General features: G+C 34.4%; 1 protein-coding gene and 1 pseudogene across 1 annotated transcript; one reads left to right on the plus strand and one right to left on the minus strand.

Annotated features, from left to right (window-relative positions):
• The window catches only part of LOC149178197 (2-oxoisovalerate dehydrogenase subunit alpha 2, mitochondrial-like), a 12,138-nt pseudogene extending 11,611 nt beyond the window's left edge, over positions 1-527 (plus strand).
• Positions 528-37,705: 37,178 nt separating this feature from the next.
• On the minus strand, positions 37,706-49,284 carry LOC149178198 (uncharacterized). Its single transcript, XM_089422018.1, has 3 exons — positions 49,144-49,284; positions 48,838-49,057; positions 37,706-38,295 (listed from the first exon to the last, which is right to left on the minus strand). Exons 2-3 carry the CDS (start codon positions 49,025-49,027, stop codon positions 37,706-37,708), a joined length of 780 nt encoding a protein of 259 aa, XP_089278144.1. The 5' UTR covers positions 49,028-49,057; positions 49,144-49,284.
• Positions 49,285-72,089: the final 22,805 nt, after the last annotated feature.

Consider the following 72,089-nt stretch of genomic DNA (forward strand, 5'->3'; position numbering starts at 1 on the left):
ATCGAGAAACAAGAGTCCTTACTTGGTGCAGTTTCACGATGCAAGAATTTGCAAACCAATGCTTTGGGAATTGTGTTGATTATGGAAAAGGGCGCCAGATGCCTATCCATTATGGATTCAATGCATTGAATTACTTCACTATATCATCCCCTATAGCGTAAAGGTATCATGCACTTGAATGGTTATTATCTTTATGAATTTTCCTATCAGGTATATTGTTTTTTGGGTTTATTTTGTTAAAAATGTTTTGGAATGTTTTCAAGTTCTTACTTCATTCCATGTATCATGTGCATATTCCAAGACAGAACTTCCTCATTCAATAGGTGTATCATATTCCCTAAAATTGGACAAGAGGAAAGCTTATGCAGTAACCTTTTTGGTGATGGTGGCATGAGTGAGGTCAGTATTAGCTCACAACCATCACATTTTTTACTGGCACGGTTCCTAATATCAATTCTAAAGGTCTGTTGCTTCTAACTGATGTAATTTTCCATTTTTTTCTGAAGGATATGATGATGCTACCTTAAACTTTGCATTAGTTATGAATGGGAATTGGAAAACCTTCCCCTCTGCTCTCCAGGTTAAGAGGTGGAAGGGTTTCCTCTCCACCAAGAGTTGGAATTGGAAGGGATCCTTCTCTATCAAGTGTTGGAGGAAAGAGTTCTCCTCTAGCATCATCAAGAATTGGAGTTGGAAGGACTCCTTATCCATCAAGGATTTTTGGAAGGCTGAATGACAGGAAAGAAGAGCAGGATAATGGGTGGGAAAGGTGATGGAGATTACCTCAGGAAACTTGTCACTACTAATACAAGTGTAGCATATGGTTCAAGGAATGGCTATGATTGGAGGCATCAACCAATACATGGTACTCTAATTGATGCCTATGGAAATTACAGGGGCTAGAGATATTCACATGGACTACTTTCACATGTACAACTACCTCAGGAAATTGATATAATAAGTGGTAGAATGGTGACCAAAAATTGGTGAAATTCAGAGGAAGAATAATACTTGAGAGGATATGAGCCCAATATTGGAGAATCATGGTAGAGGAAGTGATAGCCCAAAGAAATATGATTATTTTCCTGGTGACCTAAATAAGTGGTCAGACATAGAGAGAGAGAAATGAATGGGTCTAGAACCTACTCTTCCTAACAATGATTGGTAGATGCATGACCCTCATCTCATATGGATAGACCTATGATGAGTGAGTAGAGATGACCTCCTAGAAGGATAGGCTTACTTTCTCCGTATTGTCTTTTTTGATCTAATTAGTTTGATGAAAAAATATTCCCTGTTTCGTTTTTTCCTTCTTGGTTTTTTAGCGATTTCCTTAGCATGTGAAGTTAAAGGATGTCTAACATAATTATATTTTTCTTAATGTAGGAGTCTGAAGAGCACCAGCCATCTTCTCTTGTGCAATCAGGTATTATGTCTCAAAATATTAGAGGTGCTTCTACTGGGACATCATCTTTTCCGCCAAGTAGTCAACTTGCATTAGGGCATTGACCTGTAATGGGTCGGCCTCCTCACCTAAAACATCAAAATGATAGCCAAACTGCACAATCAAGGATGAGAACACTTCAAATTTATGTTCTTGGACACAACAATTCAAGTTATGGCTTGTCATATTCATTCAATTTAATTCATTATGCTCGTCACCCTGTGACTTAAGTGAATGACTCTAGGTCATTAGGTACAAAAATGCCATTAGGAATGGTACCAAAATATCATGTCTATGTGGTTTCTTCCCTTGGCTCTGATCCCCCGAGCTTTTGAATTCCTATCACCTATGACACCATCATCGAGAAACATTCCTTTATCACAAAGGAAACAATCACAAAGACTCACTTTTGTGTCTCCTATCACATAATCTATACAACCTTGTATGCACACTCTACTATCTCCACCTCCATCTGCACCACCCCTTCAATATCAACAATTTTAATGACTAAACCATCAACATTAGACTAATTATATGAAGCCTAGAGCCTAGACAAACACAAGTTCAACTTCTTTCTCTCGATTACCAAGGTCATTCTTCAGAGTCCTTTCAACAGTCTCCACTCCAATCACAACCTATTCAATAAATTCCTCAACAACTTCCACAGTTACAACAGTTAGAATCTGTGGGAGCTTCATTTTCAGATTTTGAAGAGAATGAATAGGTAAGCAATTTTAAAGGACATCTAATTTTTCTTTTCATTTTTTTTTTCTATTTACTATTTTTGATGTTTATTATAACATGTATTTAGAGTATATAAACAATGACATGCAATGTTGTTATAAAGATATTCGGGGGATCGTGATCACATTAATTCTACCCTTGAAGGTATAATTATGTGCTTGAACTCTTGGTCTCCTTAGTCTCCTCTGTCCAAAATGCTTTGGGTTGTTGTTCTATGTCTTCCTATGCATTATCTTGGATCAACAAGGCTTGGTTTTGGTTTTGTGCTCTAAGATGATATTTTACCTATTCTATCGCTATACATTTTAGTCACTTGTTGCATTTTCAAATAGTGTATTAAATTTTCTTTTATCATTTCTTATTTTTTTGTCTGGGATCATGATGTCTTGACACTAACATGTATTCTATGATATTTTTATTGTAATTTTTTGACAATGCCTAGCAAGAATCACAACTAGCAGGATGTTCATACAACACTTCATAATTTCAAGAAGGGCATCCATACCAAGTCCATACAAAAAATCCTCTGTGTTGTTATGATTTATCCATTCTACAAGACATCATCTTATATTGAAAACCTTTAATGTAAGCTCATACAGTAGGGCCTTCATGCTACGGGATTCCATCAAGCACTACACAATAAGATGTCCATATGGAAAAATATTTTCTCACTACAGCATGTCATCAATGACATCATCTAAGATCATAGCACATACAACAAAGTATCAATATTGAAAGGCCTTTGTACTATTGACATTTCTACTCTCCCAATGTTGATGGCATTTCTACCATGCATTTCATTCCCTTTTTTCCAATGCCATTTTTTATCATCAAGGCAATCCATTTCAAGTTGGTAGCATCATCCTTTGCCACGTAGGTCATCTTTATTGCTATTTAATTACTTTTCTACACATGGGATATCCATTATGTCCATGAACCTACGAATCCGTGGAGAAGTGGTATAATAAGCATGGATTTGTATTTAAGTTTTGAACCTAGCATAAAATAAAAAATTAAAAAATCATGTGCTAATGTATTCCCAAGTTGTTTTTCTTCATGATTCTTCCATGACAACATTAATACTATAGCCTATGCAAGCTATTCCTTGAGAAACTATTTTCTGTAACTTCAGTATTTTCTAACAAAATTTATTGTGCCACTGAAAAAGATACTCAGTGCAGTTTCACCTCCATGTGATTAGGTAGTGAGTTAAGCCTCAACTCAAAAATGTAACTTGTAAGAAATTATTCATTAATAAGAAAGCCTCTTGTCCACATCTTCTACTGGCAGTTGACCTGCCATTCATTTGGAAATTCTAGAGAAGATGGGGAGGTTCTCCCCAAAGCTATTTTTCGAGAAAAAATGAGTCATATCTACGAATAAGCATAAATATGGTATTGTTGTACTTGACATTACACAAGATACCATTATACTTGACATTACATATGATGTCTAACAACATATAATGTTATTGGTAAGAGTCATCATTAACATGGAGGATTTCGCGACTCTTGAGTGGTTTGAGAAAGATCCACATGCAACTATTCAACGTAAAGATTGCATCAATGGCTTCATTGGATGTATACAAAAGGATGGCTCAAATTCATTTATTAATTGGGTGCAAGCCAATGGAATTCATGTGGTTGGTTTTAGGACCTTAATATCTTAGTACTCACTCACATCAAAATCTGGATTACAGTTCATTGTTACATGACAGGCTGATTTTTTTATCATATGTTTTCTTTTGTTCTTGATTGTTTGCAAAAACTAGTTAACAGTATCAGTCTTGTGATTGAATACTCTTTTTTTGTTATTTTTTGTGGAAATGGTAATATATGGGAGGTTGGACAAGACAAATTAAGCATAGGTTAATGATTTAATTTAATTTCCACAACAATAATGCTTGGAATAATTTAATAACTTGGAATGATGCTGAAATGGTAATAGATGATGTTCCCTATGACATTTTATCATCTAATTGAAAATGTGTGGTTTTGAAAGAAAAAAATTATGGTGGTATATGAATTCTGACATATTCTTAATTTCTTCTCTTATTTATAATTTCATAAATATTTTCAGTTATTCATCATATAAATAACATCTATTTTCTTATTTCATGTAATAACATTTAAGACTGCAGGTTTTGGTAGTGTGCATATGCACTTACATTTGTGTTCTAGACTTTGTTGTGACTATTTTGTCAACAAGAAACCATGGTCTCACTCCCTATTTGGAAGAAGTTGTGGTGTACTCTAAAGGATGTGCGACTTATGATCTTCTTGTTAATGTTGCTAAAAACATACATGAGGTGTTTCCTCATCCACAGGTAAAGCTACCTACTTTTCAAAGATCGTTGTCATCTCTTATCTGCATATCAAGTCAGTCAGAAGAAAGGGAAATAATGCCTAGAGAAAAGACCATGCACAAATTAAGACAATGAGGGTTCTGTTAAATCTTTGAAATGAAAAAGAGGGGAACCCAGTAGAGGAATTTGATTGTGCTACACTAGCGTAGATCCATCTTAACAGTCTCATGTCTTTAAGCTCCATTCTTCTTGAATCTTACATGGAATTACATGGAATTTTTTATGTGTGGATTTGATGATGAATACTCTAGCCATTTTTTAAATTGTCCATTAACTATCAAAGCCTGGAGAACAATTCTTGAGGATCCAGAAATGCATGAGGTAAGGGAAACCATGAACTGGAGTACTCTCTTATGGGCTTGGCATTACGGTTGACTAGTTTTACTCAAAGGAAAACCTAACAAGCTAGAAATAAACTGATTTTTGATGACATGGAACCAACTCATAGAATCATAGCCCAAGAAATTGCCCTTCTTAGAGTGTTGTTAAAATCTAATTTTAAAAGTAATAGATAGGTATGTATGCTCTAAAGACTTAAAATTCATGATTGGCTCCAAGGCCCCAGGGCTTGGGGTATTCCATGTCCCTCCAGAGAAAGTTGCTAAAATCTAATTTTAATGGGGAAAGACAAGTCTGTGGAATCTGAAGCTTGCAAATGTGAGATTGGCTCCAAAAAACCCAATTTTTAGTGGGGAAAGACATGTCTATGGAATCTGAAGCCTGCAAATGTGAGATTGGATCCAAACAACCCAATTTTTAGTGGGGAAAGACATGTCTATGGAATTTGAAGCAAGCAAATGGGAGATTGGCTCCAAAGCCCCACAACTTTGTATCTCTCGTGTCCCTCCTAGAGGCCATTTTATCCATACCCTTCGGGGAGTTATTTTTGATGGAATGTGCAAGGGGAACATAGGACCTACAGGTGGTAGGTGCACCAATTGCAACCTATCTAGAAATTCCATCCATAATTTATCTTGAGGATGATAAAGGACAACAAACAAAATTGTCGAACCTACTGCTATCTTCTAGGGGCTTATCTTTTTCTAAAAGATTAACAAAAAGCAAATTAATTATGTGTGGGATTCTCTACCAATTGTCTCCACCATTTAAAGTGTCTCAGTAAGAGAAATCTGTGTGTGGACAATGAGGATTATGCTTCTTTTATAATCCTTTGAGGATTTAACATGATGCAAGTTGCAAAAAATAAAAATGGAAGGCTTATTTATCAGTGAATGAAGGAATTATATCTAGGTAAAGGATTTATAAGGATTGAATGGTGGTAGAGGTAGAAATTTATCCTTCCACTTCCATGAATTCATTGGGCAATCTTAGTAGATGGAAGAGATAGAGTGGGTGTTTACACCCCTTACTAAGAACATTAGAGGGAGAACACAACCCTATGAGGATAAAAAGGAAATTTTCCCATGATTACATCATGCCATGACCATGATAAGACATGGGAAAACTAAAGAAGAGACATCCATAACCAATTCTAGTCTCCCTATTGTTCCATCCGTTAAGGTGCGTTAGATGACTTGCCCAAGTCGTGATCAACATTTCCCTCAAATCCATTTAGCAGTACCTAAGTCTTCCCAGATGGAGGTCTAACACCATTTTGATGGCAGAAGGTTTCTTAGAGAACTTGTCCCCATGGATTTAGATTGTGAGGGTAACTATCCATTAAAGAGTGCACACTAAAGGGTTGATTGAAAAATTTATATATAAATCACCACCTTATCCCTCCTCAAGCATTATTCTTGTTGAATATTCCTTTGCTCGGGGCTTGTATATATTATTCTATTGGAGGAACCAATGGCTGTGAACAATTAACTAACATGCTTAGTTAGATAATTTGAAAAGGGAAGATAGAGGCCATTTTGTATATAATATTCAGTATATTGTTTAATTACATGGGAAAAATATTGCAGACTACATCCAACACGCAAAATCCTTTCAATTGTGTTATAGTTATCAACTAACAACAACCATCAGGTAGTGGCCTTTAGACAGATAAACTAAAAAATATGTATGGGACAGAGGATCATGTGTGGTGGTTGGACTTGCATTTCCCTCCTATTCCTTCCCCACGTGTTATTCTCATTGAAGATTACTCTCTAAGGTCATATTTATTATTCAATTGTAAGAACCTATCCCTGAAATAAGTAACCTACTTGCCCATCCAAATCCACTGATAAAAACAACATAGTGGCAATTCAACATAGACTCTTTATAGTGAAAGGTGAACATTTTTTCCTCAAGGGAAAAGTAGAGTAGACTACAACCATCACCCAAGTTGCTTCCAATGGTATTAAGGTTTTCACATTAGGTGGAAGTCTCTTGCTAGATAAACTTGGGGCCAGGTGGGTTGGGGGATGATGTGTAGTAGTAGTTGGAACAATGTCTATGTGAAGTCATTCACCATATCCTATGCTTTGAACATTGCATAGATAGGAGGATAAGTGAATAATAATATCGTGTCTTCTGAATTTCAGACACATTTTTTGCAAGGGATGAGTCTATTGTAATTGAAACCCCTAAGAGCATCAACTTTGATTAAGAATATTCTCATGGAAGTAGCACTGTGAGACCACACTAGGAGATGAATAAGGTAATGGACCTGGAAGACCACATGAAGATATGAACAAATAAGTAGACTTATGAATGTAAAGGCCTAATGGGAATGCTTGGATGCTTCTTGTTATCATATGTATTTTGCAGTGACGCATTTGGAGTTATTCAAGTACATAGGAATGTTGGTGGTCTAAATTTCTAAGTAAGATGGCATTCAGTCATCTATTTTTGCATTGTATATCACAATTTCCTGAAAACTAACAGAAGTTATTGTTTAAACTCTATGTGTGTGTGTGTGTGATCATAGGTTTAAATGAGATGTGATAGGAAGGATGGAGGAGAAAGAAGAAAAAACCCTTGCAACAAATAGCCTATGGAGAATTATAAAACTAGAAGGGCTTGAGTAGTAAGTAATGCATACCAAATACATTGTTTCTCTTTCCATAGAAGATTGGATAAAATTTCCAATAAAACCTACATAATGCTTCTATCATTTGGAGAGAACTAGTCTTGGCATTCCCCATTGCAGAGAATTGGTTATGTTGGAAAGTTGGAAATGGGAGAAGTATTTGATTTGAGTATAGAGTCTTGGGTGGGATGTAATGGCCAACAAAAATTGTCAGAATATTTGATTTAGTTTCTAAGGCAAGTTGCAACAAGATATTATAATCTTAGAAGATGTAGCTACTAACAGTTCTAGGTCACAATTAATTATGGCAGCAATGTGGGAATAATGAGGGATTTTTGGATTTAGATGGACATAAAGCTGAGCAATGGAATCTCTTCATTCAATAATTTTAGAGTAGTTTTATGAGGTTGAGTCTGAAAAAAGATACACTGATATGGTCCAAAATTCTTGCTAATGGAGACTACACAACCAACACTAGGTATTCAACAAGTTTTTTAGAATAGCAAGGAGAAGCCTGCTGGTGGTGGAAGGCATTGTTGAATCTGCATGGCACATTTTGATGGATTTCTCCTTCATTAAAGAAGTATGGGAAAACAATTGTTAGCTTATTTGGAAGTAAGTGGAAATGGGAAGAATCATCTCTGCTTACTTCAGTGTGTATGAATCATTAAGAATGTCAATCTCTTTGAAGGGAAGTCTTTCTCACCGCTAGAAATTTGTCATAAAATTAAATATGTTGATGATTTTAAGTCATCTCCAAAGCCCAAACCTATGAGAAAAATTAGGTCATTAGAGATAATTAGGTTTCTTTGATGGTTCTAGCTAATGGATATCTTTGGAGGTGCAGTGCTAGAGCTGCCTGGTTTCTTTCATGTTCATATAATATTTCTTTTAAACTGGGCCTTGGGAGAGGTTATAATAATTGGGAAAAGTTTGAAAGCTATGGTATCTTTGACTAGGATTGTAGTGGAAATGGGTATATTATTATCTCTAGGTAGTGTCCCTTAGATAATTTTCAACATGGCTGTTATGAGAGATCAAATATTTGTCTTCCTTTAATAAAGAGGCTATATAATTTTGGCCATAAGGGGAGAAATTATTGACTCGTAATTTTTGGAAGTTGATATTTTTCTTGAGAGCTCAATAGCTTCATAGGTTGGCAATTATACTATAAATTTCCTTATCATGTTTTTCTTTGTAAAGAGAGAGGCCTTTTGCATTAGGGTTGCCTTAGGGATGGATTGAAGATTTTAACTTCTGAGACTTCTAAAAGTTTCCTCAAAAAGCAATCATTATTATGTCTAGGATGAGTTCCATGTGATGAGACCTCATTATGAGGGCTAGGATCACCAATGCTTTCATGTTCAAAACTTGAATCTATTGGAGATGCCATGGCGGTGACCAAAAAAATCTTGGTTTGTCACTTGATCGTTGGTGTGGAAATCATATCGACATGTGGTACCACTAGTAGAAAATGGCTAATTAGTTATTAAAACAACGACTAAAATTTGCATATAAATGACTAATTTTCAGTCGGTGACCAGTAGTAACTAATTTACAGCATCTTATAACGTGACCAACTTTTAGTCGGTTTTAGCTTAGTCATTAATTGATTGTCTCAATTTTATCATCTAGTAGTATATTTAGTCATAAATTTGGTCATTCATTTAGTTATGTATTTAGTCATTAATTGCCACAATTAATGACCAAATATACAAAAAATATATTACTATCTGATCATCTGAGAAAACCAATTAATGACCAAAGAAATATGACCAAAATGTAGGTTGTATTATAAGATACTATAAATTAACTACTAATAGTCATATATATGCAAATTTTAGTCATCATTTGAAACCAATTAATGACCAAAGAAATATGACTAAATTTTTGTTGTGTTATAAGATATTGTAGATTAGCTACTAATAGTCGTATATATGAAAAATTTAGTTCTCTTTTGTAATGAAAAAATAATCATTTGCAGTAGTCAATTATATCTTTTTGATAGTTTCATATTCATTATATAAACGACTAATTTAGTAGTTTATATTCATTTCATTTATTTTCATTAATAATCATTATAAACGACTAATTTAGTTGTATATTCATTTTATTTGTGTTCATGATTAATCAATATAAACTACTAATTTAGTAGTTTTAGATTGATTTTATGTGTTCATTATTAATCAACATAGATTAATTTGTACGATTTTGCGACTAAAGTAAAAAAAACATCATACAACATCATACAATGTGAATTGGTTCATCTAATATGAAAATTCAAAATTACATATGTTAGTTAAAATACTAAACAATATCAAGTGCAACTATAAATAATTTCAACCACATAAATTATATTATATGAAATTTCAAATATTACAATATGAGTTTCCAACATAAGATTGGTTGGACTACAATTTACACATGAAGTGTTATTTCATCACTATAAAACATTATCATTGTGTTGTCAAGTCGTTGCAAGTGAATTCACCAACTATGAAGACTTGAACATCAGTCTCTATGTGTGTGTCTTATGTGGGATATTGGATTTAAGGGTACCACTATACCAGTTCCTTCTCTCTCTTTTTGCATTTATCACTCCAGTGTTAGTGTTCTCCTCTTTCTTCAAATCTTGTTGCTTACCATAAATATTGAGTTCCTTTTCTGGAAACAAAAGAGCCTAAAATGTAGAGTGTAAGACATGAAAGATGGTGAACACTAGAATATAAATGAAAGTAGACTATAAAGGATTTATATTACATATACCTCAACATCAACAATGTTAAAGCCATTCTTCCCCATAAAAGCAAGAAATCGAGCAAGCTTTCCTCAGTTGAGTGATAGTGGCCACTATGTGGTCAGATTACCTGTATAAATAAATTAAAGTCACCATAGAAAATAACACCTTAGTAACTTAGTATTTAACCTTCAGGGAAAGCTTAGGCATAATCATGCCAACTAAGTGACATGCTAAAAAGCTCAAGCTGTAAATAACTTGTTAAAATAAATAATCTAAGGTGTGATGTCTAGTCCTTGTCATTTTATTCACAACAACAATTTGTTGTCTAATGCATGAACTTGGTCAAGTAATAAACAACATGTTCTCAAATAACAACATGAAAGTAAACTTTTTTAATAATCATGAAAATATTTCAATACAAAATAGTTATAAGGATTTCAATCAATATCATGTAATATTAATTTCATCTTCAAGCTTTGGTTGTTGTTTAAACAAACATAATACCATGTACTTTAGATTTCATAGTTAAAATGTAAAGCAAAATCGAAATAAACATTCAAACTACATTCAAACAATAAAGAGCGGATATCATGGAATGGACATTGCAATTATAAAAAAATTGTTTACCTGTCCATCGATATCTTATCACACATTCCTAAAACATTTGCTTGCCCAAATAACCATGAGGTGAGAGAATCACAACATTAAAAACCATAGGAATACTTACTAGAAACATTTCCAAATTCGATGGTTGAAGTGCCTGAAGGATCTCCAACAACGAATGAATCATATCGAAGACATGATCTCTATATTGTCTCCCCATCATTTTTCCAATCACATTTCATTTAACCTACCCACACTAGAGTCAAGCAACAATCAAATGAAGGAATTGAAACTTGTTTTTATCTTTTACATGTATAAAATTTGAATATAGTTTGTTTTGGTAACATATTAATTTGTATTTAAAGCTTTCCTGTCATGAGAATGTATCAATCAAGTAGAACATCAGAAAAAATGACCTCAATGAGGTCCTCTAACAATTTCTACAATATCAATATTTGTCTTGTTGTGATATCTTGGATAGAAAAGAGAACATATCTGCAAACGAAAAAAGCCATATATTACTTATGTTCAAACTATGTATATGGTGTATTCTTAGGTAACATTTTAAGATGTCCTTCTACCTTTACCAAAGCTGATTGTAGCTTGGTTAAACTCTATATCCTTTCATTCAACATCAATTTCTGCAAGATAAATGTCACACATTATTCTTTCCCATTTCTCAACATGCTAGATATGATAAATTGAAAGTCACATAAAAGCAGGAGAAAACCATTTTCTAACCAAAACAAATAAACAAATAATGCCTCTAATAAAAATTTACACCTCAAAAATTACTCTGCCACATGCTCGGACTAAAGGTGATATTCTTTGAATCATCTTTATGTCATATTTAATGGGATATTCATATTTTTACCATGATTTCAATATGGTGTTAAAATAAATATATAAATCTAGGTTATTATCAGTGAAATTCATGTATAATTAAAAAAAATAATGTCATTATAAGGTATGGAGAAAGAAACATCTTCATAACTAGGATTATCTATTTTAGTTTGGTTTGAGTTGAGTTGGTGTTTGAATATATAGTTTTCTCTAAAGAAGTGAAATAGAAAGATGAGAATTGAAATAACCCTGTGAATTTTTAATTAATTCATATTATATATCTCTAAAACAGCCAGGTCATCCTTCTCTACTATTTGATAGATATTTATTGGCATAGAAAAACAATGAATTAACTAGAAAACACAATAGTGCAATATATTAACCAAGGAAAGAAAAATGACATGGCTTTGGTATTTGTGTGCTCGAAGGAAATCCAACAATGGTTGTGTTCTTTCTTTATCATGAAATAGTATTGAAGACAAATGTTGGTTCAGAAATTGAACTCCATTACCAATAGGAGATGGTCATGTTGGGTAAGGAAAGGACGAATTGTAGGGATCAAGGTCTAGCTCCAATACATAGTTATCCTTGTCACTACAAAATACAAAGTTGTCATCATTTTCTTATCCAGGTAAAAAGAAAAGTGAGTTTGTATTTATGCACTTGTGATAGCATATGAAAAAGAGAGCACTAGTGGAAATCAAATTGTGTTGTCCCATCATTCAACCTAATAGAAAACTTATATATTCAGTTGTTGACTATATTGGAAATCAAATGTAAAACCAACTCAACTTGATCTTTACATGACATAGTTGTAACGAACTAGTACAATAGAAGAATACTAACTCATATGCAAGAGATGATAAACAAAGAATAATGGAACATTATTTCCTGCCACATAATTGGCACGAATAAAATTTCCACAGAATTCATCCAAAAAATGAGAAGAACTTATGGAAAAAGAACATATCATTAGTATTTTATACCCTCTTTAACACATGTAGCCTAGAGAAGTAGAGGAGGCCAAATGTAGCAGGATTCCAATTGTGTGGGATATAAAAATAGAAATGTGGAAAAACATGGCTGCCAATTCACGAAATCTCATTGTAAATAATATAACATGTTGAGGATAGTAATGATGAAAATAGGTCATGTATTAAGGTCAAGTCCCTTATTAGTCATCAATTAGCAAGGAAACTCGTGAAAAAAAATATCATAATTAGTATAATGACTATGTGGATATTTTTGTGATTTTTTTTACATTTATATTATGGCGTCCTTGCAGGAGAGAGCGATGACAATTCTCCAGGTCTAGTTAGACTAGTTTCTCCTTTTATATGCTTATGTGAATGGATAGAGAGCTACCTTTATTCAGTTTGAAAATTCAAGTGTCCCTCCCTTTCATTCAATATGTGGAGATCCCCCACCAGACCTTGATATTTGTGAATCCAATATTATAGACATAACAAATGGATTTGGTCCAAATCAAGATGTTTCTATGGTGATTGGAGAGGGGGTAACAACTCAAGAATTGTTTAGTATTCCTCTTGTGGAGCTTGAAAGATAGCGTAGGAAAAGTGGTTTATCTATTTGTGGTGGTAGGGAGGTAATTTTTTTTTCTGATTTCTTAGCTTAGAAGAAGAAGAGAATCATAAGAACCAAGATCAAGATGAGGATTTTAGGTATGGGTATAACTTTGCAATGGGAGGGAACCATGCAAGAGAAATTGATCCTTATATACAATTGGGAGGGGGAAGGTGGAGCACGAGTGAAGAAGGAAAATACCTACTTTATGATGATAAGGACTATATATCATTATCATCATCTAGGAAAAAATTTCAGGAAGAATCATCTTTACGGTCACAGGTTGAGGAATGTGAATCAATGGATACCTCTTGCAGTGGAAATTTAGCAAAAAATGTTGGTGTGGTGATCGTAGTGTCACATGATGTGCCCCAAACATTCAAAATATTCTAGGCAATGTCAAGTAAAATTTCTTTTTCTACTCCTTAACTCATATTTTTCCCCACCCACGTTTTGATAGACCAATTATCAAGATCATAGAATGATCTTTTCTTTAATGAAGGATTCCAAGGGCTAACAATTTAAGGGTATGCTCAATTTTTTATTTTAAATGGATAGTCTTGTCTGACTTGCAAGGACTTGGGTGTCAAACTTGTTGCCAAGACAAAGTTATTCACATGTCAAAATTTTGAGTATGACTTGGGGTTGAGTTTGAATGAGAGGATTTTTCTTAATAATGTTTAGTCAAGAAAAAGAACCAAATTGAGATTACATTTGAATTATGATTCATCAAGCATAGTAACAGGGTTGGTGAGATTAATAGGGCCCATCCTTGTCATGATGTGTTACATTCGAATGGAATGAATGCATAAATTTCAAAAGGCTAAGATATGATATAAATCATGCGAAATTTTGACCAAATAAATAACCCAAACCTGACACTTCAGTTATGATATAAATCTTGGGAAATTTTAACCAAATACATAACCGAAACCTTAAACCTAGTAGTGTGAAATCCATTTCTTGAAGTGTGGCTACTGAAGACAAATTTCTTAAATACTTTTAAAAATTAACATACAAATAATTTATAAAAGCGTGGAATTTCATTGTCAATCAAATGTCAAACCAGATAACAATTAAAGCGATAACCCACAATAACAATCCAAAATTGACAAGGCATATTGGAAAAATGTTAAAAACTCATTGGGAACATCCTAATCCTATAGGCTTCTCATGTAAAGCAACCGAAAATGTCACTTTGCCTAGGAAACATGGAATGTTAATGATATAGATGACAAAAAGACAATAATTAAAACTGACTATTATAACCAACGCAAACAACGAATGATAAACAAAATGAAAATGGGGCAACATGCCACATACCCACTCCATGAGACTACCATCCGCTTCCATACTCAATGTTTCCCAAGACTAAGCATGTCATTCCACTAGTTTCCACATCATCATATCCACAGTAGAATTCATCCTCTTATCCACATACAACCTGCATTGGTCATATCCTTTTGTAAACAAAAGAATAAAATAAAATGAAGTGAGAAAGCCTTTTTACTGGTCAATAGTTTAAAGATTTTGAAGCGTGTATTTAAAAAGAAGATTATCATACCAATATCCTTGCTTTCTTTGAAACTCTATTCAAATACATCACTTCCTCCAAAAAATTTACATATCATGGATTGTCATAATTCAAGTCATCAATTAAACAAAGTTCTATCATCTCTAGAGTAGAGGTGCTCTGAAGAAAGCAACCTAATACACTGATTTCCCTTTCATGAAATTCAATTATGTCTACATAAACCTGTATATACGGAGATGAGAGAGTGAGGATCTAAGACGTCGAGGTATGGGATATTTTGAAAGTTCCTGCATTGGATTTCAAAACCAAAATAAGCCAATTCTACAATCATTTATGAGGTAAAAGACATAAATATTCATTATGAACATCATGGAAAAAAACCATGGAAGAATTTTATGGTCTTTTCTCGTCTTATAGCAGGTTAACTTTTTTAATTTAGGTAGTGTAGATTTTCATTAAGGAATAGATATGAAACAAAGTTGTTACTTGGTTTTGTTTCATATCTATTGGATATACTAAATCCGCAAACAGGACATAATAATGAACCAAAACATAATAGTCAACCTAAGATTCATGAATATATGTGTTGTATAATTTTTTTATGCTATACCTGACAACTAAGTAGAAAATAAAAACATTCTTAAACATTGAAACATGTTGTTCATTGCACATGTAAAAGAAAAGTAGAAATTCTATTTTTACCAAGATAAAGTTGTCACCCACGGAGATTAGGAAGCCTCTCGAACAACAAATTGAGAAGACACATATTTATTTAAGCAAAGGCACAACACATATGACTAGCTTCTTTAATTATTTAAAGCTCCCCATCATCTCAATCAATATGACCAGAAAGAAATTGTATGCATTATCGGGATACGAGTCTATTTCCAGTATGGTTGAATTACTTCCATGTTTCATATTGAGTCTCAAGATAGAACATGAAAGCTCTTGAAACAATATCGCATTCACTCTCAAATATTTTATCATGTATGCCCCTGCATACACATACAAGTCAACCTGCGTTTACATTGGTTTATATTTTATTCACATACAACGTGCATTTACACTGGTTTCATTGTAAAGCGTTGAAAGCAATAATAAAATCTAGACTTACATGGTTGTAGTTTGAAGCAATGCGATTGAAGAGGTTTTGTCCATATCTAGCAGTTGTTTGACACAAATTCAGTGATTCCTCTACTAAGTACCACAAACGCAGGGAGTGCACAGAAGGTTGAATACTATCGATCAAATATTCTTTATGGTTTGGCTAGTTGAGTGGGGTGTCCGATCAAATTGGATGAGCATACAACTAAGCTTCAAAAGGTGTCCTATGCAAGTGATTTTAAATGATATCCCTTGGAAGCTTCAACATATTACTCAATATCATCATACAAAGGACCAGCCAAAAACAAACCATCTAATCCTGTCAAAGTTTGAAGAACCATGTCACCCTTTTTTAAATGACCATTGCTACTGTCATTTTGAGAAATTACTTTAATGTCAACACCTGGGATTGCTGGCAACACTGACCCTGAATGTACTTTCTGGGGAACCCCATAAGAGAAGGAATAGCAGGTTGGCACCACTCAATTTTAACAGCACTTTTTCAACTTCTTGGATAAAACATGACATTTTAAGAACTATTTTTCTCACTAGCATTTCGTCTGTCTTTCAGAACAAAGACCATTTCATCTTCAAGATTGGCCTAGTGAGTGTATTGATATACAACAATATTTCTTGGTCCATTAGTACTTGAAACAAGTTTGAAATTATTAATCATATCTATAAATTCACCCTCATTTTGTCATATGTATACAATAATGATTGGGGACAACTCATTTTCTTTGGGATAAGAACTTGAATCAACATGTATTTCACCACTCGGTACATATTTTTCACCAGTCAAATATATAGGCTTATGGTTCAAAACATTGAATTCTAATGAAGACATTCCAAAGAAATGTGCACATGAGAAGCTTCTAAGAAGATTTTCTACCATCCTTTCTCAATCAACAAATTCATCGGTTCTTTGTTTGGCTGTATGATGTAAGAAGCCATAAGATGAGTAGATATAATACACAACCAATAGCCTTTTTGGATAAACACTATCTTTGAATGATTAGAAACACCAACATTGACATCAATAACCTTTCTCTCCCAACACCAATCATCATCCCAATCTAACAAATCGTGTGAAGGTCCATGTTTTAACTCAAGATGCAATGCACAAGGTAGGACTTTCTCAAATATGAAGTCACTCCTCTCATTTGTTAAAAATAAAGAGTTAAGCTTCTCTGAACCAATAGTTCAAAAGCCAAAGAAGTAAGTGATATAGAAATCGAGGAGTCACATATTTTCTTGCATATCACCGATCCACGGATATCAACAAGGGCCCTTATAAATTCAGTGCCAAACATTGGTCTAGTTACTATCACATCAATATGTGATGGTGAAAATTGAAGACCAGAATCACGTTCTATTTTTTGTGGTCAGTGGGGATATTCAATATTAACCTAGTTGAACCTCGAAGAAGAAGTCTTCCATATCATCAATCCTCTTTAGTTGAGGCTTAACATTGTCTGGACCATGTGTTAGGACAACTTGAAACTAGCCACAATAGCCATTTGTCACTAATTTTAGGGAACCACAAATATTATAATGTGTTGCTTCTATCTTTCAGATTGAATCGATGTTTGGCACAACCATGAAATTCTCCAAACTGCTAAACTCCAAGTGATCCTTCTCAACCTTGATTGTTAGCGTGTTGATTTTGCATAATCAAGTTTGTAATATCCCTCGACATCTGTTGTATCTCTTTCTCGTCCATCAAATAATATGTTAACACCTTCAAAACAGACTCCTTTAGAAGTCACCACAAGTCCTCCAACTAAGAAACCTGTGACTTGAAACGGCTGATATATATTAACATGACTGCGCTCAACAAGAACCTCTATATATGGAAGTGAAGCATCAAATATTGTAATCTCACCCTTGTAGAATGGCAACAACCTTCATTTTCCACGTGGAATAAAATTAAAAGAAAATTTCCATCTGCATAAGATATTGCATGAAAAAGCACTTGATTTGGTCAAGGAGCTTCTTTAAGGGCACTTCACCTCATGGACATCATCTGAATAAAGGTATACATGAACACATAAAATAGGGCTACCTTGAGAAACAACTAAGCCATCCATATCATAACTTGGGATAGAAAATATGTCATCTACTACCAAATTTCCAAACCCCAACTCCATCTCTGAAGAGCCTCTTTGGACAATTGTTAAGAGAACATGAGAATCACGTATTTGAAAGAGAATATTATATAAAATATACTCTATAAACCTCAATAATTGTACCTCATGCATAGCATCATCCTAGCTAGGATCGACATTAGGTATGACCTTGTATCTTCTTCCTCTGTTTAACAATTGGCTCACAGAGCCCGCTCTTTCCACTTCTTCACATTTGATTTCATGGAGGGTTATTGTGTCCTTCGGATACTCATCCTTAAGGAATATCCAAAATTATTATGCATATCAAATGAAGGCAAAGAGAGAAAAATATCATGGCCTTTCCTTTTTGAAAAAAATGTAGTGGGATTTGATATGACCTGATATTTGTATATTGCTCAAGGATTGATGAAGTTTATGTATTCATGATGGGAAGAAACCAGCCTATATTTACATGGAGTAATATTTGTAAATATGTAACTGCCTCCCTCCAACGTAAACACAACATTAATGAGATCATTGCTGGTGGAAATGAGTTCAACCTTCACATTGGCACCACCTCCATTTATATCTGGACAACTTTCTGCTCCAACATCCCCTATCACTCTCACAACAATAGTGAACCCAGTGAAGTGAAAATTGATGTCTTCATGGCCATTGCAACCATTGTGATCCACTGATACATATTAACCCATTTATGATATGTTCACCAAATCAAGGAATATGAATATTTCCGATGTAATTTTTCCACTTGATAATCTTAACATCAAATCCGAACTGTCTCGTTCATCTTCAAAGGGCTCTTGAAACAATTTTTCAGTATTGTATCGAATCTGCACAAATATATTAAAAAAATTATTAATGTATGCTTCTTGATTACCAATCAAAATGTTTAAAACAATACAACACCAACAAATTTGTATTTCATCTCCATTGCACATAGTTCACCTTCCTTCATAGAATGCATATGGCTCGTAGATTTTTTCCAGGTGCTTCAATTGTTGTAACATATATTTTGTAGATGATATTGGTAACCTCGCTATCTGCAATATGACTATCAATTTGTAATGATTCATTTTATGTATTTTTTTTTTATAATTATGGTGAATTGATAATTCTTTATATTAAATAACGAATCTACTCCTTGAATAGAGATTATATACAGATATTATATGCAAAGTAAAATTTACATGAGTAAATTTGTAACTTTTCAAATTCCACTTATACTCATCAAAATTTCGAGTAAGAAAGTATCGTTACAACTTACATTGTTTGGTGAACTAACCGTTGTGTTGATAGCCTGCCCATAATTCTCCATAGTATTAATCCAGGTCAATTTCTTCAATAATTTTACTGGGTTTCCTTTGGGATCAATGTAGGGATTAGATTTAAAATGTTTTGTCGATATCTTTAATTTGAATTCAACCAAAAAAATAACACGTTTAAGAGAGAAAGGATAATGGCTTTACGCCATGCTTTCATGCATGTTCAACCATGGCTGCTAAAGTTGCATGTCTATCAATATCTGCAACTTGAATAATTCAACAAAAAAAATAACACATTTAAGAGAAAAAGGATAATGGTTGTTTGAGTCAAAGTTTTGAAGACATATATGGAAGATCTTATCTCCCAAGAGAAATAAATAATTTAGATAAGCTCTTGAAAAATCAAATAAATATGATTTAAATAATTAAAATTGTGAAATCTAAGTTTGGAACCATCCACTGTCATATTCCAGATATAGATGAAAAAAGTAATCTAATAATAATAAAAGATTAATATAGAAACACTCCAAAAAAATCTAAAATTAATTACGAATCTGGATCGACCAAGAAGTAAGATAGTTGACCTTTGCCATAGTGCATAATATTGGATCAACCATTATGGAAGCTGAATATTTGATTTAGCTTAATAACAATGTGAGAGTAATTGAGCATCGAATCCCAAGTTTTCCTCAACTTTGTCAAAGACTGACTTTGGATGAGACCTCAGCATCCATTGATCCATCGATAGCCATTCAAACTGCCAAAGATGTAACCAACATCTTAAGCACCTGCCATGTTTCCATTACAAGGAACTTCAAATCTAAAAAACTACTAGTTTTTTTCCAGGTTCCGGCAGCTCACTGCATCTCTCTTTCTATAGTTCCCAAGTAGTTGTCACTAGTTCAATCCCGATAGAATATGAAATCACTCTGATAGTTGAGATGTCGATTTTCAGGGGCACCAAACACATGGATCCACTAAAAATCTAGCCGCAGGATCTGGATTAGTTTTATCCTCCAAGAGATTTGGATAGGTGTTACCCTGGTAGAAACAATGCTAAATGTAAAACAAGCCTTTACATTGCAATTATCAAGGCAAGATGATCTATAACCCCTACAGTTTAGGGAAAGTCAACAAAAACCCCAAATTTACGGTAGTTTAAATTATTAAATTATTAAGTTATTTGTAATTCAAAGTTTAAATAAAATAATTACAAATCTCTTTACTCTCTTTGAAAATAGAAAGAAACTTTTCATTCAAATAATATTATTTTCACCTTCAATTAATCGAAATTTATTTTATTTTAATTAATATACAATTTATTTGGTTATTTATATGTAGCGTTCAAAGTTATTTATAATTTCAGATTAAAAATAAAATAATTGTTGCGCCCATGAGTTAGATCTCGTGTAAAAACGTAAATATGTAAACTTAAATGTAAATGTAAACATGTAAACTTAAATGTAAATGTAAACGTTAATATTTAACATTTAACATTGTTAATTTAAAAATCAATCTAATTATTATTATTATGTATAAAGACAACATAAATTTAAAATATAAAGAGGTTTACTAATAGTAAAAAAAGAGCTATGGTAAGTAAATAAAAATATAAATGAACCAGAAGTATGGTAAATAAATAAGACTTCTTTTTTTTATATTTACTCCAAAAGTATGGTAAATAAAAAAAATTAAATAAACTAGAGATATGGTAAATAAATAAAACCTCTTTTTATCTTTACTCCACTAACCTCTTTATATTTATGAAAACTCAAAAAATAGGTTTTATTTAGGTGGATCCTCGAGAACATGTAATTATTAATACCATGGGCCAATTACCATATTTATAAAAGGAGTTGTCTATAATGCGACTTTTTGGAGATTCTGGTGACAGAATCCGGCATAAAAAATTGAGGTTAAATCTTGATTTGTATTATTTAAAATGGTTTTTTAACTGCATATTTGGATTCAACACCATGAAAAACCCTGGGACGCTTTGATTGTGCAGAAACTAGCTATCAAACTTGCGATTCCAATAAATTACTGCCGGATTTTGACTGGAAAAACCCACCCGAAAAGCTTCCAAAAGTCACATTATAGACAACTGCTTTATAAAAGAGGTATGATAAATAAATAAATATAAAAGAGGTATAAAGATGTATGGTAAATAAATAAAAACATATCAAATAACATTGGAAATCAACATCTAATTATATAGCAAGCATATGGGCCAAATACTTTTGTAAATAAAAGAAATATGATAAATAAATAAAAATATAAATAAACAAGAGTTATGGTAAATAAATAAAACTACTTTTTATATTTGCTCCATAAACTTGTTTACACTTACTAACACTCAATTTTTTTTTTTTTTATTTAGGTGAAGCCTATGGGAAAAATACCATGGGCCAAATTATTATTAATACCATGCAAAAAATACTATTAACCATAATATTAATATTAAAATATTATTATTATTATTATTATTAAATCTAATATTCATATTAATATATCATAATATTGATATTATTAAATATAATAACTTTGTTTTAATCCAATATTAATTTTTTATATTATAATAGATATTAATACATCATGATATATATTAAAGCTGTATATACGGGAGGTAAGAACAAAGACACAAAGTTATAGAGGTGGAGAGATGGGGGAGTGACAAGGGAGAGATGGAGATAAACTGAAGGAGAGGAGGAATAAAAAAAGAAAGAGTTAGAGAAGGGTAAAAGAGGGAGAGGGAGACACAATGATGGAGGGGGAAGAGAGAGGAGAGTGGGAGGGAGATAGTGAGAGGATTGGAGGGAAGAGAGAGAGAGAGAGAGACAGGGGAAGAGAGATAAACGTAGGAGAGAAAGGGCGAGAGAGGAAGGATGAGAGAGAGGAGGAGAGAGGGAGGGACAAAGATAAGGAATTGGAGGGGGAGAGAGGGAGGGAAGAAGATAGACATTGAGAGTGAGAAGTCGAGAGAGAGAGGGAGTGACAAGGGAGAGATCGTGAGAAAGAGTGTATGTTTAGGGGTGAGATAAAGAGACAAATAAGGAGTGATAGAGAACAGGGGGGAGAGAAGGAGACAAAAGGAGAGAGGGAGGGATATAGTAACATAGTTAGAGAGAGAGAGAATAGGGGAAGAGATAGGATTGGAGGGAAAAGAGAGAGAGAGAGAGGGTAGAGAGAGCTAGAGAGAGTGAGAGAGTGAGAGGGAGGACGAATGAGAGACAATACTAGAGAGAGAAGGAGAGTGATTGGGTAAGAGAGAGGATTAGAGAGAGAGAGAGAGAGAGAGAGAGAGAGAGAGATGAGGGAAGAGAGAGGGAGGTAGGAGAGAAAGGGAGAAAGAGCAAGTATGAGAGAGAAGATTTGAGAGTGAGGAGGAGAGCGGGATCGAGAGAGGAGGAGAGATGGAGGGAAGAAGAAATACACGGAGAGTGAGAAGTGTTGAGAGAGAGGGAGTAACAAGGGAGAGATGGAGAGAGAGTGTGTATGTTTGGGGTTGAGATAAAGACAAAGAAGGAGAGATGGAGAGAATGGGGGAGAGAAGGAGAGAGGGAGGGATATAGTAACAAAGTTGGAGGCTGAAGAGTAAGAGAGAGAGAGAGAAAGAGAGGAAGGAAGAGAGAGAGGATGTGAGAGAGTGGAGTGAGGGAGGAAAGAGAGATGGAGTTGGATGGGGAGAGAGAGAGAGGTAAGAAGAAATAAATATAGAGAGAAAGGTGGAGAGAGAGGGAGAGAGGAAAGAACTAGGGAAGCGAGATAGAAGCAGGGAAGAGGGAGAGAGGGGGAAGAGAGAGAGAGGAGGAGGGAGGGATAGGTATATAGATTGAAGAAATAGAGTGTATGTTTGGGTGGTGATATAGAGTGGCAAATGGAGATAGAGATATGGATGGAAAGTGAAGAGAGGAAAGAAGAGAGAGAGATGGAGAGAGGGAGGGAATGACAAAGAGATTGATAGATATGAAGTGAAATAGCATGTGTGCTTTGGGGGTTGAGATAGAGTGAAAAATAATGAGAGATGGAGGGAGATATCGAGATATATGGGAGGGGGGAGAGGGAAGAATATTTCTTACACTAGATACATCGATTTCAGTGTATACGGTGATTTCTAATCCAATTTGATTTCTTGCACTATATGCATTGATTTTAGTGTAGATGTTGATTTATAATGATATTTGATTGCTTTCACTAGATGTATTAATTTCAGTGTAGATGATTTCTAATCCTATTTGATTGCTTGCACTAAATGCATTGATTTCAATGTAGATGGTGATGTCTATTCCTATTTGATTGCTTGCACTAGATGCATTGATTTCAACGTAGATGTTGATTTCTAATCATGTTTGATTGCTTGCACTAGATGCATTGATTTCAGTGTAGATGGTGATTTCTAATATTATTTGATTACTTGCACTAAATGCATTGATTTCAATGTAGATGGTGATTTCTAGTCCTATTTTATTTCTTGCACTGGATGCATTGATTTCAGTGTAGATGTTGATTTATAATCCTATTTGCTTACTTGTCCTAGGTGCATTGGTTTCAGTGTAGATGTTGGTTTATAATCCAATTTTCTTACGTGCACTAGATGAACTTATTTGAGTGTAAGTGTTGATTTCTAATCTTATATGATTTCTTTCATTAGATACAGTGATTTTAGTGTAAATGTTGTTTTCTAATCTTATTTAATTGCTTGCATTAGATTCATTAATTTCAAAGTAAATGTTGATTTATGTTTTGATGTAATTGGATGTATGATGGTACATCAATTTTAAAGTGATTGGATTAACATTGTGCATTCATTTCAGTGTAAGCACAAAAAATTATTGACAATGTAAATTGATTATTGTGTTAGAGTAATTCAACTTATTAATATTGGAGAGAAGGAGAGACAAGGAATGATGTTTACTGCAATAGATTGAGCTAAATATTTAAATTGTTTATGTTTCAACTTGTCATTTTCCTATAATCGATATGAAAATATGACTATCAATATGAAAAGTTGACAAAAGTAACAAGGTGGGGAATAAGAATAATAGAAGAAAATAGTTTTAGATTAACCACAATGAAGACGATTTGTAATTACCTATATTCTTATCATTCATATTTTCTATAGCTAAACACTATTACGTTGTCCCTTTACATTAAAAATTTATATTTCATCACTTTTCATCATTAAAGTTATTATCATCACAACAAACTGAGGTAACTAAGCAAATTTAAAATTAAAATATAGAGATTAATCTAAGACATATTAGCATATTTAAAATTATTATATTAATATTAGATGAATTTACGTATTATTGATAAAATTAATCATATGTTCATTAGATTTTCTTTGGCCACACATGACTGAAACCAACCTAGATCCATCTTAACTCTGGATCTATCAAGCACCGAGAGGGATCAAATATCTTGAGGTACAAACCATTGCTCGAGTTTTTCACTCAAAAAATAGGTTTTCACATAAAGAGATGTGATCCCTCTCGTCATTTGATAGATCCGAAGTTAAGATGGAACTAGGTTGGCTTTATTTTAAAATTGAGGAAATTACAAATATTTTTGAAAGTAACCTTTCATTAAAATAATAATTCTTTACTTTTAATTAGATAAATTGATATAAAACTAGCTTGGATCTATCTTAATTTTAGATCTTAATTTTGGATTTACCAAGGGTAGAGGGGATCAAATCTCTTTTCACTTTAAAAATGGTTTGTATATGAAGAGATTTATGCCTCTGACACTTGGTAAATTAGGAGTAATATGATTTAATTATTAATTATAATTATAATTATTAATTTTGTATTTCACTTTACTTATTTTTATTTTAATAATTTACCCAAACTTTATTTTGCTTAACATTTTTCACATTAAATTTTATTTACGAAGTTTCCTCAAATTAGATGTTAAAATTAATTTTCAAATAAAATAAATTGCCTATATTTTTTAATATTAATAGTTATTTTTAATTTTACCCATGGTGTAGATTAGTTTATGATATAATGGGTTGTTAAGGAATTTCTTATGATGTTATTGGTTTAAACTTCGATTAGCTCAATGTGCCACGTGTGAGGCAATGTGGGTACACTTGGAGGTGATTGTGGTAGTGGATATAATCAATCCTTAAGTACAAACATGCTATAGGTCTCTATTCTCTCATATACAAAAAAATAACAATAACAATAATAAACTTTTTTTTTTTAATTTTATTGAATTAATTATTTATCAAAATTAGATTTGATTATAAGAAAATGATTTTATTCGATGTAGTTTAGGTGATGGAAATAAAGAAAACGAATTTTTTTGTGAGCATTTTCAAAATTGTATCTCCACTCAAACACTCATAGAAAAAAAGAGTATTGACCCCAGCCATCAAGCAAGCCACCCAATGTCCCCTTGGTGGCATTCTCTCACTCTTTATACTCCAATAAGTATATCCTTAACTAGGGGGGAATGCTTAAATATCGAGCTAAGCTAGGTCATTGAGTAAGGAAAGGAAGTTCCTTAATGAAAACTAGTGATTTGACACTACTCACTCTCAAAGTAAAAGGTTAGGGATAAGTGTGCGAATAGTCAAACAAACCATGAATTATTAACAAATTTTGAATGATCTTAATTACACAACTATGTTTATTCATGAAACCAAATTATACTTAAAAAATGAAGGATAAATCTTGCTCAATTAACCATATAGCATGAGATGCTAGTGAAGCAAATATAAAATGGCACAATAAAAATAGAAAATGAATCATAAATTGTTTATACAAGTAAGGCATTAGATCATGCATTCATTGTATTCATGAGAATTGGAGATTGAGAGTTCGTTATCATCATCAAGAGACCATTCCACAATTAAGAGATCATACACCAACAATATTAACTATGTTTGGGACAAAAAAGAGTTATGTGTTTGTGATGATAAATAAAGGAAATATTCAAACTTGTCATTGTTACTAAGGACAATGAAGACAACAAAGTTGAATGTGGACTACTTACATGTTTGTAACATTCAAATGTCATCCATTTATCATCATGGAAGTTGCATGAAGGAAATTTGGTAGTGGTACAAAGTGACCATTTTTTTATCAAAGTTCATACCATCTCCTTAGCACTACCAATTTGAAAGACGAAGAATAAATGTGAAATATATGTGAAAACAACTAAATAAGTTGGAAAGATTGTTGCAACATATATAGGTGGTCATGTGGTGTTGCAAAAGGAGGTGTTGGACCACTCCCCTTTTCGATAATTTTCCAACCTTTGAATTTTATTCCCTGTGAATGTGATCAAATGATATGACCCTAAAGATTCTAATAAGCTCCATAATTTTAATCATCCTTTGATCCAATAAAGAAGTGTACAAGGAAGCATAACCTTTCATCCAATCTAAAACAACCTTTGAAACCCTATGACTTGTAAGTTTAGATTGTTGAAGTGGCGCAATTAAAATGACTAACATAAACGACTAATTCATGTTATTGTAGTTTTCGTTAGGTATTCATATTTTTTTTCCTAGACTAAATTAGTCATTTATGTTATTCATTTTTAGTAGTATCACTTATTATCTAGTCGTATATTTTAACTGGCGACTAAAATAGTCATTTATGTTAGTTGTTTTTAGTTGGGTCTCTTAATATTGGTATTTTTTTGTAGTATTTCACTTGGAAAAGTTGTGGTGACTAACATTTTCAGTCACCTAGTCACTAATTTAACCATTTTCTACTAGTACTGCCCTCTTTCCATCTAAATATTTTTAGTTTATCGATTCACATTTTTTATTTTTTTCCAGGTAAGATCTCATATGAAAACCACCAGGTACTTCCTTGCATTTCATAAATGGTATCCAACATAAACCTATTGGTGCTAATTAGGGTGCTTGATGATTGAAAATTGCACCTTGAATACCTTAGTAATGTTTCATTGTTTTCATATATTCTGAAATGTCTCCTACATTTTGAGATTCATCATAGTGTTGATTCATCCATAAGCAGTGGCATCACTCAAAATTTTGTAGTCTATACTTCCAATGATAACCTCCTTAAAGAAATTTATGCTCTTAAGTCCAAAGTTTGATGGAGTTATGGTAAACCAGATTTTTACAGGAAAGGAAGGGGCAATGGCGTAACCTATAATTTCTGATTAGTTCCATATCCAATGGCATGGCACTCAATTTTTTTTCAATCTACACTTTTGATGATAGCCTCCTCAAAGAAATTTAAGCTCTTAATCTCAAACTTTAATGAAGTTATGGGGAACTAGATTTTCCTAGAAAGGAGGGGCCAAGGTGGAATATATAATTTATGAATAGTTGTAATCACATTTTCTACATTAGGAAAGATTGATAAACAACAAAGAGCTTCTAGATAATTTATTTGAATAAAATATCCTGCAAAATTATTGAAGCACTTGTGTCTCATAGGGTCATTATTTACTTTCTTGAATATTAATTATTCTTTTTCAGGATAATACTAGCTATCAAATGTCATTGTTTCTTGAGATTGAAGCACAATTGAAAAGTAAATGTGACAAGCTTTCTGATGCCTTTCAAATGGATGAAATTCGTAAGAAAGTTATTTTTAAAGAATTGGATATAGAAGGAATGACATTTTTAGTTTATTTATGAACTATGATATCATTAATTTTCTTTTCGGTCTTATTAATTACAATCACATTCCATACCTCAAATGTGATAGGAGCCAATTCTTCTCGGAGATTGCACCTTCCAGAAAGGTCAATTTCATGGAAGTGAGAAATCATTTTATAATATGCTTGTTGTAAGCTCAACATGTCACTTATGGAAACCAAAACTAGGTGGGAAGGATAACAATCATTCCTCACAACCACCAAAGATAAACCCAATTGACAACTTTCTTTGTGGAACTTATAATTAATATCATGATGACCACACTTTTTTTTTGTAGCAAATTCACTCTACTCTTTGAATAATTTAAAGCACATTGTTTTAACAAGGCTAGGAGATAGGTATGGATAGCTAGGAAAGGAAGGTTTGGGATTGTCTAGGCCATTTTGATTCTCATTTTTCTATTTCACTTCTTTAGATAAAATTATATATTCAAATACGAACTCAATTCAAATCAAACTAAAATAGAGAAGCCTAATTATGAAGATGTTTCTGTCTCCACTACCTTGCAATGACATTATTATTTTTTTAATTATACTTGAATTTCACTGATAATAACCTGGATTTATATATTTCTTTTAACACTAAATTGACATCACGGTAAACATGCAAATACCACATTAAGTATGGTGTAAAGATGGTTCAAATAATCTTAGCTTTAGCCCATGCACGTGGCACAATAATTTTTTAGGTGTGAAGTTTTGTTTTGGTTAGAAAAATGGTTTTCTCTTGGTTTTATATGACTTTCAATTTATCATTTGTAGCATTTTGATAAATGGAAAAGAATAATGTGTGACATTTATCTTGAATAAATTGATATTGAATGAAAGGATATAGAGTTTAACCAAGCTACAATTTACTTTGGTAAAGGCAAAGCATCTTAAAAATCTGCCTACTAATACACCATATACAAAGTTTGAAAACAAGTAATATATGGATTTTTATTTTGCAAATATGTTATTTTTTCTTCCCAAGATATCACATAAAGAAAAATATTGATATTGTATGAATTGTTTGAGGACCTCATTAAGGTTATTTTTTTTTTTTCAGATGTCCTACTTCATTGACACCTTCTCATGACATGAAGGATTAAAATATGAATTAATATGTTCCTAAAACAAATCTAATTAAAATTTTATAGATATAAAAGATAGAAAAAATTTAAATGCCTTTTTTTTATTGTTACTTGACTCTAGTGTGGGCAGGTTATAGGAAATGGAAATGGGCAGGTTAGAGGATTTGGTATTGGAAAAAGAATGGGAAGACAATGTACAACATGTCTCAAATATGATTCATTTGTTGTTGGAGATCCTTTTGGCACATGAACAATCGAATTTGGAGAAGTTTATAGTAGGGATTCCTATGGTTTTCAATGTTGTGATTTTTTCACCTCATGCTTATCATGGGCAAGAAAATGTTTTAGGAATGCTAGACAAGACATTGATGGACATGTAAACAAATTTCTTATAATTGCAATGCACATTCCATGATATCCTCTCTTTATTGTTTGATTGTATTTTGAATGTTTCCTTTGATTTTGATTTGTCTTTTAACTATGAAATTAAAAGTACTTGGTATCATTTCCATTTAAAAAACATCTAAAGCTTAAAGATGAGTTTAGTATTATAGCATATTAATTGAAATCCTTTTAGTTGTTTTGTGTTAAACTATTTTCATGGCTATTACAAAAGTTTACTTTCATGTTGTTATTTGAGAAAATGTTATCCATATACTTGACCAATTTCATGCGTTAAAGAATGAAATTTTGCTGTGAATAAAATGACAAGGTTAAACATCTCACCTCAGATTATTTGTTTTAACAAGGTATCTACAACTTGAGTTTTTTAACATGTAACTTAGTTGGCATGATTATGCCTAAGATTTCTCTGAAGGTTGAATATAACTAAGTTACTAAGGTGTTCTCTTCTATGGTGATGTTTTATTTTCTTTGTTTATACAGGTCATTTGGCCACATTATGACCACTATCCCCAAGTGAAGAAAACTTGTTCGATTTTCTTGCTTTTATGGGGGAAAATGACATTGACATTGTTGATGTTGAGGTATATGTCATATAAATATTTTATAGTATACTTTAGTTTATATTCAAGTATTCATCGTCTTTCATGTCTTATACTTCACATTGTATCTTCTTTCATTTTCAGGAGAGGAACTCAATATTGATGGTAAGAAGCAAGAATTGAAGAAATATGAGAACAATAACACTAGAGCGACAAATGAAAAATGAGAGAGAGAAGAGAACCGGTCTAGTGATACCCTTAAAGCAATATCTTGCATAAGATACATACATAGAGATTGATGGTCAAGTCTTCAGAGTTGGTTAATTCACTTGCAATGCCTTGGCAACACAGTGATAATGTTTTGAAATGATGAAACAATATTTCATGTGTAAATTGTAGTCCAACCAATATTAAGTTGGAAACTCATATTGTAATACTTAACATTTTATATAATAAAATTTGTGGTTGAAATTATTTTTATTTACACTTTATATTATTTAGTATTGTAATTAATATATGTAACTTTGCGCTATCATATTAGATGAACATGCACATTGGGTGACATTTTTTTGTTAAATTTAGTCGCAAAATCATACTAATTAATTTATGTTGATTAATAATCAACACATAAAATCAATCTAAACTAGTAGTTTATATTGATTAATGGTGAACACAAATAAAATGAATATGCAACTAAATTAGTTGTTTATAATGATTATGAATGAAAAAAAATGAAATAAATAGAAACTACTAAATTAGTCGTTTCACAAAAAAAAAGATAAATGACTACTGCAAATAATAAATTTGTGATTACAAATGATGGCTAAATTTCGCATATATATGACTATTAGTAGCTAATTTATAGTATCTTATAGCACAACTAAAATTTAGTCATATTTTTTTGGTCATTAATTAGTTTCAAAGGATGATAAAAATTTGCATATATATGACTTTTAGTAGCTAATTTACAGTGTATTATAACACGACGAACATTTTGGTCATATTTTTTTGGTCATTAATTAGATTCAAAGGATGACTAAAATTTGCATATATTACTATTAGTAGCTAATTTACAGTGTATTATAACACGACCAACATTTTGGTCATATTTTTTTGGTCTTCTCGGGTAATCATGTAGTAGTATCTTTGTCGTATATTAGGTAATTAATTGTGCAATTAATGATCAAATTAATGACTAGATATACTACCAGATGATAAAATTGTGACAACCAATTAATGACTAAGCTAAAAATGACTAAAAGTTGGTCACGTTATAAGTTACTGTAAATTAGCTACTATTGGTCACGGACTGAAAAAGGTCGTTTATATGCAAATTTTAGTTTTTCTTTTAGTAATTAATTAGTCATTTTGTACTAGTGTATCCCATTTCAGATAGTTGAGTGGGTATCCCTCCTGATTTAGTCCCCAAGAAAAATGGGAGGTGAAGGATCGATGTTGACTACTGATAGCTTAACAAGGCTACAAAGAAGGACCATTTTTATTTTCCCTTCATTGAATAAGTCCTAGATGAGCTTGTAGGGAAGAAGTTATTCTCCTTCCTTGAGTGATTTAGTGTGTAAAACCGAATACAGATTAGCCTTGAAGAGCAAGATAAGACCACATTCACATGTCCTTGGGGTACCTTTTCCTATAGAGTCTTTCCATTTGTTTCATGCAATGGCCCTGCTAGCTTCTAGATGGCAGTTCTAAATAAATGCATGATGGACCTTGTGGAAGCCACTTTGTTGCTGAAAGGACAACCTTTAATGTTTTACAATCATGTTACTACTAGCCCACTTTACATCAGGATACAAGGAGGTACACCACCAGGTGTGATAAGTGCCAAAGGATGGGTAAGACCACACCTAAGGATGAAATTCCCTTACAACCTCAAGCGACTCTAGAGCCATTTGTTAAGTGGGGCATGACAAGAGAAAAATAAGTATATCATTGTGTTACTTATTACCTGAATAGATGGGCTAAAACAAGGTAGTAAAGGTAGAAACTGAGCAAAAGGTGGTTGAGTTTCTAAGAGAGAACATATTCTACAAGTTTGGTTTTCCAAGAGAGTTAGTCATTGGTCAAGAAGCATAATTCACATCAAATTTGTCAAAAATTACATGAGGCAACACCAAATCAAGCACAGGACATCCACTTCCTATCACCCTGAAGAGAATGGGCAAGTGGAGGTTACAAACATATCATTGGAGAAAATTTTAACCAAGGTTTTTAGTAGCAACATAAAATCTTGGGCATACAGACTTGTAGAACCCACTTGGGCATACAACACATCTTGGAAGACCACCACTAGATTTACTCCATTCAAACTAGTATATGAGAAGAAGGCCCCGTTGTCCATTGAATTTGAATACAACACCTTAAGGATGGAAGCTCAGTTAGACTTGGACCTCACTACAACATAATAAGAGAGACTACTCCAACTCAATGTCTTAGATGAATTTAGGTTGCAAGCTCTCCTATACGCTTAGCTAATCCAACTACAAAGGAAGATTTGGCATGACAAACACATTAGGGAGAATACTTTTTAGGAAGGTGATTGGGCCCTATTTTATGATTCCATATTTAAGGATTTCAAGGGGAATTTAATGACAAGGTTGTTGGCTCCCTAGCCAGTGGAAATATGTCATGAGAATGTGTCCGTCCAAATCGAAAAAACTGACGAGGAAGGAATCCCCTTACTTGTCAATGGTTAAAGGTTGAAGTTGTATAAAAGGCCTTTGTCCAAGGAAGAGCTTATTAGTTAAATCAACAAAGAATTGAATGTGATTACAAGGCTAACATCCCTTAATGCACAAAGCTTATTAAAAACAAAAGAAAAAATAAAAATATGGGTTCTAAATGAAAACCTCTATGAGGAATCTATGGCCAACTCTAGGGTTTAATAAGAGAAAAATAAAAAATAAAATACCCCCCGAGTGAAAAACTCCTCTGAGATGCCTAGGGTAGGCATGCAGGTTGAAAACCTCTATAGAGGCAATTTGAATGTCTCAAAAAAAAAAAGAGAAAAACAAATAAGACATAAGGGAGTTGTCCTTACACCAATTTGGCTAACATCTCTCTTTTGCAGACTCTAGATAGTCAAAAGAACAATGGTTACAGAACAGGTTCCACAAATTCATTTCTCCATTCTTCCCAACTATTCATTCCATTTTAATCCTCTTTGTTCACCTCCCTACCTCTCTCCATCATCTAGCCAAAAATTGAGCCATGTTTTGCCTCCTTTTTGAAGTGCTATAGGATTATCCTGAACTATTACAGGATTGTCTTGAATTTCTATAGGAGAAAAGTGAAATACTACAGGATTAAGATCCAATTTAGAAAGGGGCCAAATAGGTAATGTTTTCCTTAGGAAATATTGAGAGAGGTCCACCAAAATTTCTTTATCACTCATCTACTCTATCTAGAAAAAATTTATCCTAAAATATTCCACTCTCTGATACATAAAAAACCTATAAAAACAACCATTAGGGACATTTTGATGTCTAAAATGGGCCTCATGAGGAAATTATAAAATAATAGTGGAAATAATAAAATAAGGTTAGTTACATCATCAAGTTTTAGAAGGAAAAAAGAAAAGACTGTTTTTTGAAATCGTACTTATCTCCCTATGGATTTATGCAAATTTCGAGCGGAAACACTCGTTAGATGCATACTTTGATTCCTCATCTAAGGAGTAGCCATGTTTCATGCTTTTGATGGACCATACTACACGAAAACTGAGAATTACATGAAAAATGTGATTACAATCATGTTTTTCATGTATTTCTTATTTTTTGTGTAGCAGGATCCATCGAAAGTATGCAACATTGTTAATCTTTGTATGAGCAATTAAAATTTTCATCCAACAACTACTCTTGCTCAAAATTTGAGTAAAACTTTAGGGAGATATGTTGAAAATACGAGTTGAAAAAATATTTTTATTATTTTATTATTTTTGAATCCTTTTACTTTTTTACTCAAAAAATGGTGAATTATCCCCCATGGTTGACATCATCATCTTGAATCCTATTGGTCTTATAAAGTTTATTTCGGTTGTACATTTTTCTTAGGAGGCCCATTTTAGACCTAAAAAATCCCCTAATGTTTTCCTTCAATGTTTTCACTACATACACCACCCTCTGATGATTCTAATCTGGTCCCTATACCTCCTATGATTTTTCTTAGTTCCTGAATGTAATGTGAAGTCTTGATGTGGACTGAAGGGAGAACTACAAGAAGTGGATCCCTCTTGTAGGAGCTTGCATAATTACAACATAATCCTGAACCATTTTTTTTTACAGCTTCATGTAGAAGATCCAGTCACCCTGAGGCATCATGAGGCCATCTCTAAAGATGAGAAGCGACACACCATCCCTAAAGACCATATATCAGATCATCCACCCATTTCAAAAGTAGTAGAATGAGCACTAAAAAGAAGCTTGCACAACAATAAAAATAGGGATTTCATCAATCAAGGATCACCATGCTATGAAAACCTGTGTGGAAGCAAACAAAGGAAATCAACACCTTAAAAATCATCCTATTATGAACCCAAGTAGTAGCATGCAGGCATTTCCAACAATTCGACATCATAGGTAGGATCACGTATGACACCCCTCACCTCTTCTCTATGCACATAATGGAAAAAAATGTGTTTAATGATTGAGAATGGAAGGAGGCTCTTTGACCATGACTTCGTAGTGTCTTGCTTCAATGCAATTCCACCTAAAATATACCAGGAAAATTGGGAGTTTGAGATTAATGTTAGAGAGGAAAGTCAATAACATTCAGATTCAGAGTTGTGGCAAAACTTGTTAGGTTTGGTGTTGGACCCTAGGCACACCAAGGGTAGGAAGAAACAATATATGAACTCAGTTGTGCTTCATTGGAAAAAGAAGACATTGATAGGCTTGGTTATGAGGGGTAAAGACTTGGATAAGTACAAAATTTTCACCTCTCTCAAGGATGTTAAAAGGATGCTTAGAAACCTGCAAATATGTGTGACTAAAATTAATGCATGTCTGGTGCATGTGGAGCGACACGTTTCTTGCGAATTTGATGGCAGGGACATGAGGGATCCCCCTGGCTCTAGTGCAAGTGTTCTAACAATTGTGTCATCCTCAAATAGTGATAAGTGAAAAAGGGTGTTGGGTGGCACAATCTGAGACTCTCTTTAAGCTTTTGGTTTTGTCTCTGGCACACCCCTAGATGCATTTGGATCTACATTTACAACAACATGGCATGGTCATCATTGTGTGCTTTTATGACATGTGCATGTTTCTCTCCTTTTTTCTCGAGAGTTTCCTCTCTTATCTATTCTTTGAAGTGCAAGGTGGTATATGGTTGTTAAATTCTAAGTGTAGTATGCTTATTTTTGGGCTAGCATTAGTGGTTTCCTCTTTACTGGATCAACAATTTTAGCAGTGGCATTTTGGGCTCTTCAGTCGTGACTCATTGGATGGTTTCTATGTATTCCAAGGAGTTTTTTGGTGTGGGAATTTGTTTGACGCTCCTGTGTGGTCAATTTTCTCTAGCTTTGGTGTATAACTTGCATGTCGAGGAGACCACGCCTTGTAAGCCCCTGATGCACTGTTATTTTGTTTATGAAGTTCTCTTTGGCTCATCTAGGCGACATGGGTTGAGGGTTGAGCCTCGGTGCTCCCTCTATGCCCTGGTGTTATCAATGTAATCCAATTTTCATTAGTAATATAAAGTCTCATAATTTACAAAATAAAATAAAATCATTACTTATTTTCTTATTGGTTTTTGTCAAATTTCAAGTGTACAAAATTATTGTATATAGAGTTAAATTATACATAATACAGGTACCCACTTTACATACATTTGGTAAACTCACATAGATATAAACAAGAAATACATGAAAAAAATTATTCCTAAAATCATGGATTTCCAACTTTATCATAGATTTACTAAAAATGTACTTATTGGATGCATAGTTTAATTATGTATACAATAAATCTTTACATTAATTTGAATAAACTTATAAAAAGCAAGACAAAAATATCATTAAAAAAATAATTTTATTATTTCCCATTTAAAACTTCATAACATTTATTCTATTATATTAACATATATTTCATTATTTTCCTAAAAAAACTATTTTAAATTTAAAACCTCAATTAAAAATTTATTTTTTGGCAAAATAAATAAATAAATTACATTTTTTTTTCTCATGTATTTTTAAAGATTACATACAAACCATTTAACCTAAAATTTAAGAATTGAGGAATTACTTTTTAAAACTAAAATAGTTTTTCTGATATATGCATATATCTCAATGCATCGTTTAATGACCAGGGTACTCATCCTAATTATAATATTCTCTCTATTTTATCATTTTTTTACGCTTATGAAAAATCTCATCTAAGCGTTGTAGCGATCTACTTTCACATCAATCGAAATGAGAGATCAATTTTCACATTGATCGAAATGTTTTAAGATTAAATTTAATTGGCATCCTAATTGTACACTTCCGGATTGTCTCTAAAGTCATGCTAAATAGCATGAGCTCGATCTCGAAGGAAAATTTCCTCAAATTTGTTCCTAATGGGAAATGGGAAATTTCTTGAATTCACATAAGTGTTGATGGCAAATTTCTTGAACGCACACAAGAACACTTCTGGTATATAATTCTTAACACTTCCATATGGTTCAAAGAATATGTAAAGTGGTGACATATTGAAGTTGTAGAAATAACTTCACATTCCAGTAATCCGACTTCGTCCATGCTATCAGAGAAGATTGGTCGAGTATAAGGGTGAAGTGGACTTGGACCTCTACTTCTTTTACATTTTCCAGTCAGCATCTTTCTTCTTGGTAAATAGTGGCTTCAATATCTTTACTGACATCTAGTTACTGACTTCGCAGATTCGTGGTTACTTCTGACCATTGTCATCGTGCCAACTAGGCTTTCTCAGTGACTGATAATATGATGACTAGACATTCTCCACAAGATAAAAAATATCCTCGACTGTTAATGAAATCGTTCGAGAGATTTATGGACAAAGCTTTGGTATAATCTAAACTACGAATCTCGTTGACTTAAATCTTTGTCTGATCACTGAGAAAGTGAAAGCACATAAACTTCTAGGAATGACCTTAGAAATTGTAGAACACATTTCTGATCTAACAAATTATGCAGTCAATATATTCATCTCAGCGTATGTCGAATAGAAGGGTTGCTAGTGGAAAATAAAAATATAACCAAATCGAATATTGAAGTGTAAGATACGCTTGCGAGACATCAAGTGATACGGCAGTAACTTTGACTTTGCTTTTGTTATATTTCTTATCATATAACTGAACATTGGCCTTACCCGCAGCTTGTTTCAAACCCATATTCACTGCTTTCTAATTCTAGGCTAAGAATCTAATCCTGAACAGAATCTCAAAATCAAAATATAAATACAGATAGATCCTAAACTTTCAAATGTAATAATCTACAAGGTGGATATTCAGGGGGCAGTGTAGGACGATATTTCTTGCATGCATATACAAATTTTCTAAATATTGTATAACACTCCTCTTTATAAACGCTACACTCACACTGACAATAGGGGATGGCTTCCATGGTGTTCCACCAAATACAGCTACTGTAGTTCCACTAAAGTTTATACATATTTCCTATATACAATAATTATAATTACGGAAAAGCTGCCATGCCCATACACTGGTGAGAAAACTGAGTCACCGCAGATACCTCTCCATGAACTGACTGGAATGGGCTTCCCTGCAACGGAGGTTATCAGCTAACAATATGCGAGTAGGAGAAGTGGAGCCTTGATAACCAAGGGTAAGCTCTAGCTTTACAGCATTACATGGAGCTTCAGCTTCAGGATGACTAGTTTCGAGGTTCCAGATCAGATCGTGGCAGTACTCCATCTCTGCTCGATCATTAGTAACGAATTCATTTGGTTGCAGTTCTGTGCTTGATTTACTATTGTTTGCTGCTCTCTGTAAGCTGTTTGTTACTTCATACCAGCGGTCAGATTTGCTAGTCGAAACAATATGAGACTTGTTAATCAGTGCACTCTTGCGTAGTTTTCGTTTGGGTTTTGCACGCGAGACGCGCTTGAATCGGTCTTTGGCTTTTACTCTGTGCAGCTCGCTGGCCATGGCTTCGATAGGGACAACATGAGACGCCGAATTTCCCTGCAGGATGCTTTCCACTCCCGATTGACACACTGCCCAGTTCCCCGACCACACAAGTCCTACTGAACCAAATATTGGATCCAACATCCTGCCGCATGCATCATATAAAAGAGACCGGAACATAGCTGCACCAATCACCACAAAGAATAAGTTATACGAAACTAGAAACTAAAGTTTTCAGTCTTATACGAAACGTTTTTTGGATTTTTTTTTACCTTACATGGAAAATAAAAATAATTGTTCAGAGCCTTTTTGGGCTTTTGGTTATGGTCGGAGATAATGAGTACCAGTTACACTCAGTTTATAGATTCGGCCAGTTTACAGAGATTCCCTCTGTCTATTTATCAGTTATTTGGTTTTTGGTTATCTAAAAGCTCTATGTATAGTTACCAAGTTTAATTCAGATTTAATATAGTATTATAAAAATATGGATGAAAAATTTCCAATTCACAAAAAGTCTCGGTAACTTGAATATATACATTTATCTTCCTCTCACAATGAGTTTTTTTTGTTCGTGTTCTTCTCGATTCATTTTAAATTTGATTCATTCTCAATTTTGAATAATTTCTGATAAATCTAAACAATATAACAACTTTACAGATTCATTTTAAATTTGCTTCATTCCCAATTTTGAATAATTTCTGATAAATGTAAACAATATAAAAACTTTACCGATATATTTAATCAAAGAAAAACCTCATTTCTTTTTCCAAAACTCTGTTTTTTTCCAACGTTAAACTCTTTTTTTTTCCAAACATAAATCTAAGATTGTTGGTTAGTTTCAAATCCAAAATTCTTCCTGATAAATAAAGGCATATTTAGAAAACCAACAACTCCTTACCTGATCAGCGCACTTTCGCAAATTCTCTCTTTCCTTACTTTCTTGACTTCCAGCCGTAAAATACAATAGTGAAAATGAAAAATGAGAATTTTTTTTCAATTTCCCGACTATTTCCCTTTCCTTTCCTTTTTGGGTGCAAGCCGCTGTCTATTTTTGTTCAGATGACTACGGAATTAGCATCTTATGCTTGCTCATGAACAAATCCTTGTGAGTAAACTACTAATCATGTATTTTCAGGTGAATCAGATCCAATTTCATTGAGAATAGTATTCAAATTGACGAATGGCGAATTCGATAATGATACCAATTTGATAATGATGCTGGAGAGTAGCTCAATTGCAGATGCCAATCCATTTCAAAATTTTCAAAATATTTTAATATTCATTAAATTTTCAAAATATTTTAAACCTGCAATCCAATTAAAATGAACTTAGTTAACATGGTAATTTATATTATCTATATTTTTCTTTTAACACTAATAAAAGAAGTATTCTGGTCCATTTTGAATCCTATGCTTAAAATCCTAAGTAAAAGAATGCACGGGAGCAAAAGTAAAAATATCATGATCTTAGTTGGTGTCACAAGGTTTACATCTGAGACTTAGCAAATGCTATTTAATATTTAATGTCAATATATAATTTTACTAAATAATTTCGTTTTGTCGTTGAAAACATTCATCACACTCTGTAATATAGTTTTTAATCTACAATTAATTTATTTCCTAGATTTTGAAATAATTTTTTTTGGAGTGGATAAAAGGGTCCATGTGAATATGACTGGGAAATTCCCTCCTATAAATGAGAATGAATATATTTTCTTCAATGTGTTATGAGGTGACCATTTTGATAAACCTACAATGATATTACAAATCTTATATGGTAAAAAAACACAATTTCTAAATTTTCTTCATAATTTACTAATCCAATTTTTTTTCACATTTGCCAATAAGTTATGGATTTTGTTGATTCATTTTTAATGAAATATTTCTTTAGTTAGCATGTGTTTCTATGAATATAACTATAAAACTGTCATTCCTTAATGTAACATAGTAACAATAGATAATACAACAATAAATGTATAAAAATCTTGTAATAAAACAAATATTCTCATCTACAAATGGGATACTCTACACCATCCATGACTACGTTAATCTTAGTGCAATGTTTTTCAAATCTCTAACATAGCATCAAATTTTTTCCATATAATTTTTATTTACTTATTTTAAATCAATTTATTAATTAAATCTAATCATCTATTTAGCAATTTCATTTATATTTCTCACATGAAACTCTATTTTTCTATTCTGTATTTATTAAACTTATTATCATATCACTTTTATATGAATTAAAACCAACAGAGAGAAAAACCAAAACTTCTCCCATCAAAAAGTAAACCCTGTCATTTTGTTTCTCTGTTACTTTTTTTCCCTCAATGATTTAAATGACATTACACTTTGTTTCCGTTTATTACTTTTTTTCATCAAAGATTTTATACAGGTTATTATACCTCGTTTTTCAACAAAGATTTTATACAGGTTATTATACCTCGTGTTTAAGGTTTAAGGGGCCACTCTAACAGACCTCCCGGGGATAGACTGAGATGGCATGGAATGGCAATTTCTTTACCTTTTATCAGTTATGTTTTTATGCTAGTATAGATTATACATGGTAACCCGTTGTAATAAATTTGACAATCAAAGTTATCATGGAGTTAAGAGCAGGATGGTTATCGACATAAGAGCATTGGGTATTGCTTACACCGAAACAAAGATGAATGCTATTTGGAAATGTGCCTTCCTCACAGAGAATTACACGGAAAATTTTGCATTCCGCAACCACCTTTGCTGACATCGATGAGAATTCCTACTTGTTCGTAGGCTGACAAGATCACTTTATTGACTTAAACAACTCTTTGAGAAGGCATAACAACTTGTATCCTATGTACATTGTGAGAGGTATTGTTCTTCTAATCTTATGTATCCATAATGCTAGTGGTCCAAGAAGATCTAAGAATGTTAATGAATTTTTTCTAACAGCGATTTCGAGATGACACACATAAAAAGCTTTTTATACTTTCGACTTTAGCCTTGTTATGCATGTTTTGTAGTCTGAAAATAGTGTATTTTAGTCGTAAAGCCAGTGTGCTTTGGCTCTCGTTCGTAGATTAAAAAAATGCACGGATGAAGTTAACTAGACAATGTACTCCGTATACAAATGCTATTAGTGGATGGTGTCATTTACTGTGCACATAGTAGCCTTGATATTTGGTTGGCCGTTAGCCTTGTCTCAATATACATGAGAGAGCCTGGTGAATAGCGTTGAAGGAAACCTACATCGTTGAGATGTATGAAGTCGAAGCACTAGCTTAAGGTTTGTTCTTGAAGTGGATGGTGTCATTTACTTTACGGATAGCAGCCTTGGTATTCGCTTTGTCGTTAGCCTTGTTTCAATATATATGAGAGAGCTTCGTGAATAACGTTGAAGGCAACATACATCGCTGAGTTGTATGACGTTTAAGCATTAGCTTGAGGTTTGTTCTTGCCGGGTACGGTTTCTTTAAGTTCCTTCCCTAGTTATATAGACATGGATTAGGTTGGAGAGTATGGTAATAGGAAATTTGGTTCTCATGTTTGATTTTGGTCCATTTTCACAGTCAACAAATTTTTTAGTAAGATGGGCAATAGATTTCTTTAGTAGGTTACAAAAACACAGATGTTCGAAATAGTAATTACTCTCACATGAAGATCTAGTGAGATCCAAGTCGCTCAAGTGCAATTCAAATTTAGAGTGTGAGTTAATTAAGTCAAGTCAAATCAAGTTTGTTTAGAGTGTGAGTTAATTAAGTCAAGTCAAATCAAGTTTGTGTAATCAATTTAAAAGAGCAAGTCAAATGAAGTTTGTGCGATCAATAAAAGAACCACAACCCGTGTTATCATATTGTTTGTATATGTCAATTGTGTGTCTGCGCTCCTTTGTATTTCCAACAAATTGGCATCAAAGCGAGGTTACAAAGAGCGAGGGAGAGCGGATCAGTAGAAATCTGTGAGAGAGAAGATAAAAATATTTTTTCTTTTGGTTGAAGTTAGAACACACCCTTCCCTATTGTATATAAGTCGTTATAACGCACAACGGCTCAACAACGAGCCGCGTTACAAGTTGTCAACTTACCGCTGTTCACATGCACGCTGATACCTTTCGGTGTTAGAAGCGTTAGGGCACTAACGCGACAATCCTTGTTATGAAGAGTGTTAAACACATGCTCTTATTCATATGAGTCATGTTACTCTTCATAAAATCCAAAAGTCAAAAGGAGCGACATGGAAGATAGCCTTATACAATCAGGAAACCAGCTATAAGACAGAGGAAAGACAACATTCATGGGTTGCAAAGCGTGATTGAAGAAGATTAAGAAAACGAATCGAAAAGAAGAGGCAGATTTTGTTGCCATGTTTAGAGAGGTTCAGGCTGCAGCCAAGGAATTGAGAATTCTAGTAGTAGACAAATAAATCGAGGTTGTTTTTGTAGCTTTGATTTGCTACCACCTCCTATGTTTACAGGTAAATATTTTGATCGTTGGGTTATCAAGATGCTAACTTTTCTTCGAGCTAAAGAATTAATTGAATAAAAGTCTAACAACCCATATGATGAAGTATGCAATGCTTTAGCATTGAATTTTATAAAATAGGGATTGGATGAGAAATTTTTGTGCAAGGTTGTAAAAGCTATAACTTCCAAGGAAGCATGTAAGATCTTGGAAGAAGAATTTGGTGCAAGGGGGAGTGACATGCAACAATACTTTATGCCACAAGCATAGAAGTCAGTCATAGATCTAAGAGTATATAAGCAAGACTCTAGGAAGACAATAGAGCTTGGAGAATCCCACTCCAAAGTGGATGATGGTCTTGAAGACTATAAAAGTGAAACCCATTATGAAAACATGCATATGGATGAAGAAGACATAGAAAAGATTACAAAGAGAGAAGTTGAAGCCTCTGTGGATGAAATAGAGCAAGAGCATATAAATTCTCAAGGACTCCACTATAACATGGATGGTGCAGATGATTGTGAATCCCATTGTGACAAAACACATGCAGATGATGACTGCAAAGTAAGATGTGGATTCATGAATCTAGTTGTAGCTGATGGGTTTGGAATTTTCAATGAGAACATGCATGCTTGGATATTCCACTATAGGGTAGATGAACATTATGTTGATGATATGTGTGGTTTCTTTTATGAAACATGGATCGATTGTGGCAATATAGTAAGCACCATGTTTGATGAAGCATTGAAGGTTGAAGTTTCCCCTGTAGCATCAAGTTATGAAACAATTGGAACTACTCATGAAGCAATATATGAACAAGCAACAACTCAATTTGGCATAGATAAAGTTATCAATAGAGCAACAAGTAGTTTGGTGGATCCAATAATTAGAATTGTTGATGTTAAATTTGATGAAGATAATTTAACTGATGATGAGTGGTTGCACATGATGGAACATAAAGAATGCATTGATGTGTTGTTATTTGGTGAGAGAAGCACACTTGTGTCTGCAAGGCAAGCAGAAGACAATGGGTATGTAGCAGCATAAGTTTGTAAAGTAGTGGAAGATAAGGCATAGAAGGAAACTCTCAATGCAAACCATAAGGAATATATTTCTAACATTGATCTTAAGTGTGCATAGTACAAACATAAAGAAATACTACTTGAGGATGAAAGTGAAGAGAATGTCATGGGAGTTTCAGAAAACAAGGAAAAATGCATTAAAACCATTTTTCAGCAATGGAGTCAATAAGAGGTAAGATTATGCTATCAAGAAATATGAAAGAAAGACAGTCAAGAATATGAAGCACAAAAAAGAGAGCAAAAGACACAGTTTGAAGATGAAAAGTTGTGGCAAAAATCCACAGTTGAATGAATATTTAAAGAGGAAGTTGTAGAAGACAAAATCATATTGTTTTTCTGATCCGGATTTAAACAGGAACACAACAAAATACAAAGATATCCATATACACAAAAATGCAGTGGAAATAATACTTCATTTCATTAATGGAAAATACTGAAATATGCTTACAAACAGAATTGGAAATAAACCAGCTAGGGTGATGGTAGCTTTTCTCTGAGAAGAGATGTGGTGGCTATATGCCTCTGAACTCTGTTACAATGAGGCTCGAAGGCCTATTTATTGTTGAGAAACAATGGAAAACCCTTAACATTCCAAAACCTAACCCTAGAAGATGAAACACCAAATTGTGGGCCCCGTTTGGGTAAATTGGTACATCAATTTCCTAGGGTTGTAACTTTGGCACCCGATCTCCGTTTGACGTGTATAATAGCTCGTTAGAAAGATCTATCTGAAAAATATAACTTTGGGAAGAGCAACATCAGTCCATGGACCCATGTTGCTCCCAGATTTCCAAAAAAATGTTGTTTAGGGCCTCAAAATGGCTTTGGAAGTTCAGGACTCAAAAAACTGCTAAAAATAGTAAACTGTGCTACAATTTAGGAAACTGAAAAGCTGAAAGGGACAGTTGTGGGGGTCCAGGTGAGATAGGTGGGTGGCCACCAACATCCACCTGGATCATTCCTCCGCCCTTAGGAAGCAATGGTCTTTATTATGTTGAGTTCTTCCATCTGCTGAACTTGGTCCCTGGTGAGCTGTTCTGCAATCTCTGATGTGTCCAGTAATTGTGGGAAGCATGGTCAAGGGTGGTACACATTGAACACTAGGTGCAAGCAAAGGAATGGAGGAATGTTGTGCTCCAAAGCATTATTTCCCACAGCGTTAGTAATGGTGTAAGGACCATGTCGGAGTGGTCTGAGCTTCTGATGGGTTATGGGAAGGCGTTCTTTCTGTCAATGCAACCAGAGTTTGTTGCCCACCTGAAACTTGTGTGGTACCCCTGCGGGTGAGGAGAAGTTGTCATGTTTTCTTTCATGACTATATCCCTCTGCGGATGCTGCTACGTGGAGGAACCCTTCGCGGGGGTCATGGATGTGGTGACGATCTACCCCTTTCTTTAGGAGCGAACGAGACAGATGAATTTCCTAGTCTGGGAGATGAGCTTGCTGCCTTTCTTAGCAGTGATCAAAGAGGTGATGGTAGGTGGGGCTACTTCCAGTATCTTGTATAATGAATTACACAAAGAAATAATGACAGCATGAGGCCTTGACTCATACACAGCATGTCGCCTCCACAAGTATGGCTGGCCTAATAGTACATCACAAACATATAGAGGTGTAACATCACACAATACCTCGTTTGTGAAGGGCTTGATGCTGTAGGGAAGGCGACACTGCTAGCAAACTTTGAGATCTCGCCCTTCATGAAGCCACCCGATACTGTATGGCTACAAGTGTGGTGTAGTCGGTAGGCCTAACCGCTTTACGACCTCTGTTGAAATGAGGTTATTTTGGTTGCCACTATCAACAATGAATTGTAGCAGCGAACCCTTCACCCACATTTGTGAGTGGAAAAGGCATTCCCCCTCCTCTAGGTCTTCAGGCTCATTCTTCTGGATCTTGGTTGTGGCAACAATGGCGCTTGGCTCTGCATCAATGATCTGCTTCCCTTTGCCATTCCCCTTGTCAAGTTCTGACTCAAGGTCCAAACATGCACCTGATTCTGAAGCCTTCAACTCGACCACTTGTGACTGCTTGGTCCAACACTCACTCGTGTTATGAGTGGGACTCCTGTGGGACTCACACCACTTTCCTGTGTCCTTCTTTGGATTTGTGGTGTTGTTCTTTTCTTGCAGCTTTGACGGGTTGTCTTGGGTCACCCCGCCTTGGCTTTGTCCTTTGGTCTTCAGATTTGTAGATCCAAAGTCTTGCTTCTTCTGTTTGAATTTTTGCTCGATTTTGACAGCATATCGGTACGCAGTGCCGAGCGAGGAGATGTTTAGGAACTCCATCTCTTCCTAGATGTATCTGTGTAGGCAGCCGTGGTATTTGAGTACCAAATGTAGCTCAGAATATTTGATACCCAACTGTGTGCGAAGGGTATGAAAAATCTTTGTGAACTCCGGCACATCTTGGTCCCTTCCCTGCTGCAGCGTGGTCCAGTTGATGTATTTGTCTTCATAGCTCTTGACAAGGTAATACTACTCTTTAATGGCATCCTGGAATGAATTCCAAGTGGGTGCAGCTGAAAATATTACGCCCCTATTTTCATCCTTCTGCTCGCAGTAGGTTTCCCACTAGTCCTTGATGTGGGGGGCTGCTTTGAGAAGAGCAAAAACAATCTTTTCTCGACGTGAAAATTCATCAACAGAAAAATACCCATCTAGCATATTTAACCATTTATCTACGGAATCTGTGTCTATTTGACCCTCGAAGATGGGGATTTCAAAATTAACTTGTACCTTAAATGGTGTGGTGTTTCCAGAGTAGCTGTTGGAAGCCGATGCGTCGCCTCTGGGTAGCTGCTGGAGAATCTGGGCAAAGTTGTCCATCATCGCGTTCTATTGTCGCTCGAGGGCTTCCTCATGCAAGATTTTGATAGGATCTCCTACCCCTTCGTCTTTCTTTTCATCTGCCATGGGAGGCCGTCAGGATTTGCGAGGCTGGTCTTGCAAAGGTTCAACCAGTTCAAGCCCTAACTCCTTATATCCCGACCTCGTTGGGGACATGCAAAGAAAAATAGAGAAAAAAAAGACCGCTCTGATACCACTGATCTGGATTTAAACAAGGACACATCAAAATACAGAGATATCCATATACAAAAAATGCAGTGGAAATAATACTTCATTTCATTAATGGAAAACACTGAAATATGCTTACAAACAGAATTGGAAATAAACCAACTAGGCTGATGGTAGCTTATCTCTGAGAAGAGACGTGGCGGCTACATGCCTCTGAACTCTGTTACAATGAGGCTCGAAGGCCTATTTATTGTTGATAAACAATGGAAAACCCTTAGCATTCCAAAACCTAACCCTAGAAGATGAAACGCCAAATTGTGGGCCCTGTTTGGGTAAATTGGTACATCAATTTCCCAGGGTCGTGACTTTGGCACCCTATCTCCATTTGACGCGTACAATAGCTCGTTAGAAAGATCTATCCGAGAACTATAAATTTTGGAAGAGCAACATGGGTCACAGATTTCCAAAAAAACGTTGTTTAGGGCCTCAAAACGGCTCTGGAAGTTTAGGACCGAAAAAATTCTAAAAATAGTAAACTATGCTACATTTAGGAAACTGAAAAGCTGAAAGAGACAGTTGCGGGGGTCCAAGTGGGATAGCTGGGTGGCCATCAACATCCACCTGGATTATTTTCAGAACAAATAAAAGAGAAGTGAAAGGAAAATTGCAGCAACAACAAGTCAAGAAATATAGAGTGTATGGCACGAAAGCACAATAGAGAATGAAGCAATTTTGAGGATATAGAATTTTGAAGAAATGAAAAGTAAAATGCACAATTGTCAAATTTTTGAGCCTTTGTAAGTCTTGCTGAGACATAGACTAGCAAATATATTTTAGTAATGATTGAGTCAATTTCTATTGTAAGCTTAGTAGGCATAGTTGACTCATGTTGAGTCATGTTATGTTGAGTCATACAGTTGTAATTAAGGGGGATTGTTGGAAATTGTAATTACTCTAACATGAAGATCTAGCAAGATCCAAGTCGAGTGATGCATGAATAGATAAGTTGAATTAAGTGCAGTTCATATTTAGAGTGTGAGTTAACTAAGTGAAGTCAAATCAAGTTTGTGTGATCAATAGAAGAGCCACAACTCATGTTATGATATTGTTTGTGTGTGCTGTGTCTTTCCTCCTAGTTATATAGACAAGGATTAGGTTAGAGAGTATGATAACAAGATGTCTAATTCTCAAGATGTTCCCATGCTTGATTCTGGTCTATTTTTACACTCAAGCTAAAGTTTAGTCATGCAGGCAATAGGTTTCTTTAGTTGGTTACAGAAACATACATTGTGCTAAAGATTTTGCTAACAAGGAAGTTCAAAGATTCTCACAATCAAAAGTCCGATTGTAGTGACGTTTACATGCTTGATTTTGGTCTACACAATAATAGAAAGGCCAGACGCAATGTTCTATTGCTCTTTCATCATAAAAGGGGACGAATGCCGTGGAGTTGTTACCGCACAAACAACATCATGGAATAGAACTATTATGACTACCATAACATCATCCTACATAATGCGATCTCGAAGTGACATTCAAATACCCTGAAACACAGCTTTCTATCTACAAACCAAACATTGTAGGGGCAAGATAATTCTTGATGGTGTGTTTGAGCTACTACTCTTGCTCTACTAATGACCAATTATCCAATATCTTCCTGACTTCAATAAATTCTTGATTGGGTTTTAACATTCAAATCTTTGTGAGGATAACTTTGATAGAATCCAGGGCTTTAAAAATCAAATCTCTGCTGGGACTACAGGAGGAGGTTTGATTGGATAGGTATCTAACTAAGACTAATCTCAGCTGATTTAAAAATCTATCACTATTTACTATTTTACGGAAGATACGGTTAGAATTATAATAAATATTTAAGATCTTCTCTACATAAGAGCAGAAATACTCTATAGTTTGTGGATGTCGCTTGAATCTATTTAACAAACTCTTGAACCTCTGATGTTTTCAAAGAGTTTATGTCCGTGCGTGAAATGAATATGGCTTAGCCCATGTACAAGGGTCTGCAAACAGAAAATTCCTAAAACCTAGGTAGTAAAAACACATATGTTCTGTAATTGCAAATATTATATCTTTAAATATATAAGAATCAGAAGTATGCAACTTTAGCTTTGTGACTTTTATGTGCATATTTTTCCCATCCCATCCCTGAGTTTAGATTGCTATTACCAGGTCTCAAATGCTCGGGACCGTTGCATATCAGATTGATCAAACCCGTGCGCCCATAGAACTTGGCTAAGAAAGCGGTAGCGTTCGCCTGAGACTCTGGGCTCCTTATCCATTGGAGGCATGGCCTGAGAACGCAGGATTCGCTGCAGCCCTTTCGGAGGACTCGGCATCCATTGCAACTCAACCTCATGATTATAAAAGCTGACTTCACAAAAACAAGCTAATGCACAAAGCGATAAGAAATATATTATACGGTCAATCTACGGGCGAAAAACAAAAAGAAATCTATGGGAAAACACCACCGACATGATTCTGTAGATCTGCTGCTTCTGTGAATGAAGTGCAAACCACTGATGTCTTGATTTCAAGAGAGGAAAATGGAATGAAAATTTAGCTGTTTTCGTTTCGAGGGGCGTAATTGATTGCCTCGCGTGGTGGGCCGCGACACAGTCAACCAGAGGCGCGCTCTGCCATTAAAAAAAGAGCATTCTGCTGCATCATTTCACCCTGTCTCCTCCGCTAGATTCGGATTCATTGTTCAGGTCACCTCACCAAAAGTTCAGGTCACCTCACCTTTGGCTTTTCTAATAATTGTAACTTTGTTTGCAGTTTTTAATAATTTTAAATCTGATTGTAACTATTAGAGTACCTATCACGTTGCAAGTTACAGATCGAAATATCATTCGATACTGGAGGTCGAATTCAATGAATTCGATAATATTTTCAGTGAATGTCGAAAAGGTTACGAAGGTCGGACGGAGCCTTGCCTTAATTGGGCAAACTTTTCTTTTCATTATTATTTTTTACCCACTTTTTTACCCAAAAGGTGAGGAGGGTTTGGACCGAGCCTTGGTTTAATTGACCAAAACCTTTCTTTTCAATATTCGTATTCACCCATTTCACTTTAATGCCACTGCGTTTTATTATCATTTCGTTTTATGCATTTCGAATTAGCCGCTTCCGTCGATGAAATTGTGGATTATTACATTGTTGTTGCGTATCTTATACATGCATGAACTTATATGTTGGACTCTGTGTATATACATTGTAATCATATCAGTTATACGCATCATATAGTTTGCACATATTATTCACCTTTGTAGCTATAGTTAATGTTGTAGATATTGTTAAGAACATTTTTCACACTTTAAGTGTAATTAATATTGTAAAGCTATAAGGATGTTTGTTTATCAATGTTTTTAAATGCTAATTTTAAGGAAGATTAAGTTATAGGATTATCCTAATGTAAATGTAAATGTAATTGTTTGAATCATTAAGGTTTAGTTAATGTTGTAGATATTTTTGAGAACATTCATCACACTTTAAGTGTAGTTAATGTTGTAAAGTTATGACGATGGTTTATTTCTCAATGTTTTTAAATGTTACTTTTAGAGAAATAAATTATGAGATTATTATAATGTAATTGTAATTGTTTGTATGTCAAGGTGTAGTTAATGTTATATATTGTTGAGAACGTTCATCACAATTTAAGTGTAGGAAATGTTGTAAAGTTATGAGGATGGTTTATTTCTCAATGTTTTTAAATGTTAGCTTTAAAGGAGGAATAAGTTATCAAAACAAAAAATATTTTTTTCTCTAATATTGTTTTTATGTTTGTTATGTTTTTTTCTATTTTACATGTTTAATTGTGTATGTATGTATATTGTTTGTATGTAGATTTTTTGTTTTTTTATTATTAAAATAGCTTATGCATTTTGATAGTAGAGTTTTATTGTTATTAAGGTTTTTATCTCTTATGTTTTTATGGTGGATTTTGTGTACCTATCGATTATTTGTCTATATGGTTTATGCACTGATTATTATTCTTTTAAAAGATTTAGAATTTGAAATTTGAAATCCTAATTGATTTTAGTTGACAAAACGTGTTGTTGAAGTGTTGGGATTGATGGATGAAAGGGATCCAATACCTTATTGCTTGGACTACAGAGTTATCGATGTGATCTAAGAGGACATTCTAAAATGTAAGTTTAGAGGTTATAAATAGACATGATGGCATTCTTATAACATGCCTAACCTAGTAAGTAAGAAACCGTGAGATGGGAAGGAAAGGGACTCACAATAAGACATCTTCTTCTTCAAGACAACATACTATCATGTTTATCATTTTCTCTATTAACCCACAATCATAAGTATTGATGGGTCCCATCAATAGGTATATTTTGAGGCCCATTGTGTTATCCTCCAACCCTTAAAACTCTCCTTTTCTCACATTAATTTGCATTTTTAACCATAATATGGTCAGTAGGAAGGCTAAAGGGTGTTTTTCGCATTTCATGGCCTAATGTTATTAATATGCAGGAAAACGAAGCATTTTTGGAGATATTATTATGTATGGGATGATTGGAGACATCTAGAGAGAATATAGCATGGCTTCTCCACTGCATAAAGTCCCCAACTCGGCTTTAGATCAAAGATTTCTCACCAACAACTCGAATTCACTAGCAGTCAAGAAGCTCAATTGCGTGTGAAGATCCAAGGGAACTAGATCCACAAATCTTGATATTTTGGAGGGAATCACTTCTCTTTTCAAGGGAGCTACCCCTCAACTACCTTTTGTATAAATAAACTAGCCAAAAGGCTCATTAGGATTTGAATTTTTGTTGCAACTAGGATTAGCTACTGAGATGCTAGTGCTTGACATAGTTACTCTCATCATTGATATGATGTATGTGACTCTTCTTTTTTATTAATGAGAAGTTTGCTATTGGTCTATGTCTGAGTTAGTTTTGGAGGGTTGAAACCCTGGGTTTGGGCCAAAACCATAGGCTTTAGTCCCTCCCTTGTATTTCTTCCTTGTTCTTGTTCAATTCATTACAATTCCTTTATGTTTCAGTAGGTATTATGTCATAAAAAATTGTAGTTGCAGGTTTTCTTATCACCTCTCTTGTGGGAAGAGTGATTGGAAGATCTAAAATAACAAGCCAAAAATATGTGTTTATGATTTCTTGGAAATTGTTATGTATTGGACTGCAATCCTTATTCATGTTTAGTTTCTGCAACTTAGAAGTTAGCATCATGAGTGTGGAAATTTGAGTTATGTTGTAGAGTAGAGTAGATTTTAATCAAATTTAACTCATCCTTTCCATGTTAATTTACTTTGTCGTAATAGTGATTGTTCAATGCTTATGTTTGATTACTTTGCAATGATTGTGTTGACTGGAAAGGGTGAGAAAACCTTTATACATCCACCTAGAAAATTTCATCTCCCTCCTAGAAACCACACATTGCCTCCAAACTCTGCCATCAAGATCACTCTTCTAGGGTAAATGGAGGACACCGTGGATGCAAATTTAGGTGTAATATAGACCTCTAAGGGGTACTAGGCTTGGCTAAGGGGCTCCCACACCCTTTTTTCACCTTATTCTACATTCATCCACCTTCTTCTACCTTCAATACACCATTCATGTCCTCAAAAAGATCTCAGACCTTGTCCAGTAGAAAAACAGAGCCTCATGTAGTAATACAAGGCCTCCATTAGCAGTTCCTGTAATAGACGTATAACATTATTTTCTTCAACTAGATTCACTCCAGGTTTTGTCCCTTGGGTATTGAAGTTGAATAATGGCCCACAAGCCTTGATTTCATGATCAAGGAAGATTCTAAGACCACTCCAACCCCATCCTCTCCTCACTGCAAACATAAGACAACAAATAGAATTAGAATTAGCATTTTTTTCATAATTGTGTTGAAGGTTGAATTTCTCATTTTCAAGCAAGTTGCAAATAGATAGATGATTCATGCAAGTAGGTTGTTAATTTGATTAAGTATGCAAATAGAATAGCATGGTTTACTTCTGCAACTAGACTAGCCTTTTTCCTTTCATGCAATTTCAATTCAGCATTTACATTGAATGAATGGCATTTTCACTTCTGTAGTTAGAATCATGTTCATCTCCTTGCAATTACGAAATGTTTTTCTTGTTGTACTTAGCTGAAGGAGAGGTCTTTGAGCACCTTGATTTGATCTCATGACTGAGGGTGACATGATTAGAAACTAACTTGTTGTTCATATAGCGCTATCACCTCTAAGTTTGTATGAACCCCGAGTTGATAATTCAAGTTGAGAAGCCCTTGGGAGTTGCAACATCCTTGGTGTTATACCATGGCTCATCACTTTTTTTTCATCATTTCCAGGGAGGTGTCTAAGTAGGTGTTGTTTCTACCTAGGAGTTACTTGTTTTTTTGTTTTGCATTAGTCGTATTGGTTTTGAAAAAAAATGAAAAATTAAAAAAACAAAGCTAGTTCTTTCATGCCAGCTTAGGAGTAGGGATAATCAAGGGAATTTCTTACCAAAAACCCTCACCCCTTCAAGTAGTCAACCTCCATTATTCTTTGGTGACTTTCAACTTCCCTCTCTGACTACAGGGGAGCCAAAAGACACTCTAGGTGAGAAACTTGAAATTTTTGAGGAACCCATAGGGGAAGAAGAACCTATCTTACCTAACCAAACCATGGATTAAAACAAGAAAAATGAGCTTTTCCCTATCAGAGAAACTAATGGGGAGGCTAGAGTGAAAAATATAAGCCCTATTTCCCTTCCACATTTCCATGGCCTAACCTCTAAGGGTTCTGACTCCTTTGTGTTTGAATTCTATATTGTCTGTAGGACCTATGACTATTCCTTGGATAAACAAAAGTTGAAACTGTTTCAATCTACTCTCAAAGATCTAGCCTTGCACTGGTTTGTGAGTTTACCTCGAGGCAACATCACTACTTGGGCCCAAATGTAACAAGCCTTTAATGACAAGTATAGGGATTATTATAGGTCCAAATAAATAATGAAGGATATCTTTAGGATGACCCTTGGACTTGATGAATCCTTGGAAGACTATGAGGAAAGATTCCAACTCAATTATAGGAGGCCTAATTCTACCCTTGATCCCAAGTCACTCAAGCTAGTTCTTCTCCAAGGGATTAGGGAGGACGTAATGGAAACCCTCAACATGTTGTCTGGAGGAGATGTCTACCAGTTTTCTTATGATGACATCAAAAATGTATTAAAGAATCACTATAGCGTTACTAGGAAAAGGGGTAGGTCTAGCCAAAGCTTTGTGAGTTACTCCCTCTACAAGAACCATCAAGCATGAGAGAGGAGGTATGTTGGAGGATTTTAAAAGTGAAATGTTGCATACACTACAAGAAAAAAGGACATTGGTGAGGGGCAAAAAATGCCACCATAAGCTCATTGGTGACGGTCAAAAGAGCATTCGTCACTAAAAACTGAACGTCGCCAAAGGTGGCATCGCCAAAAGTATAGGTGTTGTAGTGACATACAAAGTCCGTCACCAATAATGATTTATAATGTCAGATAGCGACCGCCACTATTTCATATGAGCAATGGTGATGAACCATAGCCTTTGTCACCAAAAACTGAACGTCAACAAAAGTGGCGTCACCAAAAGTATAGGCGTTATAGTGACATACAAATTCCGTCACCAATAATGATTTATAATGACGGATAGCGGCCGTCACCATTTCATATGAGCAATGGTGACGGACCATAACCTTCGTCACCAAAAACTGAACGTCGCCAAAATTATAGGTGTCGTAGTGACATTCAAAGTTCGTCACCAATAATGATTTATAATGATGGATAGCGACCGTCACCATTCAATATGAGAAATGGTGATAGACCATAGCCTCCGTCATCGAAAGTTGAACATCACCAAAGGTGTTATGGTGACATTCAAGGTCCGTCACGAATATTGATTATAATGACGGATAGTGATTGTCACCATTTCATATGAACAACAATGATTTATTGTGATGGATCTTTAATGGTCATCACTGTTGGTGAATATATATGGTGACGTTCATTGACCATCACCTAAAGTCGCATTTCCAGAAGTATAGGTGTTGTGGTGACATTTAAGGTCCATCACGAATAATGACTATAATGAGGGACAAGGACCGCCACAATTTCATATCAACAACAATGGTTTATGGTTATGGACCTTTAAGGGTCGTCACTATTGATGCGTATATATGGTGGCGTTCGTTGACCATCACCATTTCATATTTTTGGTGAGGGTCGAAAAATGTCACCAAAGCTCATTCGTGATGGTCAAAAGATCCTTCATCACCAAAAATTGATCGTCACCATTCCATATGGATGTCAGGGAATAATGGAATCGAACCACCAACCTCCTGCTTGTAAAGCAGGCGCTCTTCCATTGAGCTAGCACCTTTTAAAGAATTATACTTTCAAAAATTAGACCTTGAAACTTTATATATTGTAAATTATACAACTTTCAATAAATTAAAGTCTCGACAGTATTTTACTAAACAAGCAAAGCAACATCGAAGCTGCAGGTCCCTACCTAATGGTTATTGAAGTTATGAAAAGTTGGTGGAGGGAAAAATAGTTATGTATAAGAGAATCAATATGTTCAGTTCAATAATCAATTAGAAGTGAAACTCTGAAGACATTTATAACCTATAACTGACCTATAAGTAGAAACTGCACCGAATATTGCAAAAGAAATGTCATAAGTGGATAGCATATGGAAGAAGAGGAGGTAGGGACTTGGAACCCTTGAACATCTTGGCATGCCTTAGCACTTGGCACATATTAGCTTGTTTGACATGTCTTCATACTATCTGGCGCATGTTAGCTTGCCTTGGCATTCCCTAACACATCTTGGCAGTGATGACCTCACAACTAGCATTACATTTTTTCCATGACTTGGAAACCTTACATTCACTAGAACACCTTGGCACTCCTTAGTTTCCATGCTCTCTGTTATCATCCACATTGTCCCAGGCTGATGAGGAGATCGACGGAGGTAACCACAAACCAAGATTTTATTTTGGTAGCTATCCCTACAAAAGCAAAGAGGGATCTCTCCATGAAATCACGACCAAGAGATGACTGGAATGTAAAGGATTTTAGGCTAGATAGCTAGGCTTAGGTGGGTTTTTGGAAAATTTAGGGACTTGGAAATCTATCCACCGGTGTCGTGTCTGGAAAGGACTTTGTCAAGGAGGCAGGGACTTGGAACTCTATCTAGGATAAAGAACCTAACATGCATTAGAAAATCTCCCTAGAATAGAGTACCTCCTACCTAGAAGAGTGCCCCCTAATCAAAATATAGAACCCTTCTCTACTGTGCACTTTTCTTAAAGATAAATCTGTGAATAAAATAGTACTAAGAAAAACACCTGAAATAAGAAAAGTGAGCATCTAGGTCAAATTATAAAAGTATACTAAATATGGCTCTATATAAGTTTGGGAAACACTAGACAAGCATGCTTGCATACAACAACCATAAGATGCCTAAAATCGATGCACTTCTTTCATTGTTTCTATATCCTCACAACAAAACTGGAATCTGTAGCATGTACCCCAAGGCTGTATGCATCTGTTGAAGGTGTAGATTGAAAGGATCTGTTGAGATGAAGTACTATTGAAGGAGAAACACCTTCAAAACAACAGATAAAGTCTACTATGAATTCAACCCATTTGCACATAGACCAAGGCTGCTACTAGGTACACTTCTCTACTGAATGGAAACTGTAATGTATTGTAGTGTTACTGAAGAAAAAACACCTTTAGTGCAACACGGATAAAACTCTAATAGATATTGTCACTGTGGCCTCGGTTGTAGATGATCTCATTAATATAGGTAACAACTTCGATAATTGAAAAACCAAAAGGTGAGCTGCATAGATCATTTGAAATGACATATTTGGGCATATTTTATTATTTTTTAGGATTGTTAGTATAGAAAATGCTAGGTAGCTTGTTGCGTCTTTGTGTCACATGCCAAGGATGTGAAGAAATACATAAAATATTAAATAGAATGGTATAAATTGATTGCAGGTTTTTTTGAAACGGGAATGGAATTCTCCTTGTGTGGGTTCTAATCTAGTGGGTATAACTTTAAATAATAAATTGATAGTCATGGGGTTGGAATTGTCTCACAATTGATGAAAAGTCCCAAATTTGTTCACTAGAAAGAAGCAGAGTAAGTCGTCAGCTTTATGGAAGGGAACACCCTATTCGCAGGAGGACAACTTGAAATTAGTCAGGCATATTATTTCTCATCTTCTTATACATGTGTGCTTTGAAAAAATAACCACATCCAAAGACTCAATAACAACTTTGGTAAAGTTTATAGATGTGAAGCACTTCAATGCACTTTATTACATTGTTCAATGAACTTTTATTTTTGAGGTTGTTGAATTCTGCAATAAGACATGGAAGTGTTAAGAGAATATGTCTAATGATAAGTTAATATTTTCATAGTTTATACTGACAAGGGAGCATGGACCACGCCAATAAGAATAAACATACCAGTGACCCAACATGATCTCTTCCTTTTTTTGGTATTTCTTCTGATGCTTTCCTTTGATTCTTGAGATATGCCTTCAACAAAGGCACAAGTGGAATTTTTTCTACAAGTCCAAATTCAAAGACAAACCATAAAAGCATCCATTTCCCTTTGACTACACAATTTTTCCACAACATCTGCAAGAAACAAGACCAAACATGTCATGCAGGACCACAATCAACCAATTAGAAGCCCATAAAGTATTGAAACAACTTGTATAAACCACAACTTTGTAAGAAATTTCAAAATAATTTAGAGCACAAGAGTCAGAAAGTTCAAGAAACCTTTCTGCTGAAGGCATATTAAGCATAATAATCATCTATGTCTGAAGAATTAAATCATCAGCCAATTAGTAAACAAACCTTTCTACATAGTTTGTTTTGCAACCCACAGCTACATAGTTTGTTTTGCAACCAACAATCACAAAAGAAGGCTAAACAAATGGCATGTGCCCAAGAAATTTGTATTTTCTGGGTTCTTTTAAGTGAGTAAATTTTAGGGCTTTGGTCCAATAATAATATAGAAAATTCTCATTTCAATCTTAAAAATATATAAAAATATCAAAGTTACAGAAACTTCACACATATCAAATTTTTATGTGTTCAATTTGACAAGATTAATGGTGCAAGACGAAAACAATAGTCTCTATCATAGGCAGGGACTAAAAACAGATCTACTAAATGGGTCTAAAATTTTTTATAGATAAGACACAAAGGAATCTCTCTTCATAACCAAATATCAATTTTGGAGTTCTCGAAAAAAAATAGCAAAATCGATATCTTTTATTTCTTAATATTCAACCATATTCCGTCACAACTTGAACAGACATAATCCACATTCATCTCAACATTGACATTGACATCATCGATATGTTCTTCACTTACACATTTTATTTCTTGAAAGTCTACAACCCGTGACAAATCTGCATACTCAGGTTCATATGATGTATTATTTCTCAATCCTTTTGGAGGACATGTTAACATTACATACGAGTCAATCTCAACTGGATCTTGTACATAGAATACTTGTTTAGCCTGTGATGCTAGATTAAATGGATCATCTTGCCAATTATTTTGACTTAAGAATTTCTTTATATTCACCATTGTAAAACCCAAATAATTATTTTTGATCCCTCTCTTATTGTATACATCAATCCATTTACATTTGAACAATGTGTACTCCATACAAAAATAGTCCAATGTAATTATTTCTTCTACCACTCCATAAAATGTTTTCTTTTGAAGTACAAGGTTTGCATCTTTGGAACTTGACCTCATCATTGTTTGAGCTTCTAGACACACGCCACTATTTTGGGTGGTTCTCTCATTCTCTATGCTTTTTGTGTGGAATCTATAACCATTGATTAGGAATCTCTTATACTTATTCATGAATTTCCTAGGGCCACGCGCTAGCCATTTAAGTGTATCAGACACCTTTCCATCTCCTTCCACCTGTATAGTTTTAGATTTTTAAATGTAGTTAGAATTCATACATTCAACCTCTGAAAAAATATTTAATTTCCTACATGACAATATTCCCATATATTGATTTTTAAGTACACTTATAATATAAATAATATCGTTACCTGTTGTTTTAACCAACTAGTAAAATTATGATGTGGAGTTTCTGCAATAGAGCTTCATCTTTTTTCGTTTGGGTAATTGAGTTGGAAATCTCCATTTTGTGCATCCTAATTCAACAATTATGGACAATAGATATGGTGGTTAATGTGTTTTGATAAAATATGAATAAAATATTTTTAAAGGTCAAATATGTTAATCTATCCATGGATATATGTTTGTTAAACCATAAACAAACAAACAAAAAATTATAGGCCAAATATGTTACTTACTCTATTCATTGATCAACTTCGTTTGTGTGAAATAGAACTCACCTATGGGCTTGTTACCAACTAATGTCATCCAGTTCTGAAGGAATTGCAGTAGATAATGGCTTTCCATCAAGGATAACTTCTTCAACTTCCTCATCCCACACTTCATTTCGACCATGTGTGGATCCAATAGCTTCCATACCTTTCAAGTATCCTCCACAAAAATTTATTGATTCCTCCACAATATAGCTTTTAACAATGCATCCTTCAGGCCTATTTTTGTTCTTAACATAACTCTTATATACTTTCATGTTCCTACAAAATGAACAAAAGAGAATTAAGTAATGTCAAAAGCTTTCAAAAAAAATTGATCTTGTTGTTGTGCTTGATAAAAAGTAAAGTTTCACATACCTCTCAAAGGGGTACATCCATCTATATGCAACTGAGCCACAATATTGAAGCTCGTGTACCAAATGTACATTCAAATGCAACATTATATCGAAGAATGGAGGAGTAAAGTACTTTTCAAGAGAGCACATTGTCTCCACAATATCATTTTCCAACTTATCAAGACACTCTACTAAAATTGATTTTGCACAGATTTGCCTATAAAAGTAACAAAGCTTACAAAGCATCTTTCAGACAACAATTGGCAACACATGATGCAAAGCCACTAGGAGGAGTTGTTGCATTAGAACATGGCAATCATGTGCTTTCATACCATGGAACTTAAGATCTTCCATAGATATATGATTTTTTGGATTAGAGTTGTAACCATCTGGCACCTTTAACATGAAAAGAACATGACATAGGGTTTGTTTCTCTTTCTTTGAAAGAGTATGTGGTGCAGGTGGAAGGAATATTTTTTTTCCTTTAACTTCTGGCCATAGTGATTTCCTCAAACCCATTTTTTTCAAGTCATCATGTGATTTTTTTCCATCTTTGGACTTCCCTTTTATATCCAAAAGAGTTCCAAAAATGCTTTCACACACATTCTTCTCCACATGCATTACATCTAAATTGTGGCATATTAGGAGTTTCTGCATTCCAACACATCAAGAATATCATAACAATATTTAATATGGACAAATAGATAAACAATAAATTCAACCAAGAAATCTAATCACAATGAGGTCAACTAAGCAAGTTGCATCCAATAATTAGGCATGGTTGATGGGTCTACATACCTCCCAATATGGTAGATTGAATAGAATTGATTGTTTCTTCCACACCACAACATCAGTCTTTTCACCTGTTTTATTGTTTCTTTTCCTTTTATTTGATTCAATCTTCCCCCAAATTGCTTCCTTTCCTTTTGTTTCCTTCAAAATATCTAATACTTTTACAATTGGAGGGGCATAACGATGCTCCTCCTTCCCATTAAACAATGCCTTTTGTGAGCGAAACTTATGATGTTGAGGAAGAAATCTCCTATGTCCCATGTACACACATTTCCTACTACAACTGAGGTACTTTGATTCTGTGTTCCTCCCACATATGGGACATGCATTATAGCCTTTTGTTGTGCAACCAACCATATTCCCATAAGCAGGAAAATCATGGATCACCCACATAAGAATTGCCTTCATGTTAAAGCATGTCTTACTATAAGCATCATATGTCCATACCCCTTGGTCCCATAATTCCTTTAGTTCATCTACCAAGGGTTCCAAATACACATCAATGTCATTACCTGGTTGCTTGGGACCAGGTATTAACAATGTTAGCATACAAAAATTCCTTTTTGTGCACAACCATGGTGGAAGGTTGTATGTAACTAACGATACAGGCCAAACACTATATGTTCTGCTCAAGTCTCCAAAAGGATTAAATCCATCTACTCCCATTGCAAGTCATACATTGCGAGTTCACTAGAAAAACTAGGCCATTTGTCATCAATAGTTTTCCATTCTAGGCTATCAATAGGGTGGTGCATTTGACCATCAATGCTTGCATTCTCATGATGCCACCTCATTTTTTGTGACATGTTTGCAGAGCTATAAAGAAAAAGATTTTTATCATTTATATAATATATTATCATATAATAACACTACGAAAAATGGTAAAGGTAATACAAGAAGGGGAAAACTTGAATAAAATTATAGTGTTCAAGATCATACCTATACATTGTTTTTAGCCTTGGTACTATGGGAAAATATCTTAACACCTTGGCTGGAACACCTTTCCTCACTTTTTGAGGTTGAGCATCCACCTTCCATCGAGATTTTCCACATGTTGGGCATTGATATTTACTTTCATAACTTCCTCGATATAAAATGCAATCATTTAGACATGCCTGTATGATATCACAGTTTAATCCCAATGATTTTATCAAATTTTTTGTAGCATATGCAGAATTTGGAAGTGTGTTATCTTTAGGAAGCACATCTTTTTGCAATTTTAACATTTGGTTAAAACTTGTATCAGACCATCCACTCTTCACTTTCAGATTGTAGAATTCTACAGTGGCTGATAGTTTTGTGAAGTCAACACAACTTGGGTACAATGGCCTCTTGGTATCTTCAATAAGCTTCTTATATTCATTAAGTTCATTTAGTACATTTGTTGATGCCAACCCCTCATTATCACAACTCTCATTTATTTTTTAATTAAGACATCGATTGACATCATTCACCATTTCAAGCATTTGATCACCAACAATGGTTGCATCATCATCATCATTTAGAGGTTCACTATCATTCTTAAATAATGTTTCATGCTCATCAACTTGATTATCATAATCATGTTCCACAACATGTTCATAGCCATATTAATAAGAAAATTAAAATTGATGTTAATAATTTTATGGTTTTTATGAAAATTAAAATCAATAGCATTTGGTCAACCTAGTCAAATAGGGCCCTTGACTAATATGAAATGGCTTACCAGTTGAGATGAAATATGCTTGAGAATTTCATGTGGCTCATTTTCATAATGTTTCCTGTCCTTATCAATAATAGATGGAATCTAAAGGAGACAAAGAAAAAAATTGGAGTTTGCACATATAAAAATAAGTGATATCTTTACTGTAAAACATATAAGGTTGAAACTAGATCAATTCAATTTTTTTCAAGATACCTGACTGGGAATGCTCTCTCCATGCAAATACCAAATGTTATATTGTTCTATTATACCATCACAAATCAAGTGCTCTCGTACTTTATCAAATCTTTGTACTTTCACTGTGCCACATTTATTACATGGACATTTTGTGGACATCTTATTCTTTGAATGATCCTCCACAAACTTTAAGAATTCCACAACCCCATCTCTATAATCGTTTAGTGTCCTACACATAACCAGCTTCAATTCATATAAATTTTATTGAGCACAAGTTACCACTGATACATTTTTTGCATATCACAATAAATAATCAAATACACAAACTATACCTATTTTTCAATTTCATCCAATTTCTTTTGTACATTTGATAATATGTTCCAAGCTCCGTTGATATTGCATCTACAAAGAAATATACAAGTTAGTTGATACTAAATATAGATCACAAGGAAACTAAAGATAGATGTTGCTGAAATTAAGCCTAGATTTGCAACAAAAAATTAGCAACTCTATATAATGACACATCAGATGTAATGGAACCTTCTAATGGTGTATTTATGTTGGTGCAATCCACTGTTTTGTTGGTATATGACTGCAAGGGCCACATTTATTCTAGACCTACTCAAGGTTATAGTGTATTTTTTATCAGTCCTTTGGTACGATGCTGACCACTTATTAGACGAACCTGAAAATCTAGAGACAATCTAGCAAAGCCTGAAGTTAAATTTCTTTTGTTTCCACACAAGTGAATGGATAACGCCCCGAATGTGTGGTTTTGAGGGAAAAGTATATAAGAATTTGATTGAAAGTGAACACTAAAAAGGCATTGTTGAATTGAGGTAATGGACCTGAAAGAGGAATTGGCATTCACACTTAACCTTGGAAATTATGGGTTCACTTCAGGCAACGTTTTATTTCCTCAAAAGCAAGCTACATGAATCGCTATATTTGGCATCACTGTATTAGCAATGCCTCATTATACCTTTGTCCACGATATCTTCAGCATAGTCATTCTTCTATGGTCTATGGCTCATCAAAATGGATATCCAATGGTGTGGAAGTGACTCACTATGACTACATATCACCTATGTATGCACCTTCTCAAGAAGTGTGTTCAAACCCAGATGCGATTCTTTAAGGCTCATATTTTTCTAAGGTATGGCTTATCTATGTCTTGTATGTATCATCCAGACCTACACTCTAGACTCTGTTAATGGCAATTCTTGGTTGTCCTATATTAGCCATGACACAATGAATAAGGTATTAGTGATGTGTATATCATACTGTATGATACGAAAGCTGAGAACTGAGGTAAGCACTAAGGGAACATCTCAGCCAAAGTGAAAAGTGCCCTTTCAATCATATAAAATTCTTCCTCAACTTCTAAAACTGTTAGCTGAAGTAAATGCGAATCAAATTTATTTATCACAAACTTGACTTCATATAATCTAGGAACCAAGTTGGCCAATTCCTTGATAGATAGGCTTGACTTCTTAGTCAGCTAAGGTAATCTCCTGTTAAAATTCACAATGAAGTTCTAAAATCTTACTGATATACCCAACAATTTGAGGTCGTCATAGAATGGCAAAGAATGTTGCATAATAGTGTACAAGAAGATTCATTAAATAAATCCTAATGCCATATAAGCCATCAAGAAATTTCTAACTTTGTTTCATGATACTCAAAACACTAGATATCCACTTGGCACTGATTTGATTATCATAGAGACACTGATTTAAGGAAACTAGTTTGTGCTGACCTAGCCTAATAAAATTATTATTACTCTTATATATTCCTGAGGAAATGATTGTCACACCTTAATTATTCTTCACTTTCAACTACTGTTAAGTTTCCTCTGCATACTATAGTCTAGTAAAGAACTGAAAAATTGGCATTATTGAGGCATGGTGCCCTCTCATTGAAAACCAGCAACACTGCAAGATGCTATATATGAGTTGCAATTACCTGATCATATTTTTTAGGATGATGATATTTTTTTGAGAATAACCACTTGTATCCATTCTTGTTATTTGGAGTTCCGTAGTTGGAGCCCCAAAGTTTGATCCAAGATTGTAACTGCAGTTGTTTTAATCCTCTTAGTACATGTCCCAATATACCAATCTCATGCAAGGCATAGGTCTACTTTTCCTGCTAACAATTGAAACTGAAAAGGGCAGAAGTAATCAAAAGTTGTCTACTATTTTTCTTGACAATCACTTAATATGTCATCTAAATGACCATTTCAATATATCTAAGTAATCAGGCTTCATTTGTGTAGGAACACAGATTGTCATTTTTGAAATCAGGGAGAGTAGGTATGCACGGGACAATATAACATACATGTGTATGCAAAATGTAAAATATTAAAATCATATAAATATTAGAAAAAATAATAAAAAAAGGAAAATTTACTAGTGCTAAAACATGAGATGTTGTGATCCAAACTGTAAAACAAATTATGTACCATTGGGCAGCAGTAGTAGCACATTGCAATTTATATGGTTGTTCTAAAACACAGGGCAAGGGTATGGAGTTGTGGGAAGTACAAATATTCAGGAACATTAGCTGGTGTTCACAAGTATATTTGCACATTACAAACAATGGTCAGGTCCCTGTAATGGTTTACCAGGTGAAAGAAAACACATATCCAACCTCCATATGGCTATTGGACATAAAATAGATAGATTAAACCTCTATATAAGCTAGAGAGGCATGAAATATGGAGGTCAGGTGCTTAGGTTAGCTTACTGGATGGAGTCACATAGCAAATCACGGGGAATAGAACATGTACATCAGACCTTAAATTAGGTTGTTTGGCATGGAGAACACAAATCAAATCTTAAAAAACAAAAACTGGGCATGGGATTAGACCATACAAATGAAAATTTCATATTATTTTAAGGGGGGCATCCCTCGAGATTCTCCAAGGACATCATCCCACACATGGGCATAGGAGGGATAGAGATATGTGTCCCCACAATGGTAAGACACAATATCACATCTTCACGAGGATGCAACCTTGGCCAAAAAAAAGTACATATAGATGGTATTAGAGCATTGTTTAAATTTAATTCACAAAATTGACTAGTATTTAGTATTTACACAATAGGGAGTTATCTCATGCGAAATTGGTCAAGGTACATTTTTCCTTTCTATAGAGCCATGGTACTGTTATGAAATCAGCTGACAAAAAGATAGAAAAGATAGATGAACGTACCTCTTTGAGGGGGAAACCTCCTTTACACTACACAAATGAACAATTCTTGGATGATACAAATGACAAGACCTCCTTTCTATATATAGGAGTCTAAGCGGTAATAATATAATCAGAGCTGACATAACAATAATAATGTTGGGGCACAATAATAAAAGTATGGGGACTACATGGGTACAACAATATAATAATGGGGTTGTACTAATAACAGTAAGGGGTTACACTAGTAGTATAGGGACCTAACATGCCCCACACCTTCAAAAAGTGTTGTTCTCAACGCTTGAGTAGTTCTTGATTCTTCTGTATAAAATTCTTGTCCTCCCATGTGGAATCTTCAGTGGGTAAGTTCTTCCACTTGATGAGATACTATGAAATTGATCGATTTCGTAGCTGTCGGGTTCTTGTTTCTATGACTACTCCAGGTTCCAATATGATTTTTCCTTCCTCGTCAAGCTCTGACAATATTGTTTGAACTGGGATCTTGTGCAACTTTTGAATGAGTGGCCACACTGCTTCATCCTTCTTCCATTCATCCCTTGCTTCGTTTATCCAATCTGGTTGGATAATAGAAATAGCACAAAACAATGCTTCTACATTCTCATCCTTACTTGAGAGTGCATCTGCAACAACATTTTTCTTCCCTTTTTTGTAGATGATTTCAAAGTCATAACCCAACATATTTGTGACCCATTTTTTCTGTTCTTCTAAAGATAAGCTTTGTTCTATAAATTATTTAAGACTATCATGATCCATTGTTACCTTGAAGTGTCTTCCCATTAGGTAAGGTCGCCATTTCTTAATTGCATGTAGTATTTCCAACATTTCCTTCTCATAAATAGCTTGCTTGAGATGTAGATATAAAAAAAACCCAATTGCCTACATCAAAACTTCTTTCATTGTGATGTTGATCTGCCTGTTGTTTTGTTCGATTCTGCACCAAAGTGGTGTTATCCTTTAAAAGTTGGAGAACTTGTTGTTGATGCTCAATGTGATCTTTCACTGCTTGAATATTTTTCTTCTTGGTATTTCTTTCTATATTGAGAGATTGAGGAGTGGTAATTTCTTCCAATGCATTACAAGATATGGTCGAATTCATTTCTTGATGCTCGATGTGATCTTTCACTTCTTGAACATTTTTTTCTTGATATGTCCTTCTATCTTGATAGTTTGAGGAGGGGTAATTTCAGCCAATGCATTACAAGATATGGTCGGATTCATTTCTTCTTTCTCGATGTGATCTTTCACTTCTTGAACCTTTTTCTTCTTGATATTTCCTTCTATGTTGAGAGTTTGAGGAGTGGTAATTCTTTCCAATGCTTTACAAGATATGGTAGGGTTAATTTCTTCTTTCTTTGGGGTTGGCTCTTGGTGTATATCCTCTTCTTTTGATGTTTCTTGATCCTTTTATTCCTCCTCTTCACAATCAATGTAAAATAATTTCTTCTCAGCACAGTTATGACATTTAATGTATTTGTTATCACAATTGTAACAAAGTCCTTTTGCTCTTTTTTCTTCCAATTGTTGTGGTGTCAACCTTGTAGGTTATGGAAGGCTAGGAGAAACAACACTTCCATCTTTATAGTTGTGAGGGGTAGAATTCCTTGTTGCCATAATTTTGCTTTCCACTTTTCTTGCCAACTTGAATGCCTTCTCCAATGAATTAGGTTCCCATAAATGAACGTCATGTTGAATGTTAGCCTTTAAAGTCCCTATGGAAATGTTAATCCTCTGCTTCTCTGGATTATCATTTTCCCTTATATTCAATTTTTGAAAGTCCTCAATGTGCTCTGCTATTGAACACTTTTGTTTGAGACTTATCAATTGGCTAAAGAAGGTGTTTCTCTTTGTATCCTCATAATTTGATATCATTTCCTCTGTGAAAATTGACCACGTAAAAAGTGGTTTACGAGAAAAAATCCCTCGATACCATAAAAATTGATCCAGTTCTAAATATGAAGATACAATACGTACCTTTTGTAACAGTTTCACCTCATGTAGATCAAAATATTGCTCCATCTGTAGTATCCAATTTACCGGATCCTTGCCATCAAACTTCCTCATATTTCCTTTTCTTGATTTTAGCAGCCCGATATTGAAACGCCTGTAACTCTATAACTTTGGATCTTCCAATTCAGAAATCGTGATCTGGAGTAGCCCTCTGCATCCTCTTTCCAATGCCACCAATTTTATTGAAATTGGATTATCCAAGAAAGAGTTATGCACAATCTCCCAAGATGACCTGATTATATACCTTTTCAAAAAAGCGAACTTGTATGAAGTGCCACGTATCACTGTTTTGACGTTCGGATCTGAAATATATATACATAAAACTAAAGTTCATCCTATTTCTATAACTTCTTACAAACTTTCAATTCGATGCTCAGATAGACAATTATGATTATTTTCCCAAGGTCACCTGTTTCAAATGTAATTCGAGAGTCTGCAAAAACCCTAACTTCCTCATATCATATACCTGAAAATATAGTGAGACAAGATCTAAAATTCGGACTTGCGGTTCAGACCTCTTTCTTCTCAAATGGGTTTGTTTTTCCGCTTCTGAAACTTTGTAGCAAACAATTTATAGTGAAACTTACACGATGACCTGTTTTAGATGAAATTCTAGAGGTTGCAAAAACCCTAACGTCCTCAGATCATATCTCTAAAAATATAGCGAGAAAATATTTGAAATTCAGACCCGCAGTTGAGAGAGATTTCATCTCAAATGGGTGTTTTTGTTAGCTTCTGGAACTTCGCAGAAAAAATGTTATAGTGAAAAGGCCACGATGACTTGTTTCGAACAACGAAACCCTAGAATCCAAAGCTCTGATACCAAATGTTATGAAACCAGCTCACAAAAAGATAGAAAAGATAGATGAACGCCTTAGAAATAAGCCTCTTTGAGGGGAAACCTCCTTTGCATTACACAAATGAAAAATTCTTGGATGATAAAAATGACAAGACCTCCTTCCTATATATAGTAGTCTAAGGGATCATAATATAATCAGAGCCGACATAACAATAATAATGTAAGGGCACAATAATAACAATAGTGGGCTTCTATGGGGCACAATAATAAAAATATGGGGACTACATGGGCACAACAATATAATAAGGGGGTTGTACTAATAACAATAATGGGTTACACTAGTAGTATAGGGACGTAACAGGTACCAAGGGAATTTTTTAGTTTTTCGTTGCATGAATGACTCAAGTATGTCATAGCTCTGAACAATATCTAGATATATTTAATCAATTTCACACCAAAACAGTGAAAGACATCAGAAAGAATATTCCCAAGTCCACCCTAGAAGAATGATTGCATGATCAACAAAACCATATACACCCCTCAACTACCTTTAAAAGAAAATAACATACAGGAAATTGAAGGAAGGTGACATGTTTCTTATTGTCCAAGTATCCAAAAATATTCACCCATAGAAATCAAGATAGGGGGATAAACTTACAAGAAATTATGTCCTGCATAAATCTCTATTTCTAATCATAAACATAAACTAGCTAACAATGCAAATTCCTAGTACCAATAGTTATTATCATATTTTGACAAACCTTCTGGGATGAAGTTACCATTTGTTTGCAAGACAGTCCCAAAATAAATGTACAATTTATTCAATTTTATCTAATATAAGTATTAAGAACAGAAAGTACATGTGTTCCCAATTTCAAATAAGTGTCCAATGTGAACCTACAAAGGATATATCTTTTCTCACCAGGGTAAAAATCAATCTATCCTTTCGAGCCTAGGGTAATTGTTTTGCAACTAAGTGGTTCAATTAGAGGTTTTACTAAGTGGTAAAGTTGAGTTAACACCTTATCCACAACCCCAACTTAGATCCCAAAGCCTAAGCACAAAGGGAAACAAAGTTGAAGAAGAAATCATGACCATAAAAAGGAATGTGTTTGGCATTAGCTTTGGGGTTCAATATATCTCACAACAGCATTAGAGGAAGTGACACTGGAGTTCAAGTAACTTTATTAAGATATGTGCATCTATAAGAATTCACTGTTGTCTATGGATATTACTTTGACAAAGCTAATCAGACTTCATGCTTCTTGTTGTTGCATAGCCTATTTGTTATATACCACATTGTTCAAAGTAGGGATGAGTAATCTTCTCAAGTCAAAATTATAATTTCATGTGTAGCATACTAAAACCTACAAGTTAATTCCACCCACCCTAATCTGAGCACAATATCAGAAATAGAAGAAAGACACCTGCACAGTTAAAAACACAAGAGAGCTAGTACACAAGCATGAGAGAAGATTGCTAGAAATATGCCCATGCTGTACACTCCTTTGTGTTTATGGAGGATATAAATTTGTGAGGAAAGCAATCAGAGATCACCAAATCTCTAACAAAATACAATAAATTGTGTGAGCGATCGGTTAAGGTTCAGTCACCCAAAAGAGATAAGGATCAAGTACAAAGTATAAAAAATCAAATACAATACATGTTTGCTAGACTAAATCTCACCAATTTATTCCTACCAAGAAGATGATGTCCTTAAATTTTTCTGAAGATGAGGAAAGTACTGCTCAAATGCAGATTAGGAAACCCACTTTGCTTGAGTGGCCAAACTGCCTTTGCGTCCCACCATGTAAGTGGTGATTTGACAACACCTAGTAGGTATGGTGTGGGCATAAACAAGTGTATCTTTATATAGAGCACACTAAAAATCTAGAATTGTGGGTTCCCAATGTGCAATTGGAATTTGGAACAGGTTCTTCCGAGTGAGGTGGTTCATACAACTTCAACCTGTTAACATTCACTAGACCACAGATGCCAATTTGAGGTGGGAGATACAACTTGAAGTCATTAGGACCGATTTAATGTGATGACATATATACCACATTGAATGGTCTTGAGCTTGTGACACTGCTCATTTTTTATATTGGTGCTTATTCAAATACAGCATAACTCAGTCACAAACTTGAAAAGGTGGAGCAACTCAATGCCAATTATGAAGTATTTTATACTTAGCTTGTGTCCAATGAAGGATGCATGAACCTTGCTATGGATCGTGGCCAAGTTCTATGTGAAATTTAATATAAAATAATTAAATGAAAACCAAAAAAAAAAAAAATGTTACTAGATCATTCTGATGGTGGGATGTGGTTGGAACTGGGAGAACAACTTGAATCTCACAAAGAGCAAGACAAAAAAGACAAAACATAGATCAAAAGGAGAGTATCCTATAGAGGCATAAGAGGCATAAGTGGTTGCATAGTTGTTGTGCTGCAAAAATATCCAGCTACTGATCCCACTATATGTTCTGCTAATGAGAAAGTTTGTTAAAGACATGAGCGCTTTTGTTCTAGTTGTGCTACAAACTATGCAAGTGATAATTCCACTCTTTCTTCTGCTAGTGGTAGATGTAAAGAGGATGAACCAAGGTTTTGTTCACTACCTTGATTTGACCATTAGTCTATAGTTGAAATGGAGTGGAAAACAAAAGCTAACAACCTAAAAGCTTCCCAAAGATTTCCAAAAGTGACTGAAAATCCAGATTCATAATAAAAAATGATGGTCAACGGTAATCCAAAATGGTTCCAAACACAATGGAAGAGAAGTATTGCAGTTGTAGATGCAACAATAGTTTTGTTGAATGCTATGAAAAGTTAAAACTATCATCCTGGAAAATCTGCATATTGCCACAAACATGCAATCATGTTTCCATTGAATAGTTGGTAAACCACTGACGAAATCCATGGCAAAGGATTCTTAAGCCCCAATGTCAACATTTTTGGATGTGGTTTTCCACTTGTTTCCACGTGAAAATCCAACAGAAGTACCTCTACAAATGCAATAGAGTATTTTTCACACCAAAAATCCCTCGATAAGATGAGGGGCACAATCTTGATAAGAAGGTAATAATCAAGATGATCTAGCTAGAACACTCATCTGATTCAACTTATAGAGAATGCCACTGTGGACTGTGTAGTTTAGGAAGAGTGTCTAGTTAACCATAGTAGAATTCTTGATGGACTCTATCACTGGAATAAGGCCCATAAAATACTGGGATTTTCAAACTCCATATAGACAGCAAAATCTAAAGCCTAAAATGGAAATAACCTTGGTAGGGATGTACAAAGCCCATTTTTAGTGTCTTGTGAATGTAAAAATAGAAGAAGTGTAAAATAGTTTTTTTACGAAAGTTGTTGTGTCACCATTGCTCAAGTACTTGGATGGTGCACATATCATTCCCTGGCGAAAGTGTTGTGGTTGGGCTTGTAAAGAATGCCATTGTCAATTGCATAGTCAAGGAAGAGTGTTTGGTTAACCAAGGTAAAATGCTAGATTGAATCTATCACTGGACTAAAGCCCATAGAATATTGGGAGTTTCAATCCCCATAGGTGGCACATCTATAGCCTAGAATGGAAGGAAACTTGGTAGGTATGTACAAAACCCATTTTTAGTGTCTTTTGAATAAAAAATCAGAAGAGGTTAATGATCAGTGTTGAAGTAGCCATAATATTGTGCATGTTTAGCAAAATGATATGGCCTACCTCGGATCAAGTTAGAACCACTAGGAGAAGTGACATTAAACTTTGTTATTCCACAAAGAAATCCAATAACTAAAGTGATGGAACAATTCCAACTGATAAGGCCAGGTTGTCCACACTCCTCAACCCACCCTAGCAATATGACATAGGACAAGGTGTTTTTTGTAGCTTTATGTCTACAATCAGCTCTTGGGATACCAGAATTTTTTCACTAATAGTGTTCATGATGATGGACACTGACCAACCTTTGATCTGGCAGTTTTGAGTGAA

The sequence above is a fragment of the Pinus tabuliformis genome, chromosome 4_1 (genome assembly GCF_031772625.1).
Source record: "Pinus tabuliformis cultivar Carrire ecotype Pingquan chromosome 4_1, CPIR1, whole genome shotgun sequence".
Classification (NCBI taxonomy): Eukaryota; Viridiplantae; Streptophyta; class Pinopsida; order Pinales; family Pinaceae; genus Pinus; species Pinus tabuliformis.

Coding starts and splice junctions, on each gene's coding strand:
- LOC149178198 (XM_089422018.1), bottom strand. CDS start 49,027: ATGAGGTTGAGTTGCAATGGATGCCGAGTCCTCCGAAAGGGCTGCAGC. Junction 38,296..48,837: donor TCCCGAGCATTTGAGACCTG/GTAATAGCAATC, acceptor TGATTGGTGCAG/CTATGTTCCGGTCTCTTTTA.